The sequence below is a fragment of the Jatropha curcas genome, chromosome 4 (assembly GCF_041381405.1).
Source record: "Jatropha curcas cultivar XTBG-Jc1 chromosome 4, XTBG_Jcur_1.0, whole genome shotgun sequence".
Taxonomy (NCBI): Eukaryota; Viridiplantae; Streptophyta; class Magnoliopsida; order Malpighiales; family Euphorbiaceae; genus Jatropha; species Jatropha curcas.
In genome coordinates, this window is record NC_143154.1 from 10349648 (window position 1) to 10421736 (window position 72089).

The 72089-nt window shown below is 33.4% G+C and overlaps 3 protein-coding genes, 2 long non-coding RNA genes and 1 other non-coding gene across 8 annotated transcripts in view; 3 read left to right on the plus strand and 3 right to left on the minus strand.

Moving 5' to 3' along the window:
- Window positions 1–1534: 1534 nt before the first annotated feature.
- LOC149496835 (uncharacterized) lies at window positions 1535–3618 on the minus strand. Its single transcript, XR_016320548.1, has 3 exons — window positions 3530–3618; window positions 2469–2540; window positions 1535–1735 (listed from the first exon to the last, which is right to left on the minus strand). It is a non-coding gene; the product is annotated as an uncharacterized LOC149496835 (long non-coding RNA).
- Window positions 3619–5843: 2225 nt separating this feature from the next.
- Window positions 5844–5950, plus strand: LOC149496836 (small nucleolar RNA R71). The gene has a single exon (XR_016320740.1). It is a non-coding gene; the product is annotated as a small nucleolar RNA R71 (small nucleolar RNA).
- An 18640-nt stretch (window positions 5951–24590) lies between these two features.
- On the plus strand, window positions 24591–30930 carry LOC149496837 (uncharacterized). Its single transcript, XR_016320353.1, has 3 exons — window positions 24591–26567; window positions 26898–30344; window positions 30426–30930. It is a non-coding gene; the product is annotated as an uncharacterized LOC149496837 (long non-coding RNA).
- A 1674-nt stretch (window positions 30931–32604) lies between these two features.
- Window positions 32605–50365, minus strand: LOC105634457 (uncharacterized). Of its 3 annotated transcripts, XR_002284382.3 has the most exons (9): window positions 49692–50365; window positions 49354–49501; window positions 47208–47399; window positions 45401–45529; window positions 43807–43976; window positions 42497–42627; window positions 40687–40820; window positions 40164–40271; window positions 32605–33793 (listed from the first exon to the last, which is right to left on the minus strand). XR_002284382.3 is itself a non-coding variant. In XM_012217316.4 (7 exons), exons 1-7 carry the CDS (start codon window positions 49900–49902, stop codon window positions 40740–40742), a joined length of 1062 nt encoding a protein of 353 aa, XP_012072706.1. In that variant the 5' UTR covers window positions 49903–50365; the 3' UTR covers window positions 40469–40739. The 3 variants fall into 3 exon arrangements, 1 of the variants encoding a protein (XP_012072706.1); XR_001046877.4 differs by lacking the exon at window positions 40164–40271; XM_012217316.4 differs by lacking the exons at window positions 32605–33793; window positions 40164–40271 and having other exon boundaries at window positions 40469–40820.
- Window positions 50366–55267: 4902 nt separating this feature from the next.
- Window positions 55268–57341, minus strand: LOC105634458 (uncharacterized). The gene is made up of 2 exons (XM_012217318.4): window positions 55897–57341; window positions 55268–55578 (listed from the first exon to the last, which is right to left on the minus strand). The coding sequence occupies exons 1-2, from the start codon at window positions 56291–56293 to the stop codon at window positions 55454–55456; spliced, it is 522 nt and encodes a 173-aa protein (XP_012072708.1). The 5' UTR covers window positions 56294–57341; the 3' UTR covers window positions 55268–55453.
- A 13339-nt stretch (window positions 57342–70680) lies between these two features.
- Window positions 70681–72089, plus strand: part of LOC149496838 (protein MAINTENANCE OF MERISTEMS-like) — a 2296-nt gene continuing 887 nt past the window's right edge. The window contains exons 1-2 of the mRNA XM_089720630.1: window positions 70681–71168; window positions 71465–72089. The exon at window positions 71465–72089 is cut by the window's right edge and continues 887 nt beyond it. Of these exons, the coding sequence (XP_089576756.1) occupies window positions 71052–71168; window positions 71465–72089 (742 nt within the window). The 5' untranslated portion in view covers window positions 70681–71051. The remainder of the gene's footprint in view (window positions 71169–71464) is intronic.

Genomic DNA, 72089 nt, shown 5'->3' on the forward strand with positions numbered 1-72089 from the left:
ATATTGTCTACTTTGGCATTGAGTGTGGTGATGGCATCTGTAACAGCCTAACACTGTATCCAATTAAAAAACAGTGCTGAGATGCTACGTAACGTATCATACAGATCCATTAACGAAAATATAAGTTGCACCATGTGTTTAACAGTAAAAACTAGTATAAAAAAATTTCTTACTTTTCACAATACTCATATATAAATATATACATGACCAAACATAATTTAAAGTTACTTAATACATGGTGGACATTAAGTAGTTTTAAACTCTTATAAGCATATTTACAAACTGAGGAGGTGACATATGCAGACACAATTGATCCCAACCTTTATTCCATTTCTGTCAGTCTGAACAGATGGAATGCTGACTATTAATGCCTCTTAATACCAAAATCTGAAAAAACATTAGCATTTTATATGAGGTGCTACTCAGTGAGTAAAAACCATCATAATGATTATTAATCATACAACAAATATAAAGTATCTCAATCAAGGCACACAGTACACTCTCAATATTTTAGAACATTTCAAACTCCTCAGGCCATCAATGTCTTGCATAAACAATTATCAGCAAATAATAGCCATTCATCGAATCATTCACAACAATAGTGTGCAATACCACATCATTCCCATTAACAAAAATTTAGATCATAGTCATTCAAGGCATCACAAATACGATGGTACAAAGATATATTTCAGAAGTATATTGTAGATAATTGTTAGATTATTTATGTTATGACCTGTCAAACCAAATTCGTCTTGGGTATCAGATAACAGGTTTCATATATTAGATTTAGCTAGCCAGCTTTCATACCAGATATTTTGAGCTCGCAATTCTAGATAACAGATTTATTAGCACGCAGCTCCAGATAACAGGTTGATGAGCACACAGTTCTAGATTCAGATTTTAAGCTTATAGCTCTAGATACAGATCAAATTCACGAGTTGGTAATGATAGTCATAACTTCCTTTTATCTCAGATGCAGATATGACAGATTTGCATTCATAGATTAGGCTCATTGGCCTTAGAACAACACATACCTTTTGCTTACTTGCCTCTTTTCAGAAAAATCATTTCTTTTTCAAATCATAATATCAAGTATAAAATAATATCATAACTGATATATCAAACAAATATTCATCACATACAAATAACCATCATAAGCTTTTACTCACAGTACACAGAGTTGTAGTTTCAAGGCTTGGAAGAGACTCGTTCTTCTGTCACACCTTACCCTACTGTAAGACATGGCATGTCGCCCGTAATATAATTAATAAGCACTTAATTCTTATAAATGCTTACTAAGTATACTACAAGGGACTTAATCCTTTTAATTCCTTCATTTTTATATCTTGTAGCAAAATAATTTAGTTATTAAATATATATAACTTCTTTTGGTAGATATTAATCTCAATATAATTTCTTAAACATATTATAAAAAAAAACATAAAATAAAATGGTTCCATAACCCATAAGTCCATGGATGATTTAATTACATATTGGAGTCCTGTTCAAATCTTAGATACATAATAGAAATTAATTACTTTAATAGACTATAAATTTTCAAATTCATACAATCATAATTTACATGAATCTGCTCAAATATACATAAATGATCTGTTAATGTTTAATACATCATATATATTCCAAAAGAAGTCAAATATACAATAGCTACATCAGTAGCATACTATCTACATCAAATAAAAATGATCCTCTCTTGGTTCTTTTTCCTTTCCTTTACCTGCGATAGTACAAAAGCAACTATCGCTAAGCATATGGCTTAGTGGTGTACTAATAAAAATAATAAGGAATGACAATTCATAAATCCACCATGGTAAAGAAAATAAGAAACAAAATAAATCAATACCATTTAAATCATCAATTCATAATATAGTCTTTACAGCTTTTATAGAGTCAATTCTGAGGGCCATCAGTGTCTAATGTGCACATCTAGACCTGCTATCTACAACCTCAATCTGTGATATGATTTCAACAGAAGAGGGAGTAATCTACAACCTCAACATGGAGGGAGAATTTCATATCAATCATATATCATCTAGTGATGATATCCATGTTCAATCGATCGTAATATCAACTTCAACAAATGAAATGATATTCGGGGTAATAACCATATCTATATCAGCTGTAAGACTTTTAAACCATTCCATTTATGTACTAATATCAAAATCACAATGGACAACATTTCATTTCACAACCACTGCTAAAAACATTCAATCACGGCCACCCCTCATACTACAGATATCAATTGGCCAACGTCCTCCTCTTTCACAGTATAAGAATCATAAAATTCATTTACAAATATCATTCGGTCGTATGCTTTCAAAATAATCCTTTTCCTCTTTAAAAACTTATGAATATCATTATAATTCATAAAGCAAATCCATTGAAAATATTTTGCAAAATCAATTTCATTTTGTTTAAATAAAAGTAGGAAAGGAATAATATACACTAACCTGAACTAGATGGCTCCCCTAGCCCTTTTCCTCTAGTAATCACCCTCTCCTCAACTCCCTTTCTCTCAGCAGCTGTAGCATGATATTAATACTCACATTAAGATCATACTACACAATGTACACACATGCACTTCTATAAGAATGTAAATTAAGCATTAGAATGTAGTCTCATGCTTTTTCTTTCATTTTCACTATACTTGTCCAAGTGTTATATGATCTGAGTTTAAGCATGAAACACTTCATATCCAACACTTAACCACATCCTAGACACAAAATACTAACAATGAAAACAATAGAAGTGAATAGCATGCTAAATTCGTTCAAGGTTTATGAAATGCAGAATTTCAGCATTTGAGTAGCTGGCATTGCGTTGACTATATCTTGAATTCCCCATATTCAATTGCCCTGAAATTTTGACAGCATGTTCCAAACATCTTAGGGTACTGTTCTGGAAAATTTCATAATTTTTAAAGCTCATTTGCATTTTTAAATGACATAATTATAGAATCTGAAGTTCAGTTTTTCTCATGCTGAGCAGCCTGCAGTGATTTACTTATAACTCCATTTCCTTTTATCCAATGGCCTTTAAATTTTAACACGACCTACCCAACATCTCAGCCTATCTCCATATCAAATTTCATAAATTTTGGAGTTCATTTTCTTAGTCAAATAGGTCAATTACAGAAGCTGAATGTCAGGCAGCATAACTGTAACATGTCCAACAATGATAAGTTTATTTAAGCATTCTCAACTCACTTCCAGCACAAATTCATGCAATCCAACTCTTCTATTACTGAAATAACATCATAATATAAGATATAGCAGAGTCCATAGTTCATAGAATATCAAAACCAAACTCAAAATCATCCATCTTGGTGACTTATGCAACTTAGACTTTGAATTCATGCATAACTACTTTCAATCATCTTAAATCACCTTAAATCACTTCTCATCACTTCATCTTCACCAAATCAGATTACACAAACAAGCACCTCACTTCAAAGTTCATGGAATTCAAAAAGTAATCCATAGAAATGAAGGAGGAAGTGAAAATAACTAACCTTTTCTTAAGAATTACTTGAAAATTCTTTGATTTTCACCTTCTTTTTGCTTGGTTTTGACTCAAAACCCTCCTCCTCTCTTCTTAAACGGTTTGTCCTGCAACAATGAGTGAAGTGTCGTGGTTCTTTCCTCTTCTTCAATAAAATTATATAATAAACTTTATTAAAAATTCCTTCCATGTCCTTTAAATGCAAATTGCACTATAATCCTCCCTTTTGTTTTCCCTTCATCCTTTGGCACTCTAATCTTTTTAATCATTTTACTTTAGTCCTATTAGGTATAAACCAAGTGTATTTAATATTCTAAACTCCACTTGGTAAAAATCGTACGGAAATTACCGTTTTTCAGGCTTTTCAGGTAAAATCGTGCTTTACCGAGAAGTCATCCATTTTTCAACTCATTTTTGATTTCCTTTAAGCTTTCACATGGATTTGTAAAGATCAATTAATGTTTCATTTAATTAATATTAATATCCTCAATCTATAGTGTTTCCCATTATTTTAAGTTTTCCTTTTATTCGGATAACCGAATTCATCGAAAAAGCTAAAATAGAAAGAACTACAAAATTGAGGATATTACATCTTCACCTTCCCTTGTGATCCTTTTACCTATATGAATAAGTAAGCATCCTAATATTTATTTAGGAATTTACTCAAGCACTTGATGTGCATGACTTTAATGCTTAACATTTATCATTCCCCTTTGTATTTTGAACTCCTAGAAAATTCCATATATTCTCCAACAATCACCTTACAATCCTATAATCTCAACTCAATCAACTATTCATCAATTAACATCATTAAAGTTCATCAAATACAACACTATTTAATGAATATTTCTTAAGCTCCTTAAACTTCTATAACCATCTAAATATGATAGCTTCAATTTAAACACAATTCTTTTCAAACCAACAACTAATAACATCATTAGGATGCTTAATCAACTAATTAAAGTCATTAATTCATATTGAAAACATCATCTTCATAATCAACCTTAAGTGGCAGAATCTTCCCTCTTATACCTTAGATGTGATTTTTCTCAATTCAAGCAAATTAAAGTTCAATTCATAGTTTATATAATCAATACCAACTAATTAACACTTAAAATCATGTTTATTTTACTTAGTTCCATCAAAATCAATCTTCCATCCAAAATCTCCTCTTTGAAACCCTAACCATATCTTCTCCAAATCATGCAAATAACTTAAGATTAAATGAAAACTAACTCACATTTGATGATTTTTAAGTGTTAATTTCAAGAGGAATTAACTTTTCTTCTTCTTCTTCTTCTTCTCCTCTCCTTAGGATTCGACCCTCTCTCTTTCTCCTTTCTTTTTATGTTTTACTTACTCTTATTTAGGGTATCATATGGTATATAAAGGATAAAAGTCATGTGCAAGTCACATGACCACCAAATTCTTCCTAACTCCTCAAAGTCCCTTTTATTTATGCTTTTACCCACACTTGTAATTATAACTTTTCTTTTATGCTAATCAAGTCCATAACCCTCCATTAATGCTTAATTAATCCCATTTAGGTCTTTATTAAACATCTTAGATGATTTAACATTACATCATTAAGTATTTAATTAGGATACTAATTGAGGTGCTTCACGTGCTAGCTTCCCATTACTATGACTTGAGCACATTTAACCATCTCCTAATTATTCTTCATAATCATTTTCCACTTTAATTAACTTATAATCTTGGGAATAACAACCTCTTACTAACATATTAAGGCAGACTTAATAAATAAAATCACCAAAACAGGCATAACTCTCCATAGCAGCCTCAATATACTTATTTGAATTAGCTCATTCTTAAACACCATATATTGATGTGCTGAAGGCTTTAAAGAGCATAAATGCAACCTTAATATCTAGGATAGAGTGTCAAAACTTCTCTAATTCAAAGCTTATCAGATTTATGCATTTGCATACTTATATATTCATACCGGATATCTCATGTGCATATTCATGGTTAGGCATATCACAGCCTAATATTTATCATAAAACAATTGCAAATGCATGTGTTTATACTTTCATATCACATATATCATGTTCATAAATACCGATGCATGATCATGATAAGGTGTTTCAGGTCTAGGATGTTATAGCATCAATCTCATAAACTCCTGCGGGCTTTTTCCTTTCAGAGGTGTTTTAGTAATAGCTATTGCTTATCATCTCTTCTATCAAATCATATGCCTCATCAATCCCCTTCCTTTCAAAAGATCCACTAACAGCTACATCTAAAGTGATTTTTATATTAAGAGACATGCATTATAGAAAGTTTGTACTTATAACCACTTGGGTAAGCTATGATGTGGACACTTTCTTAATAGGTCTTTGAATCTCTCCCAAGCATCATACAAACTTTCTTGATCATGGTGAGCAAAATTCATTATCTCATTGCGAAGCTTTGTGGTCTTTGAAGATGGAAAGAATTTTGCCAAAAATTTTCGGGCTAGTTCTTCCCATGTAGTGAAACTTCCAGCGGGGCATGATTGCAACCAAGAACATGCTTTATCCTTTATAGTGAAAGGAAATAGTCTCGATCGAATGGCATCTTCAGAAACTCCATTTTGCTTGAGTGTATCACGAATCTCTAGAAAATTTGTGATGTGGGCATTAGGATCTTCAATGGGCAACCCTCCATATTGAATTGAGTTGGACAACATTTGGATAATTGCATGCTTGATTTCAAAATTGTTAGCATCCACTCTTGGCCTAGTGATACTTGAAGTGGTCCCATCAAGAGGAGTGGTATAATCTCACAAGGTGCAAAAAGGAGCTCGGGGCGTTTGAATTTGATTTTGATTGTGTTGATTGAGTAGATGTTGCAACATCTTGTGCTCCTCATGATGAAGTAAATCCATCATCGGCCATGTCTGCTTGTTCACGCTCTCGCTCTCTTCTTGCAGCGTTATTCCTTCGGCAAGTCTTTTCGATTTCCAGATCAAAGATTAAAGGTTCAACTCTATAAGGTCTTCTTTGCATAAAACACTTGAAATTCTTGTAAAAGAAAATTAAAGAAAAAGAAAAATAAATGTCTAAATTAATAATAAGATAATTAGTATTGATATTGGTAACGCCAATCCCCGGCAACGGCGCCAAAAACTTGACATGCTTTTTCGCAAGTGTACGAAATTACAAACAATTAACAAAGAGTGAGCATAATATCGTCCCACAAAGATTATATACCAACTACAAAAATTGTATTGACCTATTATTATTTAAACAACAATAAAGAGAATGTATTTGAAAACCAAAAAATTAAAGCAAAAAAAACAATAAGAATGAGATCAAGCAAGAAGCTGATGAAAAGAAATCAAGGTTTAAAAGTTACTAGAGATTTTGACTTCACCTAATTTTATCCAGTTTATCCTATTAGTTTGATAATCAATTTTAATTATTCAAGAAGAGAAATAATCCTAAATTTGCTAATAAGCTCTCTCAATGTTTTATTAGCTATTTTAACCCAGTTGAATTACCCATCTCTGAATGGTGCAACCAAACATAGATTAAATCATTAAGTTCTTGTGATTATTTAGGAATTCACAAATTAAGGCCTAATTTTATGAAAACCTTCCACGAGTCAAACCATCTAGCTCTCGTATCACGTTGTTAGTCTCATGAAATTTATTACCCTATTCATATCAAAAACCCTTCTCTTGATAGTAATTAATGAAATAAATCAATCCACGGGAGAAACTCTGCCTAGAAACATCCAGATCAATAATAAATTTTACTTGAATAAAGAAAATCGAAATTAATATTATAAAATGGAGTTGAATTTAAGCTACATCATATCCCTATTAAATAGATTTACTTCGACATAGTAAATAAATCAAACTCAATTAAATTTGTAAATAATCCTATAAAGAATAATAAACAAAAAAGAGAGTTTAGAAATAAAAACTAGTCAACGATTGGCTTGAGTGGCTTCCTTGAATCTTAATCTTCAACTTGGATACTTGAAGTCTTAAGAGAGAGAAAACTATGCAGAGAAAGTAATAGAACAAGAGCTAATCATAACCTAGCTCATCTCTCTCTTTATATAGACTACTTGGGAAATCTTCAAATTCGTTCAGGAAATAGAATCTCTAATGACGAAGAAATCGTTTGGAGATAGGAAACTAATTAGGCTTTATATTTCTTCCCAATTAGGATTCTCCCAGCGTCTAGATAGGGTTTAAGCTTGATTGGGCACATTAAAAAGGCATCTCATGCATGTCCATATGTCACACTCACCGCCCAGTCCCAAGAGACCCGACGGTGGATGCCACATTCGGTGTCGGAGGTACCATTCTAACTAACATATAAATCACTTTTTATACAGGTTATGAATTAGAAGTGATTTAGTATTGGTAAGTAATATTTTTTTTTTGAAAATGACTTGGGAAAATCCTATGTAAAAAGTGCAAGAGTTTCCCCTAAAAACTGAGCTCACCAAACATATGAATACAAAACACTCCAAATTCAAACTCCAATAATCAACACAACACAAACAATACTCTATAACTTTATAAACATGTAATTTCTCATTAGCATCATAAGAATCATCAAACTAATTGTATTCATTTATATATCAAGTCCTAATAATCCAACCATATGCTAACTAACTTGGAAAATATTTTATATTCAATCGTTAAATAAGTTCCATACTTAACTCCATTTACATATACCAAAATAATTTAGAATAACATATACTTAAGTTATATAACTCGAATAACAAAATCTCCAAATAGATAAAAATTATATATGTCATAGTTCTTAATTACATAAAACTAATCCTACCACTACCAGAATTATCTCTTCTACTCTAATTCTACTCCTCTGGTCTTTAAGCAGCAATCACGATCTTCAACCCATGCGTGATAAAAATCAACGACTGAGTATAAAACTCAGTGGTGCTCATAAAACACATACTTACCAGTGTTGTGATGGCAACATACTTAAAACAAAAATTTTAAAAGAGTTTCATTTTACAAAAAAAAAAAAAAAAAAAAAAAAAAAAAAAAAAAAAAACTTGGATAACAAAGCATGATTTCACATCCATAGCACATAATTTCATATTTTACTTTACAAATCATTAGCAACCATAATTATCATCATATCACATCTTACATTCATTACTCTTGGTGTTTATTTTACCCTTAAATATGCTTTTCATTTAAATTAATAACATAGTCACATATATTCAAAAAACAAAGATCAAATATATAACATAATCTTATTAATTAATTTAATTCCTTGAAAACATTTTTCTTAAAGATGCTCTCATACGCTTAGGAGAAGATGGAGTAGATAAGATTTCATAACTTATTCATAGTGGCCTTATGTGCTAACATAGTCATAGGGGCTTCAAGAGCCTATCATAACATATGGAGCGCATCCACTCTAACATAAGTTACCCACGTGCCTAGCATATGATCATAGCTTCATATCATAATGGCATCAATTACGAGCATGCTCTTCTTACATAATAAATCAAATCACACATCAAATTCACACAAAGTATATTAGAGCCCAAAAACATAACTTTATTTCTTAATTCATAACAATTCTAATAAAACTTATTTTTCTTTAGTCTTCTCGAAATCAATGTAAGCTTAGTTTAAAATTTAAGTAATTCATGAAAATTCCATACTTAAGCACAATTACTTAACATAGAAAATCTTTATCATAAAAATCACTTATAACATTTTAAAACATATGCTATTAACGTAAGTAAAGCTAAAGCAACAGTAGTATTTATATCATTCGTAGGTGCGGCTAACTCCCCATGAGGTAACTCTATGATCTTCCAAGGCAAAAACGCCCCCGCCCAATTAGAAACAAAAATAAATAAAAATAGAGTTCCAATAAAGGGGACCCATGAGCCATATTCCTCTTTATCATATATTTTTCTATTTTATAGATTTTTCTATTTATATATATTTCTATTTCTATATTTATTTTATATATTTTATTTTATATATTTTATATATTTTCATTTTTTTATTTTGGTAAAGTTTCGGAAGATAGGAAGCAGGCCATTGTTGAGCATATCTTGGGAATGAAGGAGACGCTAGTCTTACTCAGATGCCTTATTCAAATAGGGGGTGCTCCAATATACAAGGGCAGTTTTCAATCAAAAGATTCCATTTAAAGCATCCTTTAGATATATATGAGCATATCCATAGGTCAAACATGCACACTTTGATGCAAATTCTTAACATTTTCATAATTAAAGACATAGGAAATTTCTCATTCCTCAAGGTTTAACTTAGCATTTCATCCAAATTCCACACACGTATCTTATTTACCATCACACCAAAGCATATTATCTTTTTAAGGCATATTATATTCCCAAAAGGTGACTTTTCCTAAGTTATGGCATAAGTAGGGAAAGTACCACCCTTGGTCTACTTGGGCAAATTAACTTCCTATCTAGCATAATGCCTTGTATTTATTCTTATTAACATACATATAATACCAATTCAACTAATTAATCTCTATCATGCAAAGATCCTTAAACTTGTCATACTTTTGTCATAGAAAACTCGTGAAAGACTAAAGATTTAAGTTAGGAATTTCTACCACATTTCAAATACCTATCTAGCATCATATAAAGAACATAAGCAACCAAAAAGGATAAGAAAAATATAAGGCCCTTAACCTTAGTAGATTCGGCCACTCTTAGGAATAGGAGGAGGAAATATTTTCCTCTTCAATCAAACATATAATCATGCTTAAATAACACCCAAGAACACACTTTAGCATTCAATTAACTCTCATATAACCAATTTCAACATAAACCCTAAATTTCTCATAATAGGCTAGAAATTCAAAATTCAAGAAAAAAAATAAAGGAAGTGTGTTTATGAGAACAAATCAAAATTAAGCTTCTACAAGCTTAAACAAAATTTCTCTCAGCCTTTGCTTAGCCTTTCTCTTTGGTAGAGGATTCCCCAACCTTTACATAAATAGAAAATCAAAAATCAAAACCAAGAAGACAAATATAAGAAGAATTGGAGCATGAATGGACATGAAAATGCTTAAAGAGAAATCAAAACCCAAAAATTGGAAAGAAAAACATTTAAACAATTGTGAAGTGGGATGTGTGCAGTGCAGTGAAGGAATTCTTCTTGGGTATTCCTATCCCTAAAGACTTCAGCAAAGCTATGATAATACTCATCCCCAAGACTGAACATCCCTCCTCTTTTGAGCAGTTTCGGCCTATCTGCCTGGCTACATTCATAAACAAGGTATGTACTCGCATTCTCGCTAATCGTATTGCTCCTCTTCTTGTTCAATTAATCTCTCCAGAGCAAGCGGGATTCATGCAGAACAGATCCATCCATGATCAGATACTGATTGCAAACGAACTCATCCATGATATTGACAAAAAAACTAGAGGGCATAATCTTGCAATTAAACTGGATATGTCCAAAGCTTTTGATCGAGTGTCGTGGAAATACTTAGAGGCTGTTCTCTTGAAAGCTGGGTTCTCTACTAAGATTGTTCACTTAATTCTTTCACATCTCAAAGCTACTGTCTTCTCCATTTCAGTCAATGGTATTAGCTATGGCTCATTTCGTCCAACTCGTGGAATTAAACAGGGGGACCCGCTTTCTCCTCTCCTGTTTATTCTGGCTTCGGAAGGTTTTTCAAGGGGTCTTAAGATGTTGGTGTCTCACGGGAAAATTGCTCCTTACAAGACAACTAGAGGAAGTGATATAATTACTCATCTAGCCTTCGCAGATGATCTCCTCATCTTCATTAACGGGGACGTTAAAAGTGCCAAACAGTTTAAAGAATTCCTGCAACTATATCAAAAAACCTCTGGACAATTAGTTAACCTCAACAAAAGCTCTTTCTACTGTTCTTCGAAAAGCACTTCGGCTTACAAGGATAAAATTCAGTCCATTCTTTCCATCACTGCTAAAGCTCTTCCATTCATGTACTTGGGAGCTCCCATATATAAAGGAATTAATAGAGCTCAATATTGTTCTTCTCTTCCTCAAAAAATTGATGCTAAACTGCAAGGATGGACAAAAAAATTTCTTTCCACTGGGGGCAGACTGTTACTTATTAAACATGTACTGAATTCAATTCCGATACATACGCTGGGAGCTATGTCTCTACCGAAGAGTATTATTGCTATCCTAGAAAAAAAATTTGCAGATTTCTTCTGGTCTCCGGACTCTACAACTCTCAGACATCATTGGCTAAAATATGACAGATTTTGTTTCCCTGTGGAAGAAGGCGGTCTTGGTCTCCGATCACTATCCTCTCTCCAAGAAGCATATTCTATTAAACTGTGGTGGAGATATTGCGAAGGAAAATCGTTATGGGCAATGCTGCTACGGAAGAAATATTATAGAAGAGATCAAATGAATTTTAAAACTACTGATTCTTGTACCTGGAAAAGAATTTGTCGAATTCAAACAACAGCTAATACCTTAATTTCTATTGAGGATGATGGCCCCCGTTGGATTGCAAACGACAGGGAGAACTTCAGTCTAAAATTAGCATACGATTTTGTGAGACTAAAGAAATCAGCCACTCTCTCTTACCGTTCGATCTGGGATCCAAATATTCCTACTAAAATCTCAATCTTCACATGGAAAGTCTTGCAAAAGGCTGTACCTCTTCCATCTCGATTACAAAAAATGGGAATTCAGCTTGCTTCTTATTGTCCATTTTGTTGTTCAGCAGAGGGTTCATTTAATCATATTTTTTTTAGCTGTTCGACAATCTCCCTGATTTGGAAATTCTTTCGTGATTCAATCTGCACTAAACCGTTAGCAGCAAATTCCCTTCGGCAGGAACTAATCTCATGGTGGATTCTTTATGCTCCTAAATCATCACCAGGTATAATAATGAGATTTATCTCCCAAATTATTCTCTACTCAATTTGGTCAGCATACTGCTGTCTCACATGGGGCGAAGGAGGTGGTTTTCATATTCCCCAATTGCTGGAACAGATTCATACCACGATCTATAAATGGGGAGTAGCTCACTCTGAATCCAAATTTGCCAAACCCATTTCTTTATTTCAAGATTACCTTCCTGAATTCTTCGGCAATAAATTGAAAATTAAGCTGGTATCTTGGGTAAAACCACAAGCTGGATTTTACAAGCTCAACATTGATGCTTCATACTCTTCTTCTTCTTCCGCAGGAGGAGCCATTATTCGAGATCATTTAGGTAGCCTCATTGCCGCATACTGCTTCCCAATTCATGCCAGAGACTCTACAGACGCTGAACTAAATTCCTTATTTTTCAGTCTCAAATGGTGTCAAAGCTTAAACACCTTTCCCCTTATTATAGAGAGTGACTCAAAAACTACCATCGACTTCATCACTTCCTCAACTTCAGCTAGAACGCCTCGGTTTGTCATTCAGATCAAGAATTTAGTCTCGGGATTCAATGTCTCTTTCTGCCACATCTATCGTGAGGGGAATCAAGCAGCTAATTTCTTGGCTCGTTTCAGCAGATTGTACTCAATTAATTGTATTTTTACTACATTTACTTCTTTGCCTCAATTACTTAAAGGCATTGTTAATTCTGACATTTTGGATTCTCCATATATAAGATATAAATAAGGTTTTCCCAAAAAAAAAAAAAAAAATAGAAAACCCTCCAAATTCTTTTGAAAATAATCACCAAATATCACTACCCAAGCTTAAATCTCCAAGATTAATCACTTACTTAAGGATTAATGAAGTGGAATTAGTGTGTTTAGTGAGTAGGAAATGAAAAAAAAAAAAAAAAAAAAAAAAAACAAAGAGAAGGAGAGGAAGATGAGGACGCCAAAATGGGAGAAGAAGAGAAGAATGAGAGAAAAGAAAATGGTTGCTAGGTGGAAAGTGTTGGCTTTTAAAAGTCATTAAGGTTATTTTGGTCTTTTCTAACTACTTCCTTAAGAAGTGATATTTGGGTGGTTAAAATTAAGTCAATAGTACTCTAATTCAATGGCTAAAAATATTCTCTAATTAAATTACTTCAAAATATTATTTATCTCTATAAAATTCTTAAAATTTACTCCATAAAAATAAATTTTCAAATTTTCTTAATTAATAAAACATCATAATTCACTATTCACTAATTAATTAAATTCTCCAAATAAATTTATTACTTATTTTCTACCCACAAAAATCATGTATGCATGCTCCAAAAATATTAAATAAAATATTAAATATAAATAGCAATTTTTTTCGGGCCGAAATAATACCGATTTTCGGACCGATGGTACTATTCACAACTGGTAAACTGCTATTTCAGGCAAAAAAAAATATTGTGTTACATCATGCAAATGGCACAGGCTAGAACTGAAGTTTTCGACCCATAATGAAGCCTGGACTCCAGCACAGGCGTGCTAGTTGGCACTCCCAGGGCGTGCCAGCTCCTGACATTCAGTGGAATTTTCCTTGAATTCTGCACGGGAGTGCTGTATTCTAGAAATCTTGCTTAAAATTACTCTTTTATACATTTTTGGCTAGTTTCTTATAAAAATCTTACAAAATTTCTCAAAATCAAGTGAAATATGATTCAAGGAAACTTTATTAAAAAATAAATAAATCAACTGAAATAAAACAAAATAAATAAAAATTAAATGAAAAACCTAAATAAAGTTTACTAAAAATAACTATAAAAATAAGACCTATCAAAAGTAAAAAATTTAAAATTTTGAAAGGATTTGAAAATTTATTTTTTAAAAAATATATCCAATCAAATTATACAAACACAAAGAAAAAAATAATATCATAAAAGAATTTACTTTTTTCTTTTTTAATTCTCTCCTAAACAGAATGTTTTAAATTATAATAAAAATATAATCAAATAATTAAAAATATATATTCTAGTTTGTTTTATGACTTGCGTTTTCACATTTCTATTACTCGTTTAATACTCGTAGTTTATACTTGTTTATTTTTTATATACAAGATTAACTATTTATTATAATTTCTATCTTATATTGTGTATATCTTTTTAATGTTAGAAATTCATCTTTTTATTGTGGATGCATAATAGTTAAAAATACATTAAATATTTTAATCAAGCTAAATCTACCTCAGTCTACGTAATACATATTTAAAATCATTGATTTTAATAATTTGTATACCTTTTAAGTTTAAATTTTATTTATAAAATTTATCAATTTTAAAAAAATTAATTCAAAAATAATCAATTTAATAAATAAAAATCTGAACTCCAATGAACTTTTGCTTATACTAAATATAAAAAAAATGAATTTATATATAAATTATATAAAATTCATTTAGACCAAACAAGATTCAAGTAAAACCGTTAATATTTCATAGAACTTATGAATAATCATAAAAAATTTAATTTTTTACATGTTTGACCGAACAAGAAAATCATTATATATGATCTTGTAAAAAAATTTTGCGTCACAATCTTTAATTAAATGGTTTTATTGAGAGATAATTTTTGAAACTAATTTTAGGTCGATAAGCATACACAATCACCTTAATTTGAACCACACTGAATTAAATCAAAATTAAAGTGAATTTTCAGAATTAAAACAGCCTCAAATTAAATATACTTCAAAATCTAATTAGTTCAATCAGTTTTACATGCACTTTTAGATTGGTTAATTTAAGCCCTTCACTAAAAACAAAGATTAAACAAAAACATTCGGTCTATCCATGCAAACTAAAAACCAACCTAAATGAGTTTTATCTAATGTTTTAATATCCTTAAAATTAGAAAACATCCCTAACATTGCAAATGGATATAATTTCTCTTTTTTATGGAGAAATTTTAGATCATTAATTAATATAATAATTAATTAATTAACCTAATCATAACATCTTTTAAACATATTGAATAGCTCCAATTAAGTTCAAAATAGACAAACTATATTATATAATTCTTTTCTACTTACTATTTATCATTTTTTTTTCTCTCTACATTCTTAATTATACGATATGTGATAAATGGTTTCAACGAATCTATATGTGTTTCACGTAAATATATTCAAGAGAAGATTAAAAGAAATATCAAATTTCACATAAACTATTAGATCAATTAAAATATTTATTATTCTAGATTTTTTATTTTTATTGTCATAATCCAATTATTTCTAAGAGTATTATAAAAGAAAAATATCTCATATTCTTTTCTATAATAAAAAAAATATTAGGTAACTATTTTTATCTTAGATAATCGTCTATAAGAAAAATAAAGTGAAGGAAAAAATTAATTAAATTTTCTCATATACACCACTTTATCATGAAATTATATTATTTTTTCATAGAAAGTACTAAAAAAACTAAATGTTAGATTATTTATATGTAATATAGTTTCAAAATTTTATATTTAAAATTTTTCTATTTGAAAATTTATTTTTAAAAAATATATTCAATCAAATCCTACAAATATAAAGAAAAAAAGAATATTAATAACTCCCTCCTAAATAAAATACTTTAAATTATAATCAAAATAAAATTAAATAAATAGTCAATTTAAAATATAAAGTATAAAAACTTTTAGATGTCTCATTATCATATATTTATTAAGAAAATTTAAAAAAGATAAAATCTAAATTTTAAATGCTTAATTATCTATATGTCTTTATTTAAAAAATAATTTTTATAAATTACATCCAATCAAATAATAAACTTTAATATATATATATATATATATATATATATATATATATATATATATATATATATATCACGACTCGATTCCATGGGTCGGACCGGCACTAGGCCCGTAGTAAGCCTGAAACACTAAAAATTTACTATCTTAATATAATTTTAAACATTCAGCCCATATTTATAGGAAAATAAACCTCAAGATTTTATTAAATCTCGGCCCAAATTTATCAGCTACAACATTCCACAGTTCGGTCCAATTAACAATACATCACATTTTTAATATGGGCTCACATAATTATATCATCTATGTTAATACATGACTAATTGTACGCAAATTCTACAACTGCGGAGTCACTAACTATTTGGTATACATAGCTTTTTATACATTTAATTACATAGTAAAATAATTATGAAACTGGAAAAATTTTCTTCTAGCCCTACGGCAAAGGAACATAACTTAACCGAACTAAAGAGAACATACTTCCTGAAAAATTAAACAAGATATGTGAGCCTTCTAAGAAGTAATACCTATTGCACAACACACGCATTCACACAAATGAATAAATATATCAATCTAGTCATCCGACTAGTTATATGCTCACGCAGTCAATCACACAAATGGCATATCACCAGCACTCACAATCATTAACATCTTCATGTAATCACATCACGTGGAAATTAGTTAGTGGCGTCACCGAAACCCCGATGAGCCGTCCTCCCACATGGCTCATCCACTCACATGTGCACCAGGGAGCCGATCCCCCATACTGGCCGATCGGTCTAATCCTCACTTGACCAGCCCTCTCATTTTTTTTTTTTTCATTCTCTCTTTATATATATATACCAACAGGAAGCAACTCGGTGGTCTCCATCCAATCTAGATCATCAGGTGCACACAACAGGAGGCCACCCTGCGGGCTGCGATCAAATCTAGATTTTCAGGTGCGCAACACAAGTGGTCATCCTGTGGTTAACGGTAACGGTAACGGTAGGTGCACACGGGGCGCCGATCTCCCATTTACCCGGCTAACGGTAACGGTATATAACGGTAACGGTAATCATAATCAAGATCCATATAACGGTAACGGTCTCACAAACCCATGGTGACCCACTTCATCCCAATTCCACACAAACAAAGCATAGCATTATTACAACACAATTAATCAAACATTGCAATTAAATGCAGACATATTGATCAGTTGAACATCGTAATGCAATACACAATTAGACATCCATTCTCAAATGCAATTAAATAATTAAATAAATACTATTAACAATAAACAACAATGATAAAATAAACGATAATAATAAACAATAACAATGAAAATAAATGAATAATTGAATAATTAAATGAATAATAATGATAATTAATAAATAATTAGAGCACTCTATTTATTATGTATTAAGTTATAGAATTAATCTAAATAAACTTATTAATTATGTTATAAATTAAAACTAGTCTATTTTCTATCGAAATTTTGGCAGCACCTCCCCTAAAATTTGACTAAACCACAATTCAACAATATAATATCAAAGCCCATCCGTCGGGCAATTCAAATCAACTCATCCCGTCCGCCATAACCTTATTTATCAATTATTCGATCAATCAATTCACACAGCCCATCCGTCGGGCAATCAATTCAACCAACCCATCCGCTTTAAACTATATGTATCATCCACCAAACTCACATACATACACTTAATAGTTCCAAATTAACTCATTAACAACTATACTAACCTCCAAGCATGATTCAATGATATTATTAATTGCTTTAAAACTATTTACTTGTCTAAGCCTTAATTTATAACTTCTCCTAACAATATTTATCCAAATTCCTAAATTAGCTTACATCAATATTATACCGACTGATTCTTAACAAAATTATATTTAATTGATTGTTCATTCAAATTCAATTTAATTAACTAATAATTATTAAGTTTATAATTTATACCGAAAATAAGGAAATTGGTCTTAGTACGTACCAATTGAGAATCGGGCAATGATTCCATGATCAGCGCGAAGAGAAGAGAATTCTGTCTCTCGGGGCCTCGCCGGAGTGTCGTCGGCCGGTCATCGGACCGTCGCTGCCATCCGCTGTGCACAGTGGCCGGAAAGTCGTGGCCGCTCAGAACTGAACGCTCTCCACGCCATCTGGCTTGATTCTTCCCCAGGAGTCCGTTTTTGGCATTCGTTTTGCGAGATCGATTTTCTAGGTGGCCGAAATGAGCCCGACAGTGACCCCTTTCACCGCCGCTCTTGCGGTTTCTTCGTGCATGCTCCATCGCTGGATTTGTTTGAAGGAAAGTGATCGCGTGGAGGAATGGAGTCGTCTGAGACTCTCCTTAAAGTCTCTCGTCGCCGGAATCGCTAGAGTTTGCCAGAAAATCGAAGAGCAGGTGCGGCTAGTGGAGACAGCTTCAATCGCGCCGCTGGAGCTCTGTTCGCGTGAGAGGAGGCTGGAAACTTAATCAGCGGCACAAGGTGAGTCGTCTGCCACCTAGTGCTCGTCGTGCGGTGGCCAGAATCGCAGTCCCTCCTGGAGAAGAGGAGGCTGTCGCACGCGTAGACGAAGAAGAAGAAGAAGAGAGGAAGAAAAAAAAGAAACTAAGTCGGTTTCTAGATCATTTCGGTTCAATTCGAACCGGTTTGGTCTGATTCAACGATTTGGCTTGATTTTGCTCAGTTTGCATGTTTTTCACTTGGTTTTCAAGCTATTTGTGTGGTTTTCGAAAGATCAATTTGATTTCCAGGTCTGGTTCGATTTATTTTGATTATTTTAATTAGGTTTCGTAACATTTCCTCCATTAACTAAATAAAATAAAAATATAATTAGTATATTTGATTTTTAGGAAAAAAATAATTTATATATATACATAATAGATTAATTGCTGGAGTTTCATATTATTTTTTTTTGAAAACTTTAACTGTTCTCAAATCAAAAATTCTAATGATATATTTGGGCTTAGGCCCAACTCGCAAACTTGGGCTCGAATTGAGATTTTATTCTACTTGCAGCCCACACGATCAAAATTTCTGATTTTTGATTTAATAAAAATTCAGGGTATTTCAATATATCACATAAATATATTCAAGAGGAGATTAAAAGAAATATCAAATTTTACATAAACTATTAGATCAATTAAATTTGTATTAAGCTTATTATTGTATAAATTTTTTTCACCCTTATTGCCATAATCTGATTATTTCTAAGAGTATTATAAAAGAAAAATATCAAATATTATTTTCTATAATAAAAAAGAAAACTATTTGGTAACTATTTTTTTATTTTAGATAATCGTCTATAAAAAAGAAAAGTGAAGAAAAAAAATAATTAAATATTTTCATGTACACCACTTTATCATGAAATTATATTATTTTTTTCATAGAAAGAACAAAAAAAATTAATTATCAAAATATTTATATGCAATATAATTTCAAAATTTTATATTTAAAATTTTATTCTATTTGAAAATTTATATTTACAAAATATATTTAATCAAATCGAATAAACATAAAGAAAAAAAGTATTAATAAAAAAATATAATTTTTTCTATTTTTATCTCCCTTCTAAATAAAATACTTTAAATTATAATCAAAATGAAATCAAATAAATAATAAATTCGAAAAATAAAATATAAAAATTTTCAAATGTCTCATTATCATATATATTTATTAAAAACTAAGTCTAAAAGTAAATTATATCCATTCAACTAATAAACTATAATTTTTTAATTGGCTATCATTAAGGGTATTTTAGAACATTATAAATTTTATTAAGGGTGATATAGGTAAACCCGTTATCCTCTCTATTTCTATTTTTATATATAATATAAATAAATAGATACAGATATAGATGGATAGATATAGATAAAGTCATTATTATTAGAGAAAATTATTATGTAGTCCTTAATATTTGACCAAATTAACTAAGTCATTCTTGCATTTTTATAATATTAATTAATAGTCTTGGAGGTTTAATTCTTTAGACTAGTTGATCCTTCCATCCAATTTCTTTGATTTTTGCCGTTAATTCCATTTTAAAACGACAGAAATAACTTTTAAAATATCCAATTTCTTGACTGCCACCACGGCACCACCCTCTATTTCTACTTCAATTCCATCTTCTTAAAAATTCAATCTTCATTTCCATTGAACCATTTCAGTCATCAATAGACCACCAATTTCTCAACAATAACACCAAAGCAAAACAAAAGTAAATATAACAAATTTTAGAATAAATTGCAAATCATTATAAATAAAACTTAAAACTGGTATATATTGTGGGCCTCAAAGTGGAGTTGACAAAATTTTGCAGAAGCAATCTTGGCCATCAGCTTTCTTGCACTCTTCCATGTTACAACTTTCATACCTTCTGATTCTCCTTCACATAATTGGGTGTAGAAATCAAATTTGAACACTTAAAAGTTTAGTTTGGCTACTTGATTTTCTTAAATCTAGAGTTTCCATCCTATTAATTTTTCCAAGAAAAGTGGAAAAAATTTTGAAGTCACTTCCATTCGAAGACAAGGAAAAAAAAGGGATTTTCCAAAAAATGTATATAAAAAGGAAAATGAAGATTGACATTGTGATTACTGTAAGCAAGAAAGTTAAAATAGGTATAAGATTGGCCATAGCATAAGAAAGAGTTGAGAACTCAATTTAGCGCCTCCTAAATAAATTATTTGTCCTGTACTTCTGCAATAAATATTTTTATTAATAAAACTTCAACCTATTGAAGATCGAAAAATCAAAATTTGAATCACTTACCCTATTAAACCCAGAAGGTAGAATCTAAAAAGGAGAGAGGGAGTGATGGGAGCCCGCCTCTTCCTGAAAATTAAACGAGGGTTTCCAAAGTCAAAAAAAAGTTTCTGTCTTTTTGCACAGAAGCAAGAAATTAATAGTGAAGGAAGGAAGAACACCTGTAGAAGATGAAATAAGGGAGAAAAAAGAGAGTGTCAAGAGTAGGCATGGCCAAATTACGGTTCCGGGAGCCGGAACCGTCGGTTCGAACCGGCCCGGAACCGTAACCGGAACCGAAACCGAAAAAATCTGGTTCGGTTCCGGTTCCTGCAAATGAGGAACCAGAACCGGCGGTTCCAGAGAACCGGTCGGAACCGGACTGGAACCGCCGGTTCTCCGGCCGGTTAGAACCGCCGGTTCTAGCCGTTGTAACTGTCAGATTTTTGAATTTTTTTTGTTGTGAAATGTCTTAATTACCCCTCCCAACAGCCATAAACGGCTATATAACGGCTAGTTTTAAGGGTATTTTTGGAAAAATGAATTTTTGGATTTATTATAAATACCTCATTTTATTTACAAATTCATTACAAAAAAATCTCAACTCTCTCTAATTACTCTCTCTACAATATACTACACTCTCTACTTACTCTCTCTACAATATACTACACTGTACTCTATATTGTTCATTTATTCTTCTCTACTCTACAATATCTCTTATTAAGTAATTATTCTCTCTAATTTTTTTTATTCAATTTTCCAAATTATATTTTATTATCATATAATGGCAAGTGGAGGAAACTCAAATTCGGGTAAGGGCAAGGGAAAAATTGGAGAATCATCTATCCCTACAAACGACATCTATGATATGATTCCCGACCAATTTAATTTTGAAGGTTTTCCAAATGAAAATTTGGATATTTCAACTCAAGAATCCGAATTTAATGAGCAATTTCAAGAAGATGAAGAGCAAGAGCAACGAGCAAAAATTGTTATAAGAGCAAGACAAAGTTCCGACATATTCTCCATTCATTTCACAAAAAAATTCAAAGGTGAGAAAATGTACGATGTAATTTGCAATTATTGTGGAAAATCTTATAAATTTAAACAAGCGGGCGGCTATGGATCATTTTGGAAGCATTGGGAGGCAAAACATCCAACAAAAATAGGAGTTGATCGGTCTCAACAACAAATTTCCGGGTACGCTTCTAACCTTTCTTTATTTAAATATTCTGAAAAAATACAAAAAGAAGAATTAGCAAAAATGATTTCTATGGAACATTTATCTTTTAGTTTTGGTGAAAAATTAGGTTTTAATAATTATTGTCAAAAAGCTTTAAATCGTTGTGCTAAAAGAGTACCAAGAAATACTGTAAAACGAACTATTATTTCTTTATATAACAAAGGAAAAAAAGAGTTAGAATTTTTATTTTCTCAATTGAAAATTCGTGTTTCAATTTGTTGTGATGTTTGGAGTGATCATTGGCAAATGCATTCTTATATGGGTATTACATGTCATTGGATTAATGATGATTGGAAAATTCAAAAAAGAATTATTGGTTTTCGTGTTTTTGATGATAAACATACTGCAAATAATATTTATAGAGTAATTGTTTCAATTTTAGATGAATATAGGTTGACAAAAAAATTTTTTTCTATTTCATTTGATAATGCTTCTGCAAATACTAGATCAATTATTGAACTTAAAAAAATTTGTGAACCAAATATTGGTGGTAAATTTTTTCATATAAGATGTGCATGCCATGTTTTAAATTTATGTGTACAAGATGATTTGAAAATTCTTGATTCTTTTATTTCTCCAATTAAAAAAGCTATTTCATATTTATGGACACATCCCCAAGTGATGAAAAGTTGGGTTAAATTTTGTAAAGAAAATAATAAAAGATCAAAACGTTTTCCAAGGGATGTCCCAACTCGTTGGAATTCAACATATGAATTGCTAAACGAGTCTTTTTCTTATAAAGAATTATTATGTTTTTTTGTTACTAATAATATTGAGGATATTAATTTATATCCACAAAATTGGGAGATTTGTGCAAAAATTTTAGATATTTTAAAAATTTTTAATGATGCTACCTATAAATTTAGTGGGGTTTATTATCCCACATCTAATTTATTTTTACCTATGTGTATTAATATTGTTACTGCACTACAAGAATTTCAAAATGATGATTTATTAAAAGATTGTATTTTTCAATGAAAAAAAAATGGTTATCTTATTTTAAAAATATACCACCTTTTTATCTTGTTGCTATTGTATTTGATCCTAGATGTAAAATGGATGTTTTATGTGATTATTTGACTATTTATTATGACGTATTAAATCTTGATGTAGAAGATAATGTTAATATAAATGTACTAGTGCATGAAGTTAAACAAAATATTATGCAATTATATAATGAATTTGTTCAAGTTTCTAGTTCATCTACTTCTATTTCTACTTCTTCTCAATCTAATATTCCACAATTTTCAACACAAAGGGTAAGTGGTATTGATGTTGCTCAACAAGTTTTATTGCAAAGACAAAAAAGAACAAGGGAATCCAGTTCTATTTCTGAATTTGACAATTATCTAACAACTTCTTTTGAGTTTGGTGATAATTATGCAGATGCAGATTTTCCAATTTTAGATTGGTGGAGTCGTCACGCAAATACTTTTCCAATTCTTTCTTTACTTGCAAAACAAATTTTAGCAGGCTCTGATCTCCACTGTTGCGGTTGAACAAGCTTTTAGTCAAGGAGGTAACATATTTGATGAAACACGATCTCGTATGACACCCGATTCATTAGAAGCACAAGCGTGCGTGGATGATTGGACCAAAGCCGAACTAAGAGCCCAAGAAAATCCAAAAGAAAATGAAGATTTATTTGATTTATACGATGAGTCCTCAACGGGAACATCAACCGGTGGTGCAAATAGCGATTAAGGTAAAAGTGGTGAAATTGATATAAGGTAAGTAAGAACTACGTGGGCTTTGATTCCTCTAAACCCCAAGAGGATACATAGGCAACTTAATTTTTTTTTTAAACAAAAAAAAAAAATTAAGTTCAAGCCCATTTTTTTTTTTTTAATTTTGTTCAAACTTAAAAAAAAAAATTCAGTTCAAAATTTTTTTTAAAAAAATCATTATGTTCAACACTCAACAATTCAAGTCTTTAAAAAAATAAATTTAATTGAAGTATTTTTTATTTTTTTAGGTGTATTTTTTAATTTTTTATGTTCAAATAATTTTTTTTTAAACCGATCTTCAAAATTTAAAATTTTTTAGGTGTATTTTTTAACTTTTTATGTTCAAATAATTTTTTTTTAACCGGTCTTCATATTTTAAAATTTTTTAACTGTATTTTTCAATCTTTTATGTTCACATAAAATTTTTTTTTAAACCGGTATCCAAAATTTAAAATTTAAAATTATGCGATTCGCCGGAAAACCAATCAGAACCGTCGGTTTTGTAATCAGATCGGAACCGGAACCGGAACCGGACGGTTCGGAACCAGAACCGGAACCGGACCATTTCGGTTCGATTCCGGTTCCAGCTTTTCTGGAACCGGAACCGGAACCGCGGGTTCCGGAACCGTGGCCATGTCTGGTCAAGAGCATTGGAGTTGATTTAGACTGAGTTGGCAGACACCACAACCATAAGGCAGTATTTAAACCCTTACTCCCTTAGGTGTTGAGATCCATTGGTGCTCTTGCAACATCATCGTTGCTGCCGCTATTATCGCCCTTGAATTCGCTTCAGCCTTTGCATGTCTTTGCCTGGAACAGCGAGACTCTCTAGGAGTGCTGGTGGTGTAATGGGCATGTTCTTGATTGGAGTCATGGTGGTGGCCCAGATCCGATTGTTGATGATGGCGGTGACCTACTCTTTTGATCTATAAGAAGAGATTTAGGAGTTAAGAACTCCTTTGATCCCATTGTTAATTTTTACAAAGGGATAATTTCGTCTTTTAATCGAAATATAATTTTTGTCATATCCCATTAGGGGTCAATTTGTCTTTATAAAATATTTATCTCTCCTTTCTTGCATTTTAGTAATATTTAAGGGCAAAAATTAAAAAAATTAGATGGAAGGACAACTAGTCTAATTGAATTAAATCTTAAAGACTACTAATTAATATTGTAAAAATATAAAGATTAATTAATTAATTTGGTCAAATGTCACAGAGTACACAATAATTTTCCTTTTCCTCTCTTCTGGGTTCCTCTTTCTTCATCTTTTGAAGACTATATTAGATTAAATGTATTTATAATATAATTAGTTAGTTAAGGGCACTTTTCTAATAACAACTTTTAGTCTTTACAGCTTTATTTAGATATAAATGTTGTAATCTCCTGTTATCAAGATATAACACAGAAATATCTTTTTCCAAAGCCATCGTTTTCTCTCTACTTTGTTCATGGTATTAGAGCACGAAGCTCGATTTGTGAGATTTTTCTTGAGAAATTGTCTTTTGATCTTCTCTTTCTTTGCTTCTCTGTAATTTTCTTTTCTGATTCGTTCTTAAACATGGTGGAAATCGGGGATGCAAGCTTGATTGGAGAGAACAACTCTGGCGGAATTAACCCTAACTCGACTTGCCATGGCTATGGTGATCCATTTAGTCTTCAAGGTTCAGATAATCCAGGTATGATTCTAATCTCCGTTCCTTTGACTGGCAGTAACTATAGGACTTGGAGTAGAGCGATGCGTATTGCGTTGGAGGCAAAATGTAAGTCAGGGTTCATCGATGGGAAACTATAAATTCCAATCGAAGGTTCAATTGAATTTGAGGTGTGGCAAATATGTGATTTCATGGTCACATCCTGGATTCTCATCAGATTTCTAAGGAGATGGTTAAATCCTTTCTCTATACAACGAATTTGAAAGAATTGTGGACTGAGCTTGCTGAGCGATTAGGTGAGAGTAATGGACCGATGATTTGCCAAATATAGAGAATATAGTGTCTGCCTCTCAGGCTAATGCTTCAATTTCAACTTGCTACACGAAATTGAAGACTCTTTGGGATGAACTGAGTAGTATAGACCTTGTGCCGGCTTGCACTTGTGGGACAACATCTCATTTTGTTGCTTTGTCCAATAGAGATAAGTTGATGCAATTCTTGATGGGACTTGATGATAGTTATGATCAAGTCAAAAATCAGATTTTGATGTTAGATCCTTTACCTGGAGTGAATAAGGCTTATTCCATGGTTTTGCATGTTGAATCTCAAAGATTGGTGACTTCTAATATCAATGAGACTTTTGATAGCGTTGCTCTAGTTGCTAAGATTGCATGTGCTCATTATCCAGACTTTAGGAAAGGAAAATCTTCTTTTTCTAAACCATATAGACATTGTGATTATTGCAACCAGGATGGGCACACTAAGGAACGTTGTTATAAGTTGATTGGATTTCCTGATCATTCTAAGAAACATAAGCCAAAGACTAATTTCAATTCTAATCACAAGCCAGCTGAATATTCTCCTAGAGTGGCAGCTCATGTTAATACAAACAGTCCTTTGGATCTTTGTGATGGTGATTGAAGTTCAACTTTGGCGACTTCATTGGCTAATTCTTTTCATCAAGTGGTCATGAAACTAATGAAAGGGAAATCTATTGCTCTTGAAGATGGCCAATCAATCAATTTTGATTCTGTTTTAGCTACACAGTTTGCTGGTATATCTTCTCATCTCATTAAATATTTTCATTTGTCTGCTTTGTCTGATTTTTCTGATGATGATTGGATTATAGATTCAGGAGCTATTATTCACTTATCTCCTAAACTATCTCTGTTTCATTCTCTTACTAATCTTGCCAAACCTATTCCAATTTGTTTGCCCAATCATTCTCTTTGTCATGTACATCAATCAGGTTCAGTTATTTTAAACTCTTCTTTTACCTTGCTGAACGTTTGTACATTCTTACTTTCAAATTCAACTTACTTCTTTTGTAAGCAAGATCTTATCTGACAACCATTTGCTCATAATTTTTTACCCTTCTTTTCAGGACCTGCTGACTAATACTATGGTGGCATGGGCAAGATGGATGGTGGTCTTTACAAACTTGATCACATAGTGTTTCTCCATCCTACACTAGTCCTTTTCTTCCTGAATTTAGTACTACTACATTTGTAAATACCATGTTCTCTAATTGGCATCTTAATAAAGAGAATCGTTTTTCATTCACTACAGTTCATAATCCTTCCTTTTCTACTTGGCATGCTAGATCAGGTCATACTTCCATTGACAAATTTTGTTACATGTTGATGCTTTGAATCACTTGATTGATAAATCACATTCATGTCCTGTTTGTCCCTTAGCTAAGCAAACTAGGTTGAGTTTTCCAAAGAGTTCTATCCAAACTACATTTGCATTTACACTTCTTCGTGTTGACATATAGGATCCTTATTCTGTCACTTCAATTTCTGGTGCTAGATTCTTTCTTACCATAGTAGATGACTTTTCTAGAGCCACATGGACTTATATGATGCAGCTAAGAGTCAAACCTATTCTTTTCTGTTTCTTTCATTAATCAAATAGAAACTCAATATCATTCTAAAATTCAGGTTCTTAGGACTGATAATGGATCTGAATTTTTTAGCAAGGATTGTCAAACTCTTTTTTCTTCTCTAGGTATTATTCACCAAAAGTCTTGTGTTTACACTTCTCAATAGAATGGGATAGTTGAAAGAAAACATATGCACTTGTTAAATGTTGCTAGAGCTCTATTTTTCCAATCTTCCTTACCAAAGAAATTTTGGTCAGAATGTGGTTTGACTGCTACATATCTCATCAATAGGTTACCTATGGCTGCCCTTGATTGGGATTCTCCTTATTCTAAACTGCATGGTCATTCACCTAATTATGCTCAATTGAGGGTGTTTGGTTGTATCTACTATGCTACTAACATTATACCTCATAAAGACAAATTTGATCCTATGGCTATTAGATCTGTTTTTCTTGGTTATTCTTCTTATCACAAAGGTTACAAATTATACAATTTGACTACTAGGCAAGTTTTCATAAGTAGGGATGTTCATTTTTTTGAGGATCAGTTTCCTTTTCAACATATTTCTTGTGATTCTCTCCTTCTTTCCTCCTTGTACCCATAAATTCAGACCTTGCATCTTCTGTTTCGCCTATTTCTACCATAGCTCACAATGTTTCTGTATCAGATTCTGCCCCTGTGTCTCATAATAATGATCCCATTTCTTCTAATTCTCATGATTTGCAATCTATTAGTGTTCCTTCTCCCTCTGTTAATGTTCCTCCTGCCTTTGTTAGTGTTCCTTTAAGAAGAAGTACTAGAGTTTTACTTAAACCTCAGTGGCTTCAAGATTTTGTACATACTGCCATCTCTAATGCTTTCGCTTCTATTGCAATTTCAGTTTCACCTGGTATTTTTTCTTCTAAACACCTTGCCTTTATGACTAAAGTTAGTAAGATTCCTGAACCAACCACATACCTTCAAGTATCTAAAAATCCTCATTGGATCCAAGCTATGACAGCAGAATTGAATGCCTTAGAATTGAATGGTACTTGGGAATTGACTTCTTTGCCTAAGGGTAAAAAGGCAATAGGTTCTAAGTGGGTTTATAAGGTTAAGTATAAACCTATTGGTGATGTGGATAGGTATAAAGCAAGATTAGTTGCTAAGGCATATAATCAGATAGAGGGGATTGATTTCAAGGAGAGGTTTTCTCCTATAGCCAAAATAGATACTGTCCGGATTGTTTTTGTTGTGGCTACTTCTCACAATTGGCCCCTTTGTCAATTGGACATTAATAATGCATTTTACATGGATTTCTTGATGAGGAGGTATATATGCTTCCCCCTGCTGGTTATAAATAAGGCTATACCATGTCAGGTTTGTCTTCTAAAGCGTTCTCTTTATGGCATTAAGCAGGCTTCGCGTCAATGGAATGTTGAGCTCACTAATTTTCTCACTTTGAAGCTGGGTTTCTGCAATCTATACATGATCACTACTTGTTTACTAGAGATCTTCCTGATTCTTTCTTAGTTCTTGTTGTGTATGTTGACGATGTAATCATCATTAGTGACAATATGGATGCTATTTCTGCTGTAAAACTTGCTTTGGATGCACAATTTACGATCAAAGATCTTGATTTTGCCAAATACTTCTTGGCTATTGAGATAGCCAGATCTGATTCTGGTACCTTACTCTGCCAGTAGAAATTCATTATGGATCTCATTATAGAAACTGGCTTGCAGAATGCCAAATCCTCTTCTTCTCCTTTTCCCAAGAGTTTTAAGCTCTCTTAGAGAAAGGTGATCTTTTATCTGAACTTAATTAGTTTAGGAGGCTCATTAGGAAGCTTCTCTACATTACTTTAACTAGATCTGACATCAGTTTTTCAGTTCAATGTCTAAGCCAATTCATGGCTGCACCTAGATTACCTCATATGCAGGCTGCTCTCAAAGTTGTTAGATATCTCTCTGGTTCTCCTTATAAGGGGTTATTTTTTCCTGCTAACACTGTTTTGCAGCTTAATGGGGCTGATTGGGCTACATGTCCCTTCACTAGAAGGTCATTAACTAGATATTGTGTGTTGCTTGGTGGGGCTTTAGTTTCATGGAAGTCTAAGCTCTTCTGCTGAGGCAGAATATAGAAGCATGGCTTCTACTGTTTGTGAGCTGTTATGGATTTCTTACATTTTAAAGGATTTGCATGTTCCTGTTGATTCTCCTATCCCTTTGCATTGTGATAATCATGCTGTTTTGCATATATCAGCTAATCCAATTTTTCATGAAAGGACTAAGCATCTCAACATTGATTGTCACTTGGTAAGAGACTGTTTCAAGCAAGGCTTCATTCAGCCTTTACATATTTCTTCTCATCTCCAGCTTGCTGATGTGTTCACTAAGCCATTCAATCATGTTCTGCATCTAGATCTCCTTTTCAAAAGTTGGGTTTGCTTGACTTGCATCCTCCAACTTGAGGGGGGATGAAGACCATATTAGATTAAATGTATTCATAATGTAATTAGTTAGTTAAGGGCACTTTTATAATAACAGTTACTTTTAGTCTTTACAGCTGTATTTAGATACAAATGTTGTAATCTCCTATTATCAAGATATAACAAAGAAAAATCTTTTTCCAAAGCCATCGTTTTCTCTCTATTTTGTTCATCTTTCACTGTCGGCTTTCTTTTTATAGATTCATTTTTGACGGCCTTCTCTCTTCTATTTCAGATTCTTTAGCCTTACTTTCAAATTATTTTTCTTTCATGACTTCCTCCTTTCGGATCGTTATTTTTCTCTGGCCTCTCTTTATAAAAAATTTTGGATCATGGGTATCATAGATTTTCAGTGGATATTACATATTTTCAACCATCATTTCCATATTCTTCCTCTCTCCTTCACCTTTCACTTAGCATGGCCTTTGATCTGGTAAAACCAAAAGCTAGTTTGCGTCTAATCTGGTTGTATTGAGGTAATTGTGTAATCGCAAAATAATTGGAATCAAATGATTTATCAAAGTGATTTGTTTACGCTATCTATGTGCAATTTTCAGAGATCTTTTGGACAAAGTGAGAAGCTTCGAGGGGAGAATGAAGATGTGGGTTTCTATGGAAGCTTTTTGGATTTTAAAATGATGATGGTACGGGTGAAGAGACCTACTTGGATTGGTGAAGAGACCTACTTGGATTGATGGTATGGCTGAAGAAACCTGCTTGGATTGTCATGGCTATAATAGTTATTGTTTGGATAGGGGAAAAAATGAGTATTTATGTTTTATCAATTTAGCAAAATGATGGAGATGATATTTAGATGCGTAGTGGTGGTGATTTGGATTTCAATTTCAAGATAACTTTTTTGATATTGTTCGAGCCAATAGGTTTGCTATTTCGATAAATTTGGTCTCCACTTAGTCCTTTGTATTCTTGATAACTTAAAACCCAGATGTAGTCCTGATTCCCACTATGGTTCAGTTTCTATAACTCCTGGGGTTCTTGATTTTCTTCTCTCATTGTTTGTTAATTTATTTTAGATGAAGCGCTTTATTACTTTTTTATTTATTTTATAATATCATTTGTTAATTCTTTATTACCTGATGTATGACGAATTATCTAAAAATATCCTGTAATTTGATCAAATATCTAAAGAGTCTCTAAGATTCGTTTCCGTTAAACTGTACAGTTCTTCCATCCATTTTTGGCTACTTTTGCCGTTAAAACACAAGAAAATATAAGAGAGAGGTGTGAGGGGTCTTTTAAAATGACAAAAATTGTCCTTAAAGCTTTTTACAATCTTTCTTTCTATATAAAAACATCAGAATCAAAACAATTGAAAAGAAGGGGTTGAATCCAAGAAGCCTGAGAACAAGACAAACATGTAAACCGAATGAATAAATTGAAACTGAAAGTGCAGCCTTCACAGATGGTGGTCAGCGTGCAGTATGATTTTCCTCTTGAATTTTCTCATATAAAAATTTATACCACACCCACTTGTATTCAATTTTCACCCATTCACTGTTTCTCCAATGCTAATCAACTAATCCTGACTATTTCTTTGAAAAGCGTTTTAAATGCTTTTTAATTATGTCATTTTCTTTCTTAACTGGACAATAGAAACCACCCACATAATGTAAATCAGTTTTTGGCCATTAAATGCTTTCTTTCTTCCATTACCTCACCTTCTGAAAGAATGCCCCTTTCGTATTTTCTTTAAAGTTGAACACAATACAATATCGTTTGAATCTTTATTCTTTTAATCAAAATGAACAAGAACAACACATCAGTAACTGCGGCCCATCTGCACAAGAGTGAGACACAATGACCCACTTGGATTTCTTCAAGAAATTCAAGCGCTTGATTGAACCCTCTTGAGCCTTCTTTAGGCATTCTCAAGATTTGATCCAATCTGCCGCGTACAGGAACAAGAATCCGGGGGAAAAGGGTATTTAACTGCAATGGTACTGTAATGGACAGTCAATGCCATTGAATTTAATGTCCCTGGTGTGTAACCCAAGGAACAACAGCAACTTTCTGTATGTATAGAGGGCGCGGAGGTGGAGGTGGAGGCAGAGGTGGTGCAAGTAGGAACTTTGAACGTGGTGATAGTGAAGGCGGCGGTGGAGAAGATAGGGAGGGTGGGGATGGTGGAGGCAGTGCGAGCGAAGGTGTTGGAGAGGGAAAGAAGGTCCGTGGCTTTCATATTGCCTGTGGGGTGTTTTTGTCATTTACAGCTTAACGGGAAAAACTCTTAAAATTGAACGGAAAGACTACTTAGAGTGACAGATGCAAATGTGGGTAAAATGCTGAATATTTATCCAAAACGAAGGAACTACTTAGATAATTTCATCATATTTAAGGATTAGATAATTAATTTCCCTTATTAATTTATATTAAGATGGAATTCTTGGGTTTGATGTTTTTTTTTTTTTCTATTCTTTGTTGTTTGTTTATATTAAATGGAGTTCCTTTGATCTTTTTTTTTTTTTTTTTTTCCTTCCTTTTCCTTTAATATGTTTTTCATATTAGATGGAATTTCTAGTTTTACACCAGTTATAGAGGTTATTTCTGTCTTAAATTTTTATTCTTCCACCTGACTTCAATTTTTTCAGTAGACTCACGATAAAACTGCTTTTTTTTTTTTTGTAACAGAATGATTAATTAATAGAGTTTACCAAGATGGATGAATCAGATAATTAGGTCAAACCTCAAAGACTAAATCATACTTCTCTCTAAAAATAATGCAAATAAAGAAATATCATACAAATACCCGTAATTAGGAATATACAAATCTTTTGTGAAAACTTAAATGATCAACCTACATTATGTCGTATGATACAAAGGTCTACAGCCTATACAAGCATGTCTCGCCAAAATATAATTTAGTTTTACAAGAACTAATGAAAGTGAGTTTGGCCTCTATTACCACTCTAATGGTTCAAAAGAATGGCAATCGTACAGTCCAAAATTTTAGTTATAATTAAAAGCAACATCCCAAAAATGTAAAAAATTCAATCTCATAGAGTTCATATATAATTAATGAAATATGTAGGAATTTAAAGATTCATGAGGTATGAGGAACGATAAGAAGCCTTTGAAAGACAAATCAGAACCCAAATCTTGATAGCATATTCTAACTCAGCTAATGCTCAGAAGATCCCAACCTCCAAAATCACACCAGAAATGGAACTAATAGTAATACTAACTGCTAAACCAAGAAAAATTTAGTTTTCCAATGACCTGGTAGCGATCAAGAGGATACATGACAAATTTCAGCCACAGTAGTAAGAGAAGAAAACGTGAAAATGGAGTTTTGATGGCGGAGAGGGTAGGTGGCTTTTGAATAGTAAGAGTTTTGATTGAACTGGTTAAGGTTTAAAAGAGCGCATTTTGAGGATTTCAAATTGTAATGTAATGGATATTGCTGTATTTTAAGTAATTGAGATTTCAATAGAAATCTTCATTAATTTGCAGTGTAAAAAAAATAAATCAACCAAATATTATATCATAGTCATCGTTCCATTACACTGATAATTACACCCAATCAAACTTAGTCTTAAAAGTACAAAAGCAAATTTATAAGTTAAGAGCATATATACATACCTTTAAAGTTTATATGATTTGCCTTATAACACTTCCAAATTTGGAAGAAATCTATTTACTTGCACATTTCAATAACTATGCCACTCGCCTATATAAAATGTAAAACTACAAGGTCATAATTAAACTCTTATAAAGTTATTTCATTTGGAAGAAAAATATAGTTGTTACTGAAATTTGAAAGTATAGGGTCATGATAGGTCCTTCTAAACTTTAGAGTGCCACGAGACAAATAGCGTAAAGTCCAGAAATAAATTTATGCATTAGGCCTATAAATGTGTCGCAAGATATGCCATCTCCATCATGTTGCGACAAGACAACTTAGAATCTAAAAAAATAAAAACCAATATTCAAAATTCAAATGGAAAACACGAGGAAAATAAAATTATTAATAAGACACTTAAAATTGAATATGTTAAACTTGCTCCAGAGAATGTTATATATTCAAAAAATTATGTCATTTACGGATAATAGCATGATAGGTTATTTCGTTACTATTTGGTACAATGATATTCCCATCACAAAGGAAATATGATAGAGTAGTGGATAATGGCCCAAGGCCCTATAAGGTGTACTCATGGAGAATTAAAAGAACAAAGGATAATAATGGAAATAACACTATGAAGATTGGAGATCCAAGGCACTATGAAGATTGGAGATCCAAGGCAGACTGTCAGGTTAGCATAGTTAGTTATGGAAAGATATTACATAGAGATTGCTGGCAAGGGGGGGGGGGGGGGGGGGCGCATCTTTTGGAATCTTCAGCATATTGCAGCAGGGTATTCTGCTACGGGCTTGCAACCATTATCCTTTCTCGATTGTTTGCCTCTTTTGTTCTTTTGTTCCTTGCTCTTTTGTTTCTTCAATCCAAATACTAAATACAGAAATTGTAATCAATAATATATAATCAATACAAGTCCCTCCTATTCTTCTTCTATTTGTTCTTATTCCTTTTATAGCTCTTTTTGTGATTGGATTGCTGCATTTTTAACTCTAACAATTTGGTCCGACCTGCCAGATGCCAAAGGCCAAAATGGAAACCAGAGTAGAGACGTTAGAGAAGAGTGTAGCCTCTCTTGAGGAATCTCTCATCACCATTCAAGCAGACCATGCAGATATCAAAACCATAGTTCAGAATATGGCTAAGGGCAAATCATCCATCATTCTCACTGATGCTACCCCTCGAGCCACCTCCACATGGTATCTCAGAAGGTTCTTCTTCTCAAAACCACTCCACACCCACCAAAACGTTGTTTGCCCAGGATGCAGCTTTCCATGCCAAAAAACTTGATATGCCTCTTTCAATAGTTTAGACCCGATTGGGTGGATAGCTAAGGCAGAAAAAAATTTTTGAGCATCACAATATACCACATGTTTCTCAAGTTTCCATGGTTTTATTTTGTATGGAGAGTGCTCCTCTCCACTGGCTTAGATGGTTGCGCCTCCGTCCTCCTAGTATGGGTTGGTTTCAACTCAAATCGAAACTCCTCCGCTGCTAGCGAGTTCTCTAATCCTTATGAACATTTAGCAGCTACCAAACAGCTCAGTATTGTCTTAAGACTTCATTGATGATTTTGTTTCTTGCATAGCCCAAACACAAGATCTGTCTGAACCTCAACTTCTAGGGTATTTCTTAAATGGCATCAAGGAAGGCAGTAGAGTTCGAATGCGGTCATCTGATACCGCTGACTTGTATCAGGCTATGAAAGTCGCTCGCGAAATCGAAAAGGAGCTTTTACAAACTGTTTCTCCAACCACCGCTACTTATAAATTTTTTTCTCCTTCTAATTCTGGCAACATTTCTTATGCGCCGCATTTCGGTCTAGGCCCTAAACAACCAACCTAACAACTTACCCGCCTCCAAACCCATACCCAAACACCAACCCGCCCCGACACCCACATCTCCACCCCTAACCACCCATCAGATTACACATAGACCCAATCCCCAAAATCTAGACCTCTCTCTCTCCTTGCTCCTCCCCTTAAATCCAACATCCCTAACACCAGATATCGCGGTGTCCGCCATTATTCCCATTCTGATAATCAAAAATTGTGAGCAAAGGGCCCGTGTTTTCACTACAAACAGCCATAAACTCCTCTCCATGAATGCCTAAATAAGTCGCTACGAGCTCTAATCAGCGGTGAAGACAATCTCTTAACTGAAGAGGATTTTCTGCAAGAACTAGAATCAAAACCCCCTAATTCTCTGCCTTCTGACTTGGATGAAGCACATTGCTCCTACATGGATCTTCCTCTTTATTCTGTGGGTGGTATATCTCAACCACGTACCATGAACCTCATGGGTCATATCTGTCCAAGCATTATCTGTTATGGTGGATAACGGGGCTAGTCACAATTTCATATCTTCACATTTGGTTCAACTCCTGAATCCTGAGGTCATTCCACTTCTCCATTTTTTGTCAGATTGGCCGATAGTCATCGGCTCCAATCTACTGGAGCTTACCGACACTTGAAACTCACCTTGGGTTCTCTTGTGGTTACTGGAGATTTTTATGTCGTTCCCTTGAGCAGAATAAATGCTATTTTGGGAGTGGCGTGGCTAGAGACATTGGGCGAGGTGTGATTTGATTGGCAGAAAATGACTATGAAATTCCTCTACAATGGTGAGCTTATTAAACTTACAAGGGATCCTTCTTTATCTCGCTCGCCAGTTTCTCTAAAGTCTATTACTAAGCTCCAAGACTTGGATTTCTCTGCCTTGTTATGGCTGGCCTCCTAGGTTGTTATTTCCAATGATAATTCAATCTCTCCTGCTCAATCTCAGCAATTGCAGCAATTAATCGATCAATTTAAGCAAGTGTTTCAAGATATGTCTCGCCCTTCCCCCACATCGTTCTCAAGATCATCGAATTATACTTCAGTCAGGCCATGGTTCGGTTTCTGCAAAACCTTATAGATATGGCCACTTACAGAAAGATGAGATCGAAAGATTGGTTAAAGATATGTTATTTGCTGGTGTTATCAAGCCTAGTTCAAGCCCTTTTTCCAATACTGTCTACTAGTTAAAAATAAGGATGGCAATTGGCGTTTCTGCGTCGATTATCACCAACTTAACAGAGCAACAGTTCCCCACAAGTATCCTATCCCTATTATTCAGGAGTTGCTAGATGAATTGCATGGGGCTTGCTATTTTTCTAAATTGGATATGAAACGAGGGTTTTATCAAATTAGGGTGGCTCCTTCTGACACTCACAACAACTTTTCAAAAACACTCGGGTTATTACGAGTTTCTTGTCATGCCCTTCGGGCATTCGGGCTGACCAATGCTCCAGTGACGTTTCAGGGTGTAATGAATGATGTTTTTTGCCCTCACTTAAGCAAGTTTGTACTCGTCTTCTTCGACGATATTTTAGTATACAGCAAATCATAGGCAGATCATATCCATCACTTGACAATTGTATTTCAGCTTCTTCATAGTCATTCACTACATTTGAATGGTAAGAAATGCTCTTTGAGCAAGTATCTGTTGAATATCTCGATCACATCATCTCCGCCACTAGCGTCTCCATGGAGCCCTCTAAAATTACTAGTATTCTCAATTAGCCTACTCCTAAATCTGTAAAGGCTGTTCATGGATTTCTGGGCCTAACCGAGTATTATTGTCGTTTTATTCTTGATTATGGCCTCATAGCCCAGCCTTTAACTCAATTACTAAAAAACAAGCCATGGATAAATTTCATGGAACTCTCAAGCTCAAAATTCCTTTGACATGCTGAAACGTGCCATTAGTTCCTCTCCTGTCCTGTCCTGGCTATGCCCGATTTTTCTCAATCTTTCATAGTTGAAACTGACGCATCGAAATCCAAAGTTGGAGCTGTATTAATGCAAAAAGATCGACCCATTGCCTATTTTAGTAAGGCTACCAATAATCAAGCCACGGCACGAAATGCCTATGAAAATGAGTTAATGGTAGTGGTATTAGCAATCCGACATTGGTGCCCATATTTGATAAGGCGACAATTTACAATCCGTACTGATTAGCGAAGCCTTCGCCATCTCCTTCATCAAGAAGTGTCCACACCAGCTCAACAATATTGGTCTACCAAATTATTGGGTTATGACTTTGCTATTGAATATTGTCCTGGCAAGACTAATAAGGTCGTTGATGCCTTATCTCGCAAGGATGAGGATCGCGTCTTCAGGCTATTTCTGGCCCTCAATAGGTCAATTGGGATCAAATTAATGCAGAAATTCAGCAGCACCAGCACCTCTCTCAAATTATTTCTACTTTATCGGCAAAAAATTCTGCTCCTGCTCACTACTCTTTGATCCATGGCCATCTTTTCTACAAAGGTAGGTTAGTCCTACCTTCTTCTTCTGGCTGGATACCCAAGATCTTAGCCAAGTTCCATTCTACTGCTCAAGGAGGGCACTCTGGTGCGTATCGCACTTATCGCAGATTGGCTTCCAATTTTTTCTGGAAAGGCATGATGACCATGATCAAAAGTTTTGTGGCTTCCTGTATCATTTGCCAAAAAAATAAATATGAGGCACAATCTCTGGCTGCTCTGTTGAACCCCTGCCGATTCCACATCAGTTATGGGAGGATATTGCACTTGACTTTATCACTGGTCTTCCAAGATCATTTGGTGTTGACTGTATTCTTGTTGTTGATTGCCTTTCAAAGTATGCCCATTTTATTTCCCTTTGGCACGCCTTCACAGCTGCTACAGTGGCTGAAGTGTTTATCGTGAAATTATCCGACTTCATGGCATTCCAAGCAACATGGTTAGTGATAGAGATACTTTATTCTTAGAGCAACTTTTGGACTGAATTATTTTGTCTTCAAGGGACTCAACTCAAATTCAATTCGTCTTACCATCCTCAAACGGACGGTGAAACGGAAGTTCTAAACCGAAGCTTGGAATCTTATTTGCGGTATTTCTCCTTAGAACAGACTAAATCCTGATCTAAATGGTTGTGTTGGGCGAGATTGGTATAATTCTAACTGCCAGGGTGCCATCCGCCCAAACTCCTTTTGAGGTTGTATATGGCCGTAAACTGCCTACCCTTCAACAATACCTGCCCGGAGAATCTAGAGTGGCAGCTTTATCTCAAAATCTCCAAGACAAAGATGACTGATGATGCAAGAATCGTAGAGATGTCACTTACTCCATTGGTGACAAAGTTTCCTCAAGCTCCAATCCTACCACCAACACCCTGTCTCTACCAAAATTAATGCCAAATTGGCTACCAGATTTTACAGGCCATTTGAGATTATCGGGAAAACAGGAGTTGTAGCTTATAAATCGAAGCTTCCCTCGAATGCGAACACTAACCCTGTCTTCCATGTCTCCCGACTTATGAAAGTTGTTGGTGCTCATCCTATGGTTGACACTCTGCCTACTACTTTTGAATGCCCAGAAGATGGCTTACTTCAGTCGGCCAAAATCTGCCAATGTCGTACTATAATCAAAGATCAGCAACCTGTCAAACAATTCCTTATACAGTGGCAAGGTCAAATAGAAGAGGAAGTAACTTGGATTGATGAATCTGATCTGTTGGGCCAATTTCCTGAATTCAGCCTTGAGGACAAGGCTGCTCTCTCAGAGGGAAGTAATAGTAGAGCTGTGGATCATGGCCCAAGGCCCTATAAGGTGTACTCAAGGAGAATTAAAAAAACGGGGGATAATAATGGGAATAGGACTATGAAGATTGGAGATCAAGGTAGACTGCCAGGTCAGCATAGTTAGTTATGGAAAGAGATTATATAGAGGTTGCTGGCAAGAGTTGGGGGGCATCTTTTGGAATCTTCAGTGTATTGTAGCAAGGTATTTTGCTACAGGTTTATTCCTAGGGGTTGCTTGCAACCATTATCCTTTCTTGATTGTTTGGCTCTTTTATTCTTTTGTTTCTTCAATCCAAATACTAGATACAGAAATTGCAATCACAGATATATAATCAATACAAGTCCCTCCTATCCTTCTTCTATTTGTTCTTATTCCTTTTATAGCTCTTTCTGTGATTGGATTGATGCATTCTTAACTCTAACAGAATAACTTTTCAAAATCGAAGTCAGTAAGCAAACAAATGATTTTTGAGGCTAGTGGGTAAGGTTGATAATTTGAAATTCAAGCTAGAAACAATTGAGGCTTGGAAGAATGCACGTGGGAGTAGCACTTTGTAGAAGAGATCGCGAAAGAACTCCATGACTACAGAATGAAAATGAATATACCTATCAAAACTCCGAAATATTGAGTGACAAAAACATCATCCGTGACTCGAACCTTAGTATGAATAATTGAGGAATTTCTTTTCTTAAGCAATATTGGACCTGCAATCCTATCTTTGGTTTAGAGACCTATTAGCAACTCAAGCTATAATAAAAAATGACTACAATAGTTGCTTTCACTCTGATTGCTTTCATCTTGATCACAGTGTACGCAAGTATTTGATAATAGGATCATCAAATTCTGTTATTGATTACCTTAATTCCTTGAGTGATTCTCTACAAAAAGTATTTGAAACACTTGGAATAATTTAACCTTCAGACACAGTTCGAAAAATATTTCCTAAAACATATAGCCCCTTTGGGTGCAATCACTAGTTCTCATCATCTCAATAGGTACCCATGACTAAAAAAAAATTGAAAACCTAAGGGATACAAGAACATATTACTGCAAAAGAAAAGGGCATATAAGGGTAGCAAGCTAGCTAATTAATTGGTTAGTACTAACCTTTCAGCATTGGCTGGTCCAAGCCCAAGTAAGCCCACATCATACATCTTCACCTCATGGATTCTAACATCTTACTCAATTCACCTCTATCCTTTCAACTTCTAATAACTACGAGAGGGCAAAAACAGATAATGGATTTATAGGCAATTCTCGTGTACACAATTAGTATCAAACAAAGTATAATGATCTAAGTCTCATGCATACATCACGAGCACATTGAATCAGTTTACGCTATAGCAGAGCAATGTGTTGATAGATAGAAAAAGGCAATTTATGATACCACCCAAAAACCGTACGCAAACCAGTCCAATCCAAAATAACCTCTATATTCATATCAACCAGTAACCAGTGACAACATATCATGTGCCGCAGCCAGCACAAACTGAGGCTTCCAAATTGTGTGGGTGTGTGTATATAATCAAATGATTTTTTTTTTTCCATTTAAATAAGAAGCCAATACAATACTGAACTGACAACGGAAATATTTTAACAAAAAAAATCAACCTACACTAATATATAGTACCTGCCAATTTATGCACTTTCTTCTATACAATTGAATTCTTTGGTAACTAATTGTCATTCTTTGCAGCCTTCCCTATTAGTTTCCTTCATGAGGAAATTCCAGCCTGATAATGCTGCCCCCACTGCAGGCTCTACCTGATTTACCATAAGTAAACGAAAAAATAGAAATTTTAATACATCACTAAAAAATATAGTATCCCAATTAAGGGATAAGCATTGACATATGAAAGCACAAAGGCAGAGGCAGATATTCTACCATGTATAGAAATAAAGAACATGGGAGATCAAAAAATAATTAAAGCTTAACTAATCATATTGAAATTTATAATTATAAAATGATATCACTTATTTTTAAGCTTTAATTAAAAAACAAACGAATTATATGATTTTTTAGCAATTATTATTTAAAACTAAATTTATTTAACCACAGCATAGCACAGGTCAATCTGTCCACATATATATATATATATATATATATATATATATATATATATATATATATATATATATATATATTAATGAACTCATTATATATCTAGCAATCTTTATTGAAACTCTAATTAGTGCAAGTTAATATGGAGGCGCAAAATGTAAAAGTGTTAGGATAAAGAATGGGTGATGCACAGATTTATAAATGTGTAGCAACACCTAAACTAATAGAATTCATAATGTTCTCTAGCATTTAGAATTATCATGAACAAAGTCAAGAAATGTGAACTGATGTTATCAGAAATACTTTCTTTAAAAAAAATCAAGTATCTAACAAAATTTTATTCAAAATTACATTAGTTAATAAATAATATTTATCTCAAATTTTAACATAGATTTTTATTGTACAGTCCTCTATTCCATTATTTTGACATAACTTTAAAATTATATTTACAAGTATGGTATTTATGATAATTAACCGGAGCGAGTTCTCATATAAACTAAAGGAAAGAAAGGCCTATAGTTAGTACCAATTTGTTGAGTGTTATAAACTAATGCCACGTATGAAATTATTAAAAAAAAAAAGTACACATTCACTTCCTCGAAAATGGCCCCTTTAAAATTAAATTAGGAGAAAATAAAAAATAAAACAAATATGTCTTCCTCTCTAAAGCTTTTGCTTGATATCAAGAGGAGCAGGACCATATTTTTTCCTCGTGTAAAAGTACTTCCAAGGGTCCATATTGTTTCCTCGAATGCAGTCATCTTTGCTATATTCAACTCAAATTCAAACTCAATCTCAATCTCAATCTAGTTGAAATCAGCCAAGGGGACCATTTTAGTCCATCATGCTTGATTTAGGACCACATTCTTTTGTGTAATAAATTGAACAAAAAATTTATAGGATTTCAACTTTTCTTAAAAATGGTAATAATTTTGCTAATAAGAAGATAAACATTCAGACTCCATCAGGTTCACTTGTCGTGGTTGGATTCCAATAGTACATCTAGCTTCATCATTTATGAGAAATCTGATATAAACTCATCAGATGACATGATGAGAAGCCATAATAACTTCTAAATAGGTTATTCCATGCCAACTCTTTTACTCCCTTTTTCCCTCGTTTGATTCCTTGCGTTTAAACTTTCTTAGTAACACATATGTAATAAAGATTACAAGTATTTAATATTTTCCCAACTCCTATTTGTTGCAGACTTGCAGTTCTATTTGTTTTATATGATCTTATAATTCTTTTTCTACAGCTGATGCCCACAGGCAGGTTTCAAGCAATAAATTTCACTAAACTCACTCAAACAAAAGACTAAACCAGAGAATTTACACAATCGGAAACTTGTAATTGGAACAAAGTAAATTATGGTTACCTTGGGTCGAATCAGAAGAGCCCCAGGATAGTCCCTGGAGATGCAGTTTACTACCTCTTTCCCTATATCCCACCTCTTATTTGCTTCAAGAACACCACCGACCATGACAAGGGGAAATGAAGCATTTCCATCTGCAACCATGGACCAAAATACAGTAGAACTACAATAAGACCAATTAGTTATCCATAATAGATTTCAAGCACATATGAATTTTAATCATTAATACTCCCTCCTTCCACAAATAATAATCCTTATTTCCTTTTCAAGATGTCCACTTTATTTTCCATGTTAAAAGTCAGTAAGTTATAAGGTTGTTCTGTCAATAATATGTTCTAAATGACTCTTATTAATTTTCGTGCCACACTCTTAAATAATTAATGTGGGTAAATTTGATAGATGCAAAACATATACTTCTTTCAAAGGACTTTCCTAATTCTCCATGCCAAAAGCAATATGGACGACTATTTGTGGACAAAAGGAATACAATATTTTATCACTTTACATTAGCAGCATTCAAAAACATGCAAAAGCCATGTACACAGTCCATCTAAAATAGAATAATTTATTACTACTAGTAATCAATTAGATTGGCAGGGCCAAAAAGTACTCGAAATTAAAAATAAATTTAAAAAAAAGAGAGAGAGAGAGAGAGAGAGAGAGAGAGAGAGGAGAGTAAGTTCCCAAGATTTAATATTTTAAAATTTGAAAAAAAAATACTTGTAGTCCATATACGAACACTAGTACAAAATATAAGATGACTAAAGTGTTTAATGATATAACAATTCAGGATCAAAAGTGCAATCAAATTTTAATATTCAAGTAGTAAATTAAATGCAAAAAATGTAACAAGAAATTCACACTTATAGATCAAGGATTAATGTGTTGAGTCAATAAATGAAAGTATACATTAGTTCAAACCTCAAGGGTATCCTAAAAGAAAGTTAAAGCGCCATGTGAATTCACATTATTAAACTTTCAATATATACAACAGAAATCTTGAATTAATTAGCTAACCTGAATGAGACTTTCCTTTCATTAAATACCATCCAACCTACTACATTATACTGAAGGATGTTAGGGCTGTTATGCTGAACAATGTGGCAATTATTACTTCTGCCCTTTGTGATAACTCAAATTCCACTATTGTGTTTTATATAATACTGATATATTACTCCAAAAAAAATGTCCATAAGAGACAGAATAATTCAGGAGATTCTTGCGATCAACAGGCCAATTGAAACCTTCTATACCTACTTCATGGTGCCAAAAAAGAATAAATTTCCATGCTAGTTTCGTATGGATTCCCATACCTATGCCACATAAGCCCAGTCGTTGAACAACAGCTTTCACACTTAAAGCCAACTCTTCAACCGAATATTGCAAGATCCGATTTGCTTCTTCGTCACCTGCCTCTGCACAAGATACAATAACTGGAACAAGAGCTGCAATACGAGCCCAAGATGGATCTGCATATGTCCACCTATATTTCCAAAAGGTAAAACTAAATACCTCATTCAATAACTGATATTTTATTTATGAAGTACCATGTGAACTACAAGTTCAGAGTTGCAACAAATCAAGTAAGAAAATTTGCAACTTTTCTCTGGCAAGTCTAGAAAACATATTTGGAGACAATTTATGTATCATCAATTACATTATAAAGGTCTTAAAAAAAATGGAGGCTTCAATTTGTCAAGTTTTTCGCAAAATCAATCCAAGAAATACAATGGACAATATAATTGTCTCTATAAGGGTGCGAGTATGTAATCAAAAATAATACTCCCTTCATCCCACAAAGGTAGGCTTGCTTTCCTTTTTTACTTTTTCCAACTTATAGGTCACCTTTCCTTTTTAAAGGTACAACAAATTTTAATTCTGTAAATACCCATACTTAATATGTCTCGTTATCAACAAGTTTTCCATTCAATTCTTTATTGGAAGTGACATTTAATATCAATATAAGTGTATATTAGGAGAAGTGCAGGTAAAACTGATTGTTTAAACCATATTAATTAATTTTTCTTAGCCTCCATTTGTTTCCAGAAAATAATTTACATTTGAAAAATATTTTCTAAGGAAAATGTTTTCCTTGAAAATATTTTTCAAATGACTTATTTTCTATTGTTTTGTTGCAATTTGAAAATTAGTTAAAAATATTAAAAATTTTAACTCATAAGACCATAAAAATAAAAATACTAATAATATAAATTTCATATTTTAAAAATTTTATTGTTAAATATGAGAATAATGCAAAAAAAAAAAAAAAAAAAAAAAAAAAGTAAATTATGAAAGTTGCCATTGACTGTGACTGGCATTGGTAGCCGATGGTGGGGGTTGATGGTGGCCAGTGGTGGTGAACGATGAGTAGTAGTAGTGGCTACCAATGATTAATAAATTAACAAAATATTGATTTATAAGGTTACAATAAGTTTGTCAAAATCCAGAAAATTTTTTACGTTCTTGAAAATGGAAAGTCATTTTCCTTACAAATAACTTAATTTTCCTTTGACCAGTAAAATATTTTCCGTTGACTTATTTTCCTAAACGCCCCCAAACAATGGAAAATTGTAGAAAATATTTTCCTGCAAGTTATTTTACAGAAATAAACAAAGCCTTAATGTGTGAAATAGAGACAAACATATCTTTGTGGGACAGAGAGGTACAACTAAAAAAAGGCAATTCAATGCAAAGAACTAAGTTTTCAAAACATCTGTTTGCACCTTGAGGCACAACACTCTTAAGGAATTTGCTTAAAGAAATAAGGTTAAGAGTAATGAAAACAAGAAGTTATGTTTATTAATTCTCCTCCAAATTTACTGAAGATCTTCAGAACAATTTCAAATTATAAAAACTAGTAACTGCCAAAACAAGCATGAAAATACTGATATGTCTTCGAATACATACCCAATAAGTTCATCAGGAGAACAAAGACCAAGAGCATGTAAAATACTGGATGTAAGAAGTGTTTGAGGACCACGACCATCATGAGCCCTAATAACTGCTGCTAATGCTTGTGCAGCTATTCCATATCCACTGCAAGTAAACAAAACCTGTCAGATAGAAATTTATTTGATAATATATTATATATATATGTGTGTGTGTGTGAGTGTGTGTGCGTGTGTGTGTGTGTGTGTGTGGAGAAATAAATAAAGCAATTCATCCTAACATAGAAGAGCATCGAGTTTCTTCTTAAATAGTCTTTGCAGATCACAAGGACAACTTGATCCTTAACCCAAAGGGAAATAATTGAAAAGAAGTTCAGAGTAAGAATACACCCCATAATCAGTGAAACTAACAAGTTTAATTGAGAACTAGATGAGCAGAAAGGTTGTAGTAGGTAATTTACCAACCATTAATGCATTGGTTTACCCAAGCAGTCCTTAGGACGGAAAAGTCAACAGAAGAAAAGGGTGCACACATTTTTTTGCAGGTTGAAGAGCACTTTCTGCAAAGTTAATATGTTTAATACTTCCATAAATCAAGCTGCAGTAGTGGTGGTGGCCCTCAATGTAATGGAACTCTGCTTGGTTCCGGGTGCATCTATACCTGCCTCTCTATTGACACTTAGGAAAGGCTTAGCCACTGTTAGCAACTCTTTCTCCGCTTGTATCCTTGCATTTGCAATTGTTATTAGAGGCAGTAATACCATTATCCAACTGCAAGTTAGTTAGCCTGCTAATCCACACCATTTATTTGACTACTGAAAATTTTGAATTTTTGTTTATGGATAGATTGATGTTTTCACCGTAATGGGATATGTTTGGTGATGAGTGTCAGGTGGTGAACCAAGATATGGTTTATAGACAGGTGGTGGATTGCTAGTGGTTGGTGATGGTACATGGAGACAAAGGGTAGTTGTTGTTTGAGACAGAAGCTAGAGGGAGGAAGAGGAATGAGAAGGGAAGGAAGGAAACATAGAAACATAAAATATTATAAAGCTGTAAATCAGAAGTAAAATATCTTCTTTTTTTCAATTTTTATTTGTTGGAGATAATTGCAACTACTTTATCAAATTAAGCTCAGATTTTAAGACTTTGAAGGATTGGACAAATTACAAATACAGGAAAAAGGTGTATCTTTAAACAATTAGGATCGAAATTACATTATGCATCATGGTTTTGAAACATTAGAAACCCATTTTATTAGAGTTCCCAAAGGGAAAAAAAAAACAGCAAAAAAAAAAAAAAAGAAAACAAAAAGAGAGAGAGAGACCCCCCCCCCCCCCCCCCCCCCCCCAAACCCTCTTCCCTTTCTCTCTCTCTCTCCCATCCATTCTAACTGAACTCCTCTGTCCAGCCATTCAGCTACCACAGCCATTATCAACCAACATCAAGCTGTACTGGTCATTCCAAGCCAATTCCCCTGTGATGACAAAATAGTTGCATCGCATCGTGGGTGAACTGAATTGGCATCTGATTTTTCCAACAGGGATCAACTGATTCATTATGATTCAGCTGATATTCATGCTCTGCCTAGTACCTTTAGGTTTGAGTTTAATCTGATGGACTAATGCATGCATTTAACTAGTTTCTACACTGGATTTGGAATCTAGGCAAACCTTCCAAGAAATCAACGCATTTAATGCAAGCACCTTACTAAATCTTTTTTTTTTTTCCATGCTTAGCATAAAATTATGTTATGGCATCACTTGGAGATGAGAGAGAAAGAGAGGTACAGTAGAAAACAAAATACAGAACTCTTAGAATTTCACCTCCCCCAATCACCTAAGATGGGTCCTGCACCTGCAGCCCGAGCTTCCCTGCCATCTTCAGTAAATCCATAAGCAATAGTCCCTGTACCAGCAATTAAAACACAGCCATGAAGCTTTCCCATTGTTCCACTTGCCAAAGCTGCCACGGCATCATTTTGAACGTATAACTTCACATGAGTGGGGAATATATCCCTACATAAACAAGATAAAGCAGATTCAAGAAATGAATTTATTGAAGTAACAAGAAATCTATGGGGACTACAAAAACATAAAAATACAGTAGGAAAAAGAAAAGCAGATTTCAAAGATTCCAGAAACCTCTTCTTTCATGTCATTCAAGGTTGTCATTCTGATTGATTTTTGGATGATACGCCACATCTGGAAAACATATTTATTTTCAACTGTGTAGACAACATAACTCATCCCGCCCAGCAAATTTTCACAGTTGCAAGAATCATGGGCATCATTTGTTTGATTTTTGGTTTCCACGTTGTTTTAGGGACCCTTTCCTGCAAGTCTCTTTCACAACCTTTTTGTTCAAGTTCCTAATTCTAACATTTTTCTTCAGCTAACCATATTTGCAGAGTTAATGTATTTTGTGTGAGGGCAGCTAGGATCAAGACTTACAATCTGTTGGAAGAGAGAAGATTATATGAATACTATATATCATGTCCAGTGTACTTTCACAATTTCAAGAACAATAGTTCTCTCTTTTTTTTTTTTTCTTCATTGTCTTTTTGCATGCACTTTTCCTTTGTGCTAACTGTATAATTGGCTTGCACAAAATATTGGCCTTTTTCCATTATCTTTTTGTTGCAGTCGTAGACATTGATAGTTTGGTCTATCTGGTTGGAGTTTGATGTTAAGAGTTTGGAAATACATTTGCAATCCTAAAACTTTATCACTTAGTGCAGTTAAGCCTAAATCCTTTTGTTTTTAAAATCAAGTTCTAAAAATTTTAGTTTTTCGATAGTCATGCTAAATATTTATAATTTTTCATTTGAATCCCAAAACTTCAAAAAGCTGCAGTCAAGTCCAATATTTTATAACTTCCCCTCTTCAATTTGAAAAAAAGAAAAAAAAAAATCAGTAGTTCACAACAAATGCATATAAAGAAGATATCTAATCGACAAGCAATGATTAAAAGCTTGCACATGAAAATATATTTGTCAACAACAAAATCAAAATACTCAAGAATTGTTCCTTGAATTGCCTTCTCTTTTTTTCTTTTTTTTTTATGTACATTGAAAATCTTTAAACAAGAAATCCTGACCCTCATCACTATAAGATATATGCTTGATGACAAGCCACTAGCCTAAATAACTTTTTTAATTATCTGAATCTCCAATTTTTATCTAGATTTTAAGTTAGAAATCTTGATTTATTGAAATTACTACTCAAATTTACATGTTAAAATTTAATCTCAAATTCATCATGTGATGAATTCTGCTTAAAACATAATAATGATATAAACTTTATCATGTCTTACATAGTTGAGTTAAATTTAAGTAAAAATTTGAGACCCAAATATAATTGAAGATAAAAGAAAGTTGAAATATTTTGAATTGATGAAGGAATATTTCGTATTGTTGTTTGTTAAATTGAAATTTCTTATCCTCTTATATGACCTCAGGGGAATTTAAAGTTTTTCTTTCTGCAAATTGAAAAGGAAACAGAGTGAAATGAAAATGTAAATTTTAAAAAGTACCTTTGCTGTTAACTAATGGAATCTTGTATTAAGTTAACCAATAGGACTAAAAAGACCAGGAATGCTGAAAGTTTTAGAACTTGGTTGTAAGTTGTAAAAGGAAAAAGATTTAAAACTAGGACCAAAAGAAATGTCTGATGCGAGCTGCATATGCTAGCAACAGCTGTTGAAAGTCTTCGAGATACTACATTTGTAGTCCTAAAACTTGGTCCTAGTTCTAAATCCTCTTATTTTTACAACTTACAACTATATAATTTTCTTTATCTTCATCTTTAGCATCTAGGATTTTTGTGAGGGCTACTAAAGCATCATCACACAAATGAAAAGCCTAAGAATATAGAAATCAATATATCGAAGTTCAAAGATGTCCTCATTTGTGTGTGCTGTAAATAAGTATGTCGAAAACATTGCGGTGACTATCAGTATTAGAAGGCAAACCTAAGCCAATCTAAAATTCTTTGCTCATCAGTTGGGTGGTTGACACCTGAAACTGCTAGACAAACAGCTTGAACTGCGGAGCGATTGAAACCCGATTTCGAAAGGGCATCTGCCATAACTTGCTCCAATGTCTCTCTAGCAGCGGTTTCTGTAACATGGCAAATACAAAAAACATATTCCTGCCTCTATAACTGAGCATATAATGTGGCCATTGTTCTGTGAACAAAAACAATTTAAGCTGTTTCCCCATCTTATTATCAGCAAAATAAAATCCTAAATTCGATAAAATGCCACATTCAAATTAAAACTGCAAGTGAAATTGAAGAAAACATACTAACCACCAACACTATTGTGGTTGGAGCAACCGGCGACGGCACGGGCAAGGACAGGAAGAGGGTCAGGAAGAGGATTGGAGAAAGGTAAGATTGGCATGCATATACAGACAGTTGATGTAGTTCCACCATCCACTCCTAGAATAACCTGCCTGTTACCCGCCACAGCAATTTCATGCTCGAAGTCCCAGATTTCTCCATTTCTGTTCCTCTTCATCACTGCACTTTCTCTCCAATCAAATCAAATCAAATCAATTTGACTGAAAAAACAGAGACGACGGAGAGAGGAGACAGTAACAATTTGACAAGGAGAAACACACAACTTCCGCAACCAAAATAGCTGAGGCGTCGTTTTTTAATAGTGACAGAGACGGACGATGTCTTTCTTTTTTTTAAAAAAAATGATTGTAAGTGCTATTATGGGTATAGGATTCGGACGGCAAAGTCAAGCCAAACACTACAGGCTGAAGCGGATGCTCCCACTTGCGATTCACCTTCAATTTTTCCTGTCTTACTAGCGATCAGCCGATCACCGTATCACCATGGGCCATGGCTCTGGCGATTGCCCTGGCCGAAGTTTACCACCAAACCAAACATTCAATTCAAATGTAATGAGACTTGTACCAAGTTTACCACCAAGTTTACCACCAAACCAAGTTTACCACCAAACCAACCCAACATTCTTTGCGTCTTCCCAGTTTCTACTTTTTATATATTTCTTAATTTCTTGTTATTTTCATTTTGTGGAAATATTAGAAAAAATGTTGATTTCGTATGTTCTTTATTTTTTTATTTTATTTTGTATTTGTTATTTTTACAGTAAATATAATTTAATTTTTATACATAATTTTTTATTACTTTTTTGTTATAAACTATAATATACTGTCAACGATGTATGTTATTAACAATTATTTGTAATCTATCTATACTTACTACGTATAAAAGTATGAATGAGGAACATTGGGCTATTAAAACTCACTTACATATTTTTAATTTTAACTATTTTTTATGACGTCCGTTGCATGTTGACTATGCTTGTTATATATTCATTTTTATACTCTTTTAATTTTTTTATCTATATAATATTAAAGTGTAAGTTTTTGTTTAGATTAAAATAAATACAATTCGTTAATTTGTATTTGATTTCGTCATACAAACTATTTGTAATGTTACTATTTATATACTTAATTTTATTTTTATAGAATGTAGTGGTCTTAAACTGAATTGATAATGGAAATCATTTTCGATACGGTAGCAATATTAGTATTCGAGAAAGGAATTTATGCACATACACACAAATTCTTGAAACACCAAAAAGTGATCCAAAATAGAAATATATCGTTTCAATCTTTTTTCAGTTTCATAATCACTATTTTCTTTCAAGTTAAACGGATTTATGATATAAGAGAAAAAAATATCAAGAAAATTAAAAATCCTTAATCATCAAGAGGCCATCATTTTTTACAATGGAGATATAAATCTCTTATTAAATTAAAATGATAATAATTACAAATTATTTAGGAATGAAGAAAAATAAAAAATAAAAAAATTATTATTAAGGATAAAACTTTTTTCAAAACTCACGTAACAAAGGAAATTCTAATATATATATATAGATACTATAAATATATCAATAAAATATTATATATATTTTTAAAATTAAAAATTTTCTTAATTTATGGCGGAAATAATAATTTTCTCTTAACTCACCAAATTAATGAAAACAACTGTGATAGAGAGGACTGACCAACTAGACCACCACCTGATTTATTTAAAATTAAAATTTTAAACTGTTTGCCAATCTCACATAGATATGTTTGTTTTGTTTAAAATAAATTTTGAAAAATAAAAATTTAAAAATTTTGAAGGATTTAATTACGTGTATCCTATTTGAAATTCTTTTTTTAAAAAATATACTCAATCAAATCATACAAACATTAAGAAAAAATGTTAATAAAAATAATTTATTTTTTTAATCTCTCTTAAATAAAATATTATGTATATTCTATTTAAAAATTTACTTTTTAAAAAATATATCCAATAAAATCATACAAATATTAAAAAAGAATATTCACAAAAAGAATATATCTTTTCTTTTTTTATTTCTCTCCGAAAAAACATTTTAAATTATAATTAAAATCAAATCAAATATTTAAAAATAAAATATAAAAATTTTCAAATGTCTCATAATCATATATATTTATTAAAAATTAATTTAAAAAAGATAATAATTAAAATTTTGAAATACTTAATTATATATATGTTTATTTAAAAAATAAGTTTTATAAATATATACAATCAACTAATAAAATATAATTTAAAATTTTTAAAAGGTTTAATTAAATATATTCTATTTGATTTTTTTAAAATATACTCTATCAAATCATACAAACATAAAGAAAATATATTAATAAATACAATATATATTTTTCTTTTTTATCTCTCTCCTAAATAAAATATTATTTATATTCTATCCGAAGCTTTCAAGTTTGATCGAGGATTGGAGAGGAGAGGTGGAAGAAAAAAAAAAGGCTCAGATGGATTTAGTAATCTTTGTGCGAGCAATTTTTTAAAATTATATCTAATCAAATCATACAAACGTAAAAAAAAAAAATATTTTTAAAAAATAATTACAAATTATTTAGGAACAAAAAAGAAATAAAAAATAAAAAATTATTATTAAAGATAAAACTCTTTCCAGAACTCAAGTAATAAAAGAAATTCTAATACATATATATAAATAATATCAATATATCAATAAAATATTATATATTTTTTTAAATTAAATTTTTTTTAATTAATGGGAGGCTTTTATGACCGAAATAACAACAGGGTAGCCTTCTCTTGACCACCAAATTAATGAAAACAACCGTGGTCGAGAGGACTGACTAACTAAATCACCACCTGATTGGTTTAAAATTAAAATTTTAAACTGTTTGCCAATCTCATATACATATGTTCATTTTGTTTAAAATAAATTTTGAAGGATTAAACTATGTGTATCCTATTTGAATTTTTTTTAAAGAAAATATACCCAATCAAATCATACAAACATTAAGAAAAAATATTAATAAAAATAATATACTTTTTTTTTGTTTTTTATCTCTCTTAAATAAAATATTATATATATCCTATTTGAAACTTTACTTTTTTAAAAATATATTCAATCAAATAATACAAATATAAAAAAATATTAAGAAAAAGAATACATTTTTTTTTTCTCTAAAATAAAATATTTTAAATTATAATTAAAATCAAATCAAATATTTAAAAATAAAATATAAAAAATTTCAAATATCTCTTGATCATATAAATTTATTAAAAATAAATTTATCAAAAATAAATTTAAAAAAGATAATAATTAAAATTTTGAAATGCTTAATTATCTATATGGTTAATTTAAAATAAATTTTATAAATATATGCAATCAACTAATAAAATATAATTTAAAATTTTTGAAAGGCTTGATTATGTTTGAATTTTTTTTTTTTTTAAATATACTCAATCAAATCATACAAACATAAAGAAAATATATTAATAAATATAATATATATTTTTCTTTTTTATCTCTCTCCTAAATAAAATATTATGAATATTCTATTTGAAGCTTTATTTTTTAAAAATATATCCAATCAAATCATACAAATAAAAAGAAAAAAATATTAATGAAAAAATATAATTTTTTTTCTTTTTTTATTTCTCTCTTGAATAACATAAAAAATAAAAATAAAAATTTTCAAATGTCTCCTTATCGTATATATTAATGAAAAATGTTGCAGAGAACAAAAGAAGGCAAAAACGAAAAATAGGAAAAATGCTTTTCATTGAGTTGAGATTTGTACAAGTACCGTCGCTTATATAAATAACAAAATTAAAATATTTAATGCCAACTAATCTAACTGAACTAGGAACAAAAGAAACTGCTCCTAACAAATCTACTAATAAACTTGAGCTGAGTTGGCAGAATGCTTAACAAACAAAGAGAAATTTGCTTGAGACTTAGAATACCCAAGAGAAAGCAAGAATTGTGTCAGTTTGAAGTTCCATTGCCTGCTGGCTTGTCTAAGACCATAATGACTTTTGTAAATGACAAACCTGATTTGGCTTAGAGCAAATAAAAGCTTTAGGTAAAGACAAGCACACTTCCTTATTGAGATCACCATGGAGGAAGGCATTATTGACATCTAGCTGATTTAGATGCCAATTATTCATGGCCACAAGTACTAGCAAGAGTCTGACAGTAGTGATTTTAACTACAGGAGAAAATGTCTTAAAGAAATCAATGCCTTCTGCTTGTGTGAAGCCTTTGGCCATAAGGCGAGCCTTATGCCTTTCAACACTCCCATTAGCTCTATACTTAGTCCTAAACACCCATTTACAACCCACAACAGGTTTGTTCAATGGTTTATCAACAATATTCCAGATGTGATTTAGCTCAAGTGATGTAATCTCATCCTGCATAGCCTTTTTCCAACAGCCAAACTTTATGGCTTGATCGTAAGTTTGAGGTTCAGTATTAGCATTAAGAGCAAGAACAAATTTTCTATAAGAAGGAGATAAGTGAGAATAAGAAAAAGTAGAAGCGATAGAAAGAGGACTTTACTTACTTGAAGGAGAATGGTTCAGCTGCATTTGAAGTCAAAGTGCAATGATAGTCTTTAAGATAGGCAGGAGGTTGTCTGTGTCTAAGAGAGACTATAGTAGGAGGGATAGGTATGGTAGGAGATGCATGAGGCTATGAAGATGAGGAAGGGTCAGGCAATGAGGGAGGCATAGTTGGATTTGATGTATTTGAATGTGAAGGAATGCTAACAGAAGAGGAGGGAAGGGAAAAATAAGAAAAAATGTCAGAATTTGGTGAAATGGTATGTTGAGGTAAAGAAGGGGAATCAAAACTCTGCAATCATGAAGATTCTTTGAAAGGAAATATATTTTCACGTGATATGGCATTTCTAGAGACAATAAGAGCTCGACTATGTCAAACTAAAAGCAGATAGCCTTTGGTTCCAAGTTTAAGGCCTAGGTGAATGCATTTGTTGGCTCTAGGATCAAATTTTATCCTATGAGAAGATAGAGTAGAGGAATAACATAGACTTCCAAACACTCTAAGGCCAACAAAGGATGGAGGGTACTAGTATAACATTTCAAAAGGAGTTTTGTTATGAATGAGAGGGGAGGGTAATCTTTTTATTAGGTGAACAACATGTGAAATGCTAAAGGACCAGTATTGAAGAGGCAAGTGAGATTGAAACATGAGAGATCTGGCTATGTTCAGTATATGCTGATACATTCTTTCCATCAAACCATTCTATTGTGGAGTTTCCACGCAATAAGTTTTATAGAAAACTCGTTTTTCTGCATAGAATTGGGGCATGTGAAACTCCAAACCATTATCTATTCTTATTGCTTTAATCCTACTATGAAATTGTGTATCAATTAAGGTGAAGAAAGATTGTAAAACTGCTCTAGTCTCAGATTTAGACTTTAACAAGAAAATCCAACTATGCCTTGTATAATAATCTACAACAGTAAGAAAGAATTTGTGACCTTGAACAGATGGTGTACAAAAGGGAACCCAAATATCAGCATGGATCAAATCAAATGCATTATTGGCATTTATGTGATTTACAAGAAATGAATTACATTTCTGCTTAGCTAAAGGAAAAACTTCACAAGGAAAAGAATGTGTAAATGACATATCAGAAATTAAAGGTTTGAGCAAATGAAGCCTAGCAAGAGATGGGTGACCCAATCTGTAATACCTGTAGTCAAAGGGAGTCTATGCATTGAGAGTTGTGCAATGAATTTGCTTTTAAAGGAGTGGAATTAACACTTGTCCTTGCATAGAGACCTTCGGAGATGCTAGCTGTACCAATCATAAGCTGTGGATATCCTGAATTAAGCAAATAGAATTGTAAAAATGAAAACACATATTGGATGTGCTTTAGCTTTTTTTTTTTTTTTTTTTAATAAAAAAAAAAAGATTATACGTAAGGAAGGTAAGTAAAGGACATCTTTAAAATTAAACCAGACGCTAATATAACAATACTAGAGATGGTGGCTATAAGGACAAATCCATCAGGTAGGGTAACAAAGATTGGTGAGATTTTATGGTGAGAGTGATAATTTGCTAATGAATTAGTAACATGATCTGTTGCACCAGACAATCCAAACAACTGGTTTAACAGAGAAGTAAGAGTAAGAATCTTACCTGATTGTGAAGGGAAGGAGGAAATCATATTCACAGTTGAGGAAGGAGAAGGATTAGGGTTAGCAGAAGTGTTGACTGCAGAAGTTGAAGGCAATGCAGCTTGAGATAGAGAACTTGAAGCAAAACCATCTTGTCGTACCTGAAGTATGGATACCAAACCTTGAATTTTCTGTGGTGTAAATTGAAAACCTCCTGAATTAGACATGGAAAGATTCATATCTCCAGTACACTTTGTGTTGTTAACCAAATGAGGCCTAGACCTTGACTGATCTTTAGTAGAAATACAATGAACTGCTGCTTGTGAATTCAGAAAGGAAGCATTTCTAGGCCTTAGACTATACCTTAGTGGATATCCATGCTTTTTATAGCATGTTTCAACTGTGTTTATAGTTGCCATAATATGTACAGTACCTTGTGTCTGCACCTCTAGAAAACTAAGTCTTGGGTCTGAAACCTGAGGTACCACCTTAAGTTTTGTTTCTTGGATAAAATTGAGGACTATTGCCAGTACCAGTACTAATATTTCTAGGCACAAAATTGTTACTGCGAGCAGCTAAAGCTTTAGCATCACTAGGTACAGAATTTAGGGGAAAAATTTGCCTTGCTGTAAAACCAAAGAAAAGGCTTTGTTGATTGTAGGTAAGGGGTCTAGCATCATTACCTGAGTCTTGACAACAGAATATTAATCATTAAGACCTTTCAGAAACTTTATCACATAGTCATGCTCCTGACATTCCTTCAATTTAAGAAAAGCTCCATAATCACATCGGTTTGTGCAAGTACAGATAGGTGTAGGCCTGAAACTAATCAACTCATCCCATAATATCTTCAATTCTGTGAAATAGTCAGTTACAGTTCTATCTCCTTGTTCCAAAGCAGAAATTTCTTCTTATATGTTTGAAATTCTAAGAATATTACCTTGTGAAAACCTATCTCTGAGATCTTTCAATATATTAGCAGCTCTGTCAATCCAAATTATGCTTTGAGTTAAAGATGGTGAAAGAGAGTGAATAAGCCAAGAAATCACCATATTATTGCATCTCTCCCAAGCTGAGTATAGAGGATCAGTAACTAGAGGAATTGCCATAGTTCCATCAACAAACTTATATTTTTTCTTTGAGATTGACGTCATTTTCATGGCTCGAGACCAAGAAGAGTAATTTCGACCTGAAAGTGGTGGAGAGACAAGAGCTAAAGCCAGATTCTCATTAGGATGTAAGAAAAAAGGACTACAAGGATTAACAGTAGGATCGACCGCCATTGTTGAAACAAAATCAAGAAAATTGAAGATATTCAAGGTTTAAAGAAACGGAAAAACTAAACCAGAAGCGTAACTTCAATGAAGGAGAAAAAGAATCAAGGATGCTCTGATAGCATGTTGCAGAAAAAACAGAAGGCAAAAACGAAAATAAGAAAAACGCTTTCCATTGAGTTGAGATCTGCACAAGTACCATCGCTTATATAATGCCAGCTAATCTAATTGAACTAGGAACAAAAGCAACGGCTCCTAACAAATCTACTAACAAACTTGAGCTGAGTTGGCAACTTCTGTTGTGCAACTATTTAAGGCTGAGTTGGCATTGGCTGAGGTGGAATGTTTGGCACTAGCTTGTTTATTTAAGTCTAACAAAAAATAAATTTGAAAAAGATAATGTTTAAAATTTTGAAATGCTTAAATATCTATATATATTTATTTTAAAAATAAGTTTTATAACATATCCAATCAACTAATAAAATGTTATTTAAAAATTTTGAAAGATTTAATTATATGTATTCTATTTGAATTTTTTTTTTTAAACTACCCAAACAAATCATAATCAAATCATAAAAACATTAAAATAAAATATTAATAAAAATAGTATACTTTTTTCTTTTCTTTATCTCTCTCCTAAAAACAATATTATGTATATTCTATTTAAAAATTATTTTTAGAAAAAATATATCCAAACAAATCATACAAATATAAAGACATTAAAAAAAAGCCAAATAGCGACTGACACATTTTGTTGCTAATCTGCTGGTCGCTAACAGAGTTAGCAACCATTTTGTATATTGGTCGCTAAAAATCTTATAGCAGTCGCTAATTTGGTTTTCTTCTCGTAGCTATATAACGGTTTTTAAATGGTCACAAAAAATCGGTCTCGGTTGCTACACGGTCGCTAACGTGGTCTCTAAGGGTCTTTAAGGGTCTCTAATTTGGTCGCTAATAGTTTTAATGAATTAAATTATCGGTCACAATTCAGTCGTTAATATTTTCAAGTGGAGTAAAATAAATTTAATATGCAATCGCTAAATTGTGTCAATTCAGTCGCTAAATATCTATTTATAGAAAATAATTATTTATTTTCATATAATTCCAAAAAATTTACAACCTGCAAAAATATATCCAAAATATACACAAGTATTTCCAACCTTCCAAAATAAATAAAAACAAAATGGAAGGAAGCCAAAGCTAGTGAAACAGTTGTAGCATAAATATTCCACTAGTCCTAGTATGCAATAGTTGCTAAATTTGAAAAAGAAAGTTCATAATAGATTTATTAGTCGAACAAATCTAATTCGCATCTATTGCACCATCAAAGTGATTCGGTGACTGGTCAGAAAGTGGTTTAATGTCTGCATCCTCTGCTGAAATAGTGTCTGTATGTGGTGGACCATGTGGACCTTGTCTAGTACCCATCTGCTGCATCACCTGCTCTCGCCACTCTCTGAGCTCTCTCATTTCCTCTACTTGTTTCTACATCTGCTCTTGTATTAGACGAACCTGCTCAGTCAAAGTTGGATCTTGTGTAGCTGAAGAAGTGGCACTCGGAGGAGCAGTAGTAAAATTGTTATAATAAACAGAAGCATGTTTGTCATTTCTGTAAACCTTTTGCTTTTTCTTACCTCCAGCAGCTTCTAGATATATTTGTGTCTGATCAATAGTAATACCAGCTCCAGACGCAACCTGTGAGGACTGCTCATCAAGAATTTTATTAAAATTATCCTACAAAAGAAGAAATACAAAGATCTTAAAGGTATAATGAAACAACATTTGATAAATCACTATTTTCTTGAAAAATGCAAAGACACAAAGCAAAAATAATGGTTATAAAGCTTATTGCAACACCCGGAGCCCGTTGGTCCACGAACGTCTGGCCATCATGCTTCCTAGTGTGAGTGTATGTAAATACCTCCATAGGCAAAGGTATACGCCTAAGTTCTTTGGCCTATTAAGCATCTTAATGGAATACATTTACATTAATCGAGTAAACCATTTACTTGTACAAAGTTGCATTATAATTAATTAGTAAAACTAACCATTCATCGTCCAATCTCTAAAGCGGATGTGGATCCCCCAGTATGGTGGGATAGACCAGCACCCTTCCCTCCAGTCTTGCTGTGCTTATTATTTGAATAAGTGTTGCATTTAGCTTGGTACTCTGGGTTAATCCATGCTTCCTGCCATTTCTTCTAGACTGAATCTCTAATGCCCTTCTGTTTTTCTCCTTTATTGTGCATTTTACTAAGATAGTCCTTGTACAGCACTGTAGCCTTTTCCTCCCATAATTCATGTATAACAGCATTTGTTTGGTTGAAACATGGCAAGGGCAGTACTCCATAATAAAGCAGGCTTCCTTGCAGTGCTCCACCCAGACAACATGGCAAGGTCTGGAAAATCACTTATTGTCCATAATAAAGCAGCTTTCATAATGAAGTTCTATTTGGTTGAAGCATCAAATGTTTGAACAACTATCTCCCACAATTATTTCAATTCTGCAATTAACGGTTGGAGGAAAACATCAACCTTGTACTTATGGATGTTTTAGACTTGGAATTATTATGTAAAGAAACATATACTCTTCTTTTATACACATCCATTGGGGTAAATTATAAGGTGTAACAATGATAGGCCAAGAGGAGTATTATTGTCCGGATTGACCAAAGGGTTGAAACCCATCAGTACATAAACCCAACCTCACATTCCAAGTATCAGATGCAAAAGCGTCATATTGTCTGTTGAAGTGTTTCCATGCTTCTGCATCAGACAGATGGCGCAATATACCAAGTTCAAATTCATGCTCGGCATGCCATCGCATATGCTTTGCTATGGCATTTGATGCATAAAGTCTTTACAATCTAAGAGTGAGGGGAAAATAGTACATTTTCTTATATGGCTTCTCCTTTTGATGTCTACCAGAACCCCAACCCCTTCGTTTGTATCTTGGTAGATTGCAAAACTTACAAACACGTAAAACACTATCTTCACCCCAGAAGATCATGCAATTACTCTGACAGCAATCAATCTTTTCAACTAGAAGTCCCTATCCTTGAACCATTTTTTTGGTGCCATGGAAGTTATCTACAAGACAGTTATCGTCTGGGATGACCTCTTTCATGATCTACACAAAGTCATTGAAACACCTTTAAGACAAATGGTGTTCAGCCTTTATGTGCAATAACTGTGCTACTATAGAGAGTTTTGTATGCTTCGTGCAACCCGGCCATAATTCATGGTTTGCTACATTTAGCATACCAAATAGTCTTCGGGCTGTTTCATTTGGCAATTCCTCCATCGAATCCCAATGGAACTCTTGACCGGCAGCATCCATAACCATTTCTTGATACCTGCTGCTTGTATTTAAGTCATCATTTCTAAGTGCATTCATACCTGATGATTCATCGGTTGCCTCGTTGAATCTTGTGTCACCCCCACTTTCTCCATGGGATGTCCACTCATAGTAATTCTCTATAAATTCGTACTTGCATAGGTGAAACTTAACTATCTCAACATCATGAAAGCTTGTGTTTTGACACTTTCTATTGCTGCACGGACACTATAACTTTTGTCCATCTATAAAAGATGGTTTGGATACAGCAAAATCAATGAATGTTTTGTAAACCATTGATAAATTCCCGAGTCAATATTCTGTTAACTTCAAATCTATGGTACATCCAATTCTGGTCGCTCCTCATTTTATAAAAAACCTGGTTGCATTGAAGTCGATCAGTGTCCTCTCTTTTATCTAGATGAGAAAGACACAAAATGTGAAGCTATAGTTATCTAAATGCAATGACTAACTTATAACATTTAAAAAAATGGTTAGCTCAATAACAATATGAATGTCCTTGCTATTGCTAACATTCATCTAATAAACATGTAACAAAGTTCAAGAAAAAAGGAGTAAGGCATAAAAATTAATATGGAAATATTTATGATGCAAAGTAACTAAAATATGTGAAATCTATATGTTTGAAAAATCTACACATGCCAATAAGTTCACATTTAAAAAAAGTAAAAAAAAAATATACAAAAGACCATAATCTATAATCATTATCTTTAATAGGAGAACATGAATGTCACTTGCATTAAATGCATGAAAAGCTATTTTGAGAAACAGAGAAGGTATAAAATTATGAGTATAAGCAAATATTATAAATATTATGAATAAAAATTATAAAGCATGAATATTTGAAGACGTTGCTTTAGCATTCTACTAATATATGTAACTTTTCCTCAAATCACGTGCTTAATCGACAAATAATTCTAACTAATTATTTTCTTAAGAAAAGATTTAACTAATGTTATCTAAACAATCCCATCATATATTATTGGGTGGCACATGCAATTCAAAACACCCACTAACTAAAGAACATAAATATAATAGTTATCTTCTCTTATGGACCAAAGACAAAAAGGATGAGAAGAGGTAGACTTTTTGGAATGTTATTCTAAGATTTTGTAGCCAATATGACGAGTTGAAAATTCCAAGCTTTCACTCCATTTTTTCAAATTAGAAATAACTAAAGGGAGGGACTGCTATAATTCTGACCTACTGTTTCACTTCCTATATTTAAAATGCAGGTACTCGATATCAAAGTACTAAATGCATATGTCTATGCTAGAATGAAATATATAGAGGAATTAAATGCATTGCTATTCACTAATATAGAACTGATAGGTTTATTATTGAACTCTCTCTTTCAAATGAATTTTTGCTCTTTTAATATAGAACTGATATGCATGTACTGTTACACTTGTCAAATGAATTTTTGCATTCCTATTACAGGCCTCTTATTGATAACTCTTTTTCTAGGAAAACTCATTGGAAGGTTCTTGATTCAGATGTTCTTCTACTGTTACACCTAGTGGCCACTAACAGATCAACCCATTCAATGCAATTTAATCATATTTTGAATATGATTCCATTACATACACGTCATATATGTATGCATTTCCTATACTTCCTATAAACATATTGTAACACCCCTTCCCGGTCCACCCGTTAACCCGAATGAACCGAGCCGAGACGCTACAATCTGGTTGAACTTATATCCTGTCATGCTGATATCATACTGTATGCAAAATAAGAATATAAACACTCCTAGTTACACTCTAAACTTCCAACATCTCCAAGAATCATCATAACACAATAACCCTTTATATATATCTTTACATAATTTTATAAATCCTCAAAAGCATTTAATATCTAGCAATTAATTTCATTCAGAATCTATATCAAGTTTTCATGACCTAATCATACCAACTATAGTAAACTATTTCATCTTCAATCATTTCATAAATATTATTCTTATCTCTAACTACTTACACCAAAATAATTACATGTTTCACTTATATTGACAATCACATAAGCTCTAACAATAAAAGAATTATACATGCCATAAATCTTAATACATGCCATAATTCTTAATTATACATCTCTCAATCTATTATGACCAAATTAAGCACTTCTACTTTGATAGGACTCCTCAAGTCTTCAAGTAGTAACCACGATCTTCAACCTGCGCGTGATGAAAATCGACGCGCTGAGTATAAAACTCAGTGGTGCTCATAATTCACATACTAAACAAAGTGCGATGGCAACTAACTTCAAATACCAATTTCATAAAGCATTGATACTCATAGAATCAGTAAATTTTAACATGAATGTCTCTTTGTAGCAACGAATAAACTTCTAATTCATAAACATAATTAATCTACTTCTCTCATAACTCCTTTACATGAACCGTATATTACACATTATGATACTATCATGGTCTTACCTGCTGTTCATTGTGTTGTCTGCATGAAATCAATAAATATGTAAGAATACATAACAGTATATGTTCATTGTCTTACTTGCTATTCATTATGCTGTATGACTTATGCCCTTTTAGTCACATCATATAAATTATAATTAATAACAACTCATGACTGTATGGCTTCTTAAGAATTAAATAAATAAACTTGTGAGCATATATAACATTATACTTTCATGATCTTACCTGATGTTCTTTATGCTGTATGAACTCTGCAACTTTGATTAAACTCAGTGAATATCATAATGAATGAAGAAACATATAAGCACATACATATGTGGAAATAAATACACATTTACTCGCATATGGAATGTAAGCACACATATCATGATACTGTCATGTTTCACTTGATGATCTTTCTTGCTGTATAGTATACTGTATGATTCATGCAATGTTATGTCAAGATATCTGTATGGCTCCATAAGGTTATAGTGAAACCGAAGTGATAAGATAAACTGTATGAATACTGTAGGCTATAGGCCCCGAACCGGATTCGCCTATGCCACTGTATGACCTAGTGAGATACTGTCCGCTTTGGTGCCCCTAACTGGATTTGCACCGCACGGTTTAATCATATCCACTCAACGGCCTGTAGCCGGAGTTCCAAACTGTATGGGGCGCAGATCTGCTATTCTATGTCGCGACATAGCCTTATCTACATGGTTTCTCCCTAACCTCAATGGAGCTTATTATATACATGTCAATAATATAACACCATAATACATAAATGGTTGCATAACTTCATAGTTCATCATGTTGATTTGATTTCACATCATATGAATGCTTGTATGTTGTTTTCATCCATGTTCTTATGTTGTATTTTTGTTGAAAAATGATTGGATGCATGCATGTTGAGCAAAGGAATGTAATTACATAGCAAATGAAAGGCAAAAGAGTGTCAAAGCATCAGTCGCGAGCGCGACATTCCAAGTCGCGAGCGCGAGATGCTTCCCAGAGAGAAGTCGCGAGCGCGTCTTCAAACCTCGCGAGCGCGAGAAATGCATTTGAGAGTCAGAGGGTTTTCTGGCTCAAGTCGCGACCGCGTATGTGAAAGTCGCGAGCGCGACTTGTGCATCCTGAGAGTCAGTGTGTTTCTGGCTGAAGTCGCGACCGCGCAGCACAAGTCGCGAGCGCGAGATGAAGTCGCGAGCGCGCTTGTGTAATTCGCGAGCGCGAGATGCGCACACTGAGAGTCAGAGAGCTTCTGGCCAAAGTCGCGACCGCGCATGTGAAAGTCGCGAGCGCGACTTGCTTTCCAGACCGCGCGAGCGCGCGACGTGTTTCCAGATTGTGCAGTCTGTGTTCTTTTGGCCATAACTCTCAATATACAACTCCAAATTGAATGATTCAAAAGCCCACGTAAAGATAACACATAGAGGAACAAATAACTCTTCTATGTCAATTCCTAGTTCCATCATTAAATGGGGTCAAGATCAAGATAAATTGCTGGTAAAATTTCCAGCAAACTCTGTTTCCACTTCATATATTTATCCCCTGTTTTCACCTCCTTCCCACTTCTTTCATTCAACAATACTCAACAAGAATTCTCATGAACAACACTCCATACAAGTTTTCATGCAAAGAACATGGGAAATAACAAGAGATAGCAAACCTTGGTTTCAAAAAGCTGGGACTCTGTTTTAGCTTCTCTTTTCTGCAACTTTTGAACTTTCTTCTCTTGCAGTTGACTTAATGCTTAACTATGTTGACAATGGAAAGAAAATGGGCGGGACAAGTAAGAAGAGAATGATAAACATGAAAATAGGAAAGTAAATTGATAAGAACGGGTAGTCTCTAGAAGAAGTGAGTTGGCTGTGTAACATATCTAATTGGTACCTCAAGTGTACAAAGGCTACGACTTCATACCCAAGCTGTAAGTTTTAATGCAAGCAAGTCCTAACTTTACATTCACATAAGTCCACTTATACTCTCATTCTACCCCAACAAGGTTTGATTCAACCCAACTCAACTTACCTCTATGAAATGACTCAACTCAACTCACTAGGATGTTACAATTCTACCCCCCTTAAAGAATTTCGTCCGCGTAATTCGTTTACATTAAACACTTATAACTCTCATAATAGTTTCCAACTCAGATTCTTCGTTACTCGGCTAGCACTCACTGACCTTATGTTCTCCACATGAATCTCCCAAATGAACATCCAGACTAGCTAATCTATCCATTCCATATCAGCACTCAATCCAAAGACCTATATCTCGCCCATACCAAACATATCAGCATATCATAAACATATCATATCATCATCTCATATACATATCAAGGCATTTCATTGCAGTAGCCTATTCAAAGATTTGCATGAAGTACATTCTCAGAAGCATGATGAGATTATAGAAACATATCCTGATATCAGATAATTTATGTTCATAACTGTATGACTAACTTCATGTCGTCATGGTACTTAATTTCATCATGGTACTTCTTCTCATCCACTGTCATGCATATATACATATAGTCATACATGCATCCTTGCTAAGTCCCACTCAAGAACAAAACAAAATGAAACCAAAGTTCCAAATGGCAATACATGAAAGTAATTATACACAATCACAAAGTTATGCAAATCATACAATGTGCCATATAGATTATCTCAACTTGACCATTTATCCATAATGATTTGGTAGTTCCATCCAAATAGAATTCACTAAGTGATAGCAATTCCACTCTTCTTCTTTTTTTTTTTTTTTGAATCATAGTTAGCTCACATAAATCTATAAATCATCCATGACTTATAAATACTTCTATAAATGATTAACTAATCATTTCTGTCTGAAGAATGATCACTTATAAAATCTTGAGCATTTGGCTCAGAATTTATTCTTATGTGCACATAGTGAGATCAACACGAACCACAATTTGTACATATTCATGAACTCTCAAAGGATAGTAAGTCCGATATTGTATATACTCTGATGCATCTTTACTTCTATTTCCATCAAATCTTAATAACCATGATTCCTAACTTGTCACAAAAACTCTGAATGATTATCATCTCATTTAAATCATCCTAATTTATATTCCTTCATCTTTGTAAGTGATACTCTTCTAAATCTTAATTTACTCACATGACTAGGTCCATTCTTACTTACCTAATTTCTTAGTATAACATCAATTCAATGGTTGGCCAACTATCTCTCCATGGCCAATGTCATTCATCATTTCACTTAATCCTCATGGTCCAATATGTATCTAGCATCATTATCTTTATTTGGTGTTTAGGAGTTGTTTACCTTTTTCCTCGGATAATCCTTATGTATCACTTACATAACATCTAGCATTCAACAAATATTTTAAACCTCAAAATTTAAATCTTATTCAATGTAATTCACACTTATACCATATCAACCCACAAGGTGCCACAATTCATATAGTTTCCCTACTAGGCTCATCAAGAGTTACATAATTGATTTCATCCTAGAAATCACCATACTTTTCTTATAACCATAGTACGTTATATGACTCCTGATAGTCATACATTTGCAAATTAGCTGATGAACACCACAATATACTTGATTCCACCAAATCGTAAGTAGTTCTCATAAATATAAATCACTTCTCATAAATGACTTGAAATACTGACAGTAGTTCCTATGAAAAATACTCATCACCCCTTCTTCGAGCAAATCACATCAAATCATTCAGCATTAAGATCATTTATGTCACTACACCAATGAATATATGTATTTGTGTATTCTATCCAGCAAAATGCTTATCTCAATAGTCATAATAGATTCCATTAACCATAATCATGTAAACATCAATACTCTTCGTAAATAGATTCTAATGTCCTTAAATCCGAATCAATTTAATACTAGCAACTCATCCTCAACATACTCCTTCCATAGGCACATGTACACACATTCATGCATTTTATGCAAGCAGTTCACATTCACATCATTTCACCTTTATACTCGTAATCATGCATAACTTAATATAGCTTTGTGCATACACAACCATACAAGTGTACACTTCATCTGACATACTAAAATATATACATATATGTTACTTCCATGTTCACGTCATAAACTATTATACTTTCATAGCTCATGAATTTATACAAGTGACTTCATTGTCATGTATAAAACAATCCTTCATTTATCAAAACTTTAGAAAACCACACTTGAAAATATATATATATATTTATTTATTTATTTTTGTTTTTTTTTTTTCAAAGTGTTCTGAGAAGAAGAATTTTTATAGCAAAATCATTTGTTCATAAGCAACATAAACTATGCTTCTTCTGGAGGCAACATGAACAAACATGTTTACAAGTCATTCATGCCATCACCATCATAGATAAAAATCAGTTCCAAAATATAATCTCATAATACTGATAACATGTTTCATCTCCAATAACCACTACATTGAATTCCCTATCCATTATTCTCTAAGCATATCCTCCATGAACAATGATCTCAATGATCTAAAGGATATAACCAGTAATCATCAATAGGAACCTCAATTTATACTCCGCTTACCACGCCATCATTCTCCAATGGCTGGTTGTTTCCAATCAAACCAATATGGCATGTCTTTAACTTAAATTACTCATACTCTCACTGTATGTCTTTAACCTACATAGATACACCTATTGTCCGAGAACCGCCTAAACCTGGCTCTGATACCAAAAATTGTAACACCCCTTCCCGGTCCACCCGTTAACCCGAATGAACCGAGCCGAGACGCTACAATCTGGTTGAACTTATATCCTGTCATGCTGATATCATACTGTATGCAAAATAAGAATATAAACACTCCCAGTTACACTCTAAACTTCCAACATCTCCAAGAATCATCATAACACAATAACCCTTTATATATATCTTTACATAATTGTATAAATCCTCAAAAGCATTTAATATCTAGCAATTAATTTCATTCAGAATCTATATCAAGTTTTCATGACCTAATCATACCAACTATAGTAAACTATTTCATCTTCAATCATTTCATAAATATTATTCTTATCTCCAACTACTTACACCAAAATAATTACATGTTTCACTTATATTGACAATCACATAAGCTCTAACAATAAAAGAATTATACATGCCATAAATCTTAATACATGCCATAATTCTTAATTATACATCTCTCAATCTATTATGACCAAATTAAGCACTTCTACTTTGATAGGACTCCTCAAGTCTTCAAGTAGTAACCACGATCTTCAACCTGCGCGTGATGAAAATCGACGCGTTGAGTATAAAACTCAGTGGTGCTCATAATTCACATACTAAACAAAGTGCGATGGCAACTAACTTCAAATACCAATTTCATAAAGCATTGATACTCATAGAATCAGTAAATTTTAACATGAATGTCTCTTTGTAGCAACGAATAAACTTCTAATTCATAAACATAATTAATCTACTTCTCTCATAACTCCTTTACATGAACCGTATATTACACATTATGATACTATCATGGTCTTACCTGCTGTTCATTGTGTTGTCTGCATGAAATCAATAAATATGTAAGAATACATAACAGTATATGTTCATTGTCTTACTTGCTATTCATTATGCTGTATGACTTATGCCCTTTTTGTCGCATCATATAAATTATAATTAATAACAACTCATGACTGTATGGCTTCTTAAGAATTAAATAAATAAACTTGTGAGCATATATAACATTATACTTTCATGATCTTACCTGATGTTCTTTATGCTGTATGAACTCTGCAACTTTGATTAAACTCAGTGAATATCATAATGAATGAAGGAACATATAAGCACATACATATGTGGAAATAAATACACATTTACTCGCATATGGAATGTAAGCACACATATCATGATACTGTCATGTTTCACTTGATGATCTTTCTTGCTGTATAGTATACTGTATGATTCATGCAATGTTATGTCAAGATATCTGTATGGCTCCATAAGGTTATAGTGAAACCAAAGTGATAAGATAAACTGTATGAATACTGTAGGCTATAGGCCCCGAACCGGATTCGCCTATGCCACTGTATGACCTTGTGGACCCCTCCCCAAAATGCCATAGGCATGTGAATGCATGTGACTAAAGGAAGAAATGCACGTGAATGTATGAGTCGCCACCTTGTTTAATTGTTTTAGGGTAAACTAGGAAAAACCCTAAGTGACTCCAATTTTAATTAACCTAGTTACTAGATTAATTAGCCCAATGTCTAAGGCATGGTCTTCGAACCCGAGGTGGATCCCGAGACTATGTCATGCTGATGAAACTAGGTTATATGATTCGACTTGCCGCCCGGGGTTAGATCCCGAACGTGCCTACGTACTTCCGTTTGAATGGAAGATCAAAGTCAACGTAGTTCGATAGGCCTCTTTTAGAGGGCTTTGAATGGGATGCTTTATGCATAAGTGTGTGTATGCTTTGTGCATTTTGTTTAGGCATTTTGCCAAAAAGGTTGAAGGATTTAGGCACTTGGTGCCAAAATGTTGATTTTGAGGCTTTTAGCCAAAAGAATTTAATTTGGGCTTATTCTTGCCAAAAGATTGATTTTTAAGGCATTTGTGCCAAACGAATTGTTTTAAGGCTTTTAAAGCCAAAATATTGGTTTAGGCAATTAATTTGCCAAATGATGCTAATTGGGTGATTGTCGCCAAAGTTGATTGATTTAAGGCAGTTTATTTGCCAAAAAAAAATTGTTTGAAGGCTTTTAGCCAAAGAAATTTAATTTAAGCGATTTGTCGCTAAAAAGGTTAATCTTCACTTATAGGCAATTTGTTTGCCTAAAGTGATTAATTAAATTGAAATATAGGCAATTTATTGCCATAATAAAAAAAGTGTTTAATTAGGGCCTTTTAGTCACAATTATTGATTAATTAGACTTAAGCCAAAACTTGTTCGAAATAAAGGCAATTTCACCATAGTTATTGATTAACTAGGCTTTTAGCCAATATTGTCGAATTTAAACTTTAATACCACGATCATTAATTAACCGGGCATTTAGCTTAAATTTATTTAATTGAGGCAATTTATTTGCCTAGTTAATGGTATGAATGCATTTATGCAGTTATAGAATTTAAGAGGAGTAGAAAAGAAGCATGCATGAAATGCTAAAATTAAAAAAAAACAGAGTTTAGTTTTGCGTACCTGATTTAGTCGACGGCCACTTCTTAACTCCAGGTTAAGCTCCTCGTTAAGGGAAATTAATTAATTTAATTTTAATGACCACTTAACAAAGAAAGAAAGCAATACAAGCTAAATTAAAATGCAAAAAAGCAGTAAAGAATTCGCAAGGAGCGAGAGGGAGAAGGAGCGTCCGTCAACACAGACTGAGTGAGGAAAAAAGGAGGCCCGAGGCCTGTATTTATAGGCGCAAAACGGACTGTTTCCGGTGGCTGGGTCGCCGGATGGACCGCCGGCTCGGCGGCCCGCCCGGCGGCCGGGCCGCCGGCTGGGCCGCCGGATCGGCGGCCCTCCCGGCGGCCGGGCCGCCGGTTCGTCGGCGGCCTGCCCGGCGGCTGGGCCGCCGGGATGGGCCGCCGGCTCGGCGGCTGGGCCGCCGACTCGGCGGCCTTCCCGCAGCCAAGCGCCGGTCTTTCGGCGGCTGGGCCGCCGGGTCGGCGGCCTTCCCGGCGGCTGAGCCGCCGGGATGGGCCGCCGGCTCGGTGGCTGGCTCCGGTGGCTGAGCCACCGGGGCAGGCAGGTTTATTCCGGGGGCTTTTCCGGGAGTTCCGGACCTCCAAAAAATATTCCGAGACCAGTTCCGAGATCCTCGTAATTTTCCGGACGTTTCAAGTACCATATTGGCATATTTCCGATGAACTTTCCGAAAGGCCTCCGGTCCGGCCGGACTGTTCGCAGTCCGGAAGAAAACAGGCTTTTGAGCCTCAAAATTTGAGTGTTCACAGTTGCCCCCCACCGGCAACCATAAAAATGATTTATGGGCGTCGGTGGTTGTTTGAAGACCAAATTTTAGAGGCGAAAATCAGACGCGTCCGGAAGACCTGCCTTTTAGCCTTTTCCTTATAAATAGCTTAAGAATTCATTTTTCATTCATTCCAAACTTTCAAAAAAAACAAAGAGCTTCTCCAATTCTCTCAACTTTCTCACCATGGCAGGCTATAGCAGTGATGAAGACCTTCTGGAGTCTCTGGGGATCTCCCTTGATGATGCCAATCTGGCGGTGGAAGCTGATACCCACGCCTCCGTGACCGGCATCTTTGCCCAGGTAAGCTCATTTCTCATTTATTTATTTGGGCCTTGGGCCAAAATGTGAATTTTTATTGGGCCTTAGGCCAAACAATGAATTTTATTGGGCCTTAGGCCAAATGTGAATTTTATTGGGCCTTAGGCCAAATGTGAATTTTTTGTTGGGCCTTAGGCCAAATTGTGATTTTTTGGGCCTTAGGCCAAAATTGTAATTTTTTGCTCATTATGTTTATCAGTATGCATGCTAGGAAAGCACTAAGATATTACCCTTAGTAAGGAACCGAGGAGTAACTCTTAGGTCATTTTACCTTTTAGGATTGCCGTATTAAGTTGGATGTCGGCGAGAGTTCAATAGCTGGAATTCCGCCCGAAATTCTTGATTACAGCCACCCGGTGGGTGCAATTATCCGCCCGTCTTATCTGGGTTATCTAAGACACCTTGACATGGCTCGGAACAATCACAAGGAATTATTGGGTGCTTTGGCCGAGAGGTGGTGGGACACTACCAACACCTTCCACTTTTCTTGGGGCGAGCTGACAATGACTCCTACGGATTTTTCTGTGATTTCCGGGATCCCTTTCGGAGTTCGACCGATTGAGCTGTATGATGATTGGAGGTCTGAGATCTCCTCTGACCGAATGTTGGAGTTGATTGGGCTGGACCTGCCCCGGATTGTCGAGCCTGGCACGGTTTCTCCCGCGTTGAGCATTTCTAGGCGCTGGTTATCCCTCCAGGCCCCTGACATCTATGCTAGATTTGGGCGGGGAGAGTTGACGGCTACTCAGGTAGCCAGATTTACCTTGCTGCTATTATTTGCTTCGACCTTCTGGTCCAACAGAAAAGAGAGATTTAACCCCTCTATCTTGAAGAGTTTGGAGAATCTGGCCCATTTAAAGGAGTATGACTGGGCTGGTGCTATTCTGAGCCGCACGTATGATG

Bases quoted from the DNA above. Each gene is read 5' to 3' on its own strand.
- LOC105634457 (XM_012217316.4), bottom strand. From the start codon at position 49,902: ATGAAGAGGAACAGAAATGGAGAAATCTGGGACTTCGAGCATGAAATT. The intron at 45,530-47,207 runs GTGAAATTCTAA...GTTTACTTGCAG, and splicing joins ATCTTAGGTGATTGGGGGAG to TGGATATGGAATAGCTGCAC. The intron at 42,628-43,806 runs GTATGGGAATCC...CCATGGTTGCAG, and splicing joins ACTGGGCTTATGTGGCATAG to ATGGAAATGCTTCATTTCCC.
- LOC105634458 (XM_012217318.4), bottom strand. From the start codon at position 56,293: ATGGCAACTATAAACACAGTTGAAACATGCTATAAAAAGCATGGATAT. The intron at 55,579-55,896 runs GTAAGATTCTTA...TGCTTAATTCAG, and splicing joins CTCCTTCCCTTCACAATCAG to GATATCCACAGCTTATGATT.